This window comes from Benincasa hispida, chromosome 11, assembly GCF_027475165.1.
Source record: "Benincasa hispida cultivar pf3 chromosome 11, pf3_genome.v1.1, whole genome shotgun sequence".
Classification (NCBI taxonomy): Eukaryota; Viridiplantae; Streptophyta; class Magnoliopsida; order Cucurbitales; family Cucurbitaceae; genus Benincasa; species Benincasa hispida.
Window position 1 is genome coordinate 34593340 of NC_143488.1, and position 72089 is coordinate 34665428.

General features: G+C 33.0%; 1 protein-coding gene and 1 non-coding gene across 4 annotated transcripts; both read left to right on the plus strand.

The window, feature by feature from the left end:
* Nucleotides 1-16594: 16594 nt before the first annotated feature.
* Nucleotides 16595-45604, plus strand: ABCD1 (peroxisomal ABC transporter 1). 3 transcript variants are annotated; one of them, XM_039047946.2, is made up of 26 exons: nt 16595-16906; nt 18910-19002; nt 20517-20793; nt 25212-25436; nt 26123-26320; nt 26464-26918; nt 27132-27261; nt 27345-27423; nt 27684-27922; nt 28029-28333; nt 28421-28520; nt 28633-28791; nt 30373-30472; nt 30553-30661; nt 32398-32488; nt 32756-32880; nt 37935-38084; nt 38168-38240; nt 40907-41087; nt 41162-41320; nt 42644-42793; nt 42874-43107; nt 44416-44573; nt 44674-44726; nt 44819-44897; nt 45110-45604. In XM_039047946.2, exons 2-26 carry the CDS (start codon nt 18941-18943, stop codon nt 45194-45196), a joined length of 3978 nt encoding a protein of 1325 aa, XP_038903874.1. In that variant the 5' UTR covers nt 16595-16906; nt 18910-18940; the 3' UTR covers nt 45197-45604. The 3 variants fall into 3 exon arrangements, with proteins under 3 accessions (XP_038903874.1, XP_038903876.1, XP_038903875.1); XM_039047948.2 differs by having other exon boundaries at nt 16606-16906; nt 18888-19002; XM_039047947.2 differs by having other exon boundaries at nt 16625-16906; nt 18883-19002.
* On the plus strand, nt 31992-32118 carry LOC120092278 (U6atac minor spliceosomal RNA). The gene has a single exon (XR_005485987.1). It is a non-coding gene; the product is annotated as a U6atac minor spliceosomal RNA (small nuclear RNA).
* Nucleotides 45605-72089: the final 26485 nt, after the last annotated feature.

Below are 72089 nucleotides of genomic sequence, written 5' to 3' on the forward strand. Positions count from 1 at the left end.
TGCCACAATAGATTTGGATCGATCGCGCTTCTGCTCATGGGTTCTCTTTGATGAGAGTTCCTTCAAAGACATGTGAGCGGAGGTATTTTATATAAAGTAGTCTGTATAACCACGAAATGACTAGTCTCATTATATAACAACATTCATAATTGACACTTTCATTTCACCAGGATGAACATAGGTGAGATAACCTGAATCCTAAGTGAGTTATGAATTCCTGCCTATGAGGGCAGTCCTTTGATTTGTATGGGTGAGAGTGGCCAGATCGTTGACTTAATAAGCCTACCATTATGGGAATTCGTCTGATTGGGGAGTTGGGAACATAGCTACACAAGATGGAATTCACTCTTTCCCCAATTTCGGGATAAGTAGATAATTGCTCTCTTAAAGGCTGATTTTGGGGCTTGAACAATGTGACGCCTTCTAGTGTTTGAACTACTGGTCCAAAAACCTATCGTTTTGAAAGTGAGTTTAATTCTGCCTCAAATTCTTCTTTTCACTGAAGTCAATCTTTTCTATGTCGACATTCTTCAACAAATTTTGGTTCGGGGTCCTCATTTTCAGATATAATATCAATAGCAATATTATACGCAAAAATGTTGTCAATAACTACATTAGTTCGATTCCATATTTTTCTTGTCATGACATAGTTTGTTGAAATCTCATTATTATTTTTAGGTATTTCACCTTTTCCACTAGTCATGTCGATTATTTCTTCATGGGTATTTACATCCTCAACCAAGTCTTTTTTACTATTAATTATTTTTCGTTTTCGAGGATTTTTATCTTTGGAACCCACTAGTCTACCATGCTTCGGGCGTGTTTCAGACTCATTAGTAACAACTTGTTGTGTTGGGATATCAATTTTTTATGGAATATTTGCAGCTGCCATATGTGACTTGGTTACTTTCTTTGCATCTATAAATGCATTTGGTAATTTTTTTTTGCTATATTTTGCAAGTGAATTATTTTCTGAACTTCAAATTCACATTGATCTGTACAGGGATCTAAATAAGATAATAACGATGCATTTCATGTAATCTATTTTTCCAATTTCTTAATTTCTCCCCTTAATGTTGAAAAATTTGTCTCAGTAAAATGACAATTATCAAATCATACAGTAAATATATTACATGTAAGGGGTTCAAGATATTTAATAATTGATAAGGAATCATATCCAACATATATTCCTAACCTCCTTTGAAGACCCATCTTAGTGCGTTGTGATGGAGCTATTGGAATATATACTGCACATCTAAAAATCCTCATATGGGACATATTTGGCTCATGACCATAAGCTAATTGTAATGGCAAGTGCTTATGATAAGCTACTGGCCTAATGCGTACAAGTGACGCTGCAAGCAAAATAGCATGTCCCCAAACAGATGAAGGAAGTTTAGCTCCCATAAGTAATGGTCTTGCAATTAATTGCAAACGTTTTATAAATGATTCTGCAAAGCTATTTTGTATATGAACATGAGCTATAAAATGTTTAAAACTTATCCCAATCGACATACAATAATTATCAAAAGCTTAGGATGTAAATTCACCAGCATTATCAAGACAACAATGGTCTTAATTGTATAATCATGAAATTGTGCTGTTGACTTAATTATTTGAGCAAGTAATCTTGCAAATGCAAGATTTCGACTCGATAATAAGCACACGTGTGACCATCTACTGGATGCATCTATTAGTACCATAAAATATCTAAATGGTCCACTTGGTGGGTTAATAGGTCCACATATATCATCATGAATTCATTTTGAAAATGCAGGTGATTCTGTTCTCACTTTAACTAGTGATGGTCTAATTATTAATTTGCCTTGAAAGCAAGCATCACATGATAATTCATTAGATTGAAGAATCTTCTAGCTTTTCAATGGGTGTTTACTTGAATTCTCAATAATTCTTATCATCATTATAGACCATGGATGACCCAATCTATCATGTCAAATAGCAAATATATATGGATTCATGAACTTCAAGTTCATTGTTACATATGTTTCAGTTACTCATAGAATAATACAACCCATTAGATAAAATAGGCAACTTTTCCAATATACATTTTTCATTTGAGATAATATAGATATTTGTTAGGTTTTTAAAGGATATATATTTTATATGTTATTTCACCCATAGTGTTGATTATTTGCTTTTAATGCTAATTTTGTAGGTGAAACGATCCCTGAGGCATTTACGAATCATTAAGAGAAAATTGAGCCAAAAATATTTAAAAAAAAAAAAAGTGACCAAGAAAATCAACTAAATTGAAGAGAATCAGAAAATTACCAAAATGCCATCGAGTACCATCGAGTATTCTATAATTTTTTTAATACCATCGAACATCGAGTAATCAAGTAAATTTCATCAAGCAACAAGTAAATGCTATCGAGTAATTGTGTAAGGCCATCGAGTTTCAGCATCATGACTCTAGGAAAGGCGTTGAGCAACGCTTGAAGACAAAATGCTCACTTTTGCTGCAAAACGAGGCAACATTGCAACGCTCCAGATTTTGACGTGATTCATCCCGTACACGCGCCTCGCGCAACACAGCGTCAAGCACCAACGTCACGTTCAAGCACAACACTTCTTGGCTTTTTTGCGATTTAGCGTTGCAACGCTGATCCCAGCGTCGCGACACTACCCTATAAGTATAAATAGTTTTCTTTCATTTTTGCTAAGGAGAGGGAGTACGCTTTCAATGGAGGCTGGAATTTCTCTCTGTATCAATTAGTCTCTATGGTATTTTTTTTCCTACCTCGTTTAGATTTTGATTTCTTTTTTGATTATAATCAATAACTTGTAATTCTTTATGAATTTGTCTATGAATTTGTGAAGTAATTGAATCTTGTTTCTATTTCAAGAGCTCTTGCAAATTCTTTTGAGTTTTCTACTTTTCTTTATCATTTGCAATCTGATTTGAGCATTCTTGAATCCGTTTTTAATTCTTGAAGCATGTTGAATGATCTATATCTTGAACATGTTTAGCCTAGATGCTTGGTTTTGTCACATTCACTCATATTTGAATGTGTTGCTTTTAATGTGTTCGATAGAATGTCTAGCCAAGATCTCCAAGAAACAATAGTAACTGTGTGTTGAATGGCTATCCTAAGATGCACTAATTACTAGATTTGAAGAAAATTCGATTAATTGAGTGAACTATCATAACAATTAATCGACGCAATTAAATCCTAAAACTTAATGCGCGTGTTTCTCTTCTATATGGCCGCTATTGAACCCAATAGAGGTAGATGCATGTAGATTGATTAGGGTTAGGGCTATCCTATCTTAATCGTTGATTAGGTCGCTTTTTTGACTAGTAGGTTATTGATGGTTGTCCGCCTTTATAGAGACGAACTTAATTCATTTGTGAATTAAATTTGTAGAATTCAATGATAGGAATTGCATTGAACGTCTAACTTGGATTAGAAGCAAGACTGTTTTAAATTTGGTTACAACAACCCTTTGTCTTTTGATTTTTAGTATGTTTCTTATCTTAATTAGAAACCCCCCCGTTTTATAGCTTTCATGGTTAAGCTTGGTTAAAGAAAAGATTAAATAACATTTTCCTGTGGATCAATCTCTTACTTCCACTTTAACTACGAGTTAGTTTAGGTTGTTGTTCGAGCTTTACAAATATTGTTTGTTTTGGGTTAGGTAGAATTAACGACACCTATTTTAATCCAAACAATATTCCACATTATTCTTACTACATAATATATAGATATTCCACATTATTTTTATTATCAGTCTCAATATGATAACCATTGCAACGTATATTTTTAAAACCTAGAAGATTTATCTTTGATTGACTAGAGAACAATACATTGTCAATTGCAAATTTTGTTCCTCTAGGAAAAATAATATTTGCTTTTCCAAAACCTTCGATCAAGTTTGTAGAACCTGATATTGTATTTATTTTTACTTTCAGCATTGTCAATTTGGAAAAATATTTTTTATTTGAAAGTATCATGTGTATAGTTGCACTATTTTCTAGGCATAAATCTTCTTTGCTCATTTTTTAATCACCCGACACACGAAAATGATCCATGTTTCTTCATTAAAAGAAAATACTTATAATAAGAAAAACAACACTTAAAATATACAAAAGTTACTAAAAAAAATGAAGATAGATAAAAGAATACAACAACATTAAGTCTAGATATTCTCAAAGTCAAAAGAAACACTTGAAGTTCCATCAACTGTGCCAATCTTCTCTTCAGAAGATTCAAATAAGTCCACCACATCCAAATTTGTCATATGAGATGAGTCAAATATGTCATTATCCTAGTATGCAAAATTTACTTCTACATTTTTCTCTTTTTCCTTCAGAGAGACTTGATAAAGGTTAACTAAATGTTTTGATGTACAACAGGTACGTGACCAATGCCCAGTCATTCCACACCGGAAGCATTTATTTTCAACACTCTTTGAATTCATCTTGTGGAGCTTTTCCTTTGTGATCATCATTTTGTGTGGTTCTTTTAAAATTTGAATGATTAGAATAACCACCTCGAAAATAATAATTGTTTCTTCATCTGCCACAGTCACGACCTCGACCATGACCACGACCTCGACCACGATTATTAACATTCACAGCATTCATTTCAGGGAATGGTGTTGTTCCATTTAATCGAGATTCGTGGTTCTTCATCAATAACTCGTTCTTTTGTTCGACCACGAGAAGACATGAAATTATTTTAGAATATTATTTAAAACTTTTCTCTTGATATTGCTGTTGCAGGAGCATATTCGAGATATGAAATGTAGAAAATGTCTCTCTAACATATCAACATTAGTAATTTTCTTTCCATATCACAACAATTTTGAACTGATTTTAATAATGCGGAATTGTAATCACTTATTGATTTAAAATTTTGTAGCCTTAAATGCTTCCACTCTTAACGAGCTTTAGGAAGAATAACTGTTTTTTTATGATCATACATTTCTTTCAAAAAATTTCACAAGATACAGAGATCTTTTATTGTAAGATACTCCATTTTTAATCCCTCATGGAGATGATGACGAAGGAAAATTATAGCTTTTGCTTTGCTCTGATTGGATGTCGTATTTCATTCTTTAATTATTTCTCCCAAGTTCATAGCGTCCAGGTGAATTTCGGTATTGAGCACCCATGATAAATAATTATTGCCATTAATGTCAAGGATTGCGAATTCTAATTTTGTAAGGTTTGCCATGACAACACTAGCACAAAATATTGTATTTATATTAGAAATTTAATATGTACTAAATATGCAAAATCACATTTAATTTATTAATAATAATAAAGAGGAAAAAACCAACCTACCTTTAAGACCTACCTTCAGTAATGGAAGTAACAGGGAGCTCGTGCTGATAATTAGTTGTGAAATTGAGGAGCACAACAGATATGGAGAAAATATAATATAATAATAATAAAATAAAATAACTAAAATTATGAAAATTTAATAAAATAAATTTTGTGGAAATTTGAAGTGAATTTCTCACCATTATGCGTGATTTTAAGATCCACCAAATGTCACTACTTATAGGTAAAGTGGCAAGTAGAATGTGGTCTTACATGAACACCAAGCATGAACAAGGTACATGACAACAGGAAGATTGACATATGACTTTTAAAACACTAAACAATGGACATCTATTTATTTTTAAAATATTTATAATAAAAATTGAGTTAAATTTTGTTGCTATAAGTATATTATGTGCTATTTTAATTTTAAAATTAAAAATTTTCAATCTGTTTATTTATATATTATATTAATTTTAATTTTTAATTTTTAAGTACACATATAACTAATTATAATTTTATAGTATATAAATTTTATTTTTTTAAGAAATAAATTTGGTTTGTTTAAACATGCTTTTGACCTCACTTTAATATTTAATAAAAAAAAACCACTTTAATATTTTACAACCACGACATTTACAAGAACAATATAATAGAGTTGGATCTAAGTCGATATCATTTTAAGATGAATGGCTAGAGTGACAAATAAAATTGTCGTTCAAATTTGGACATTGGTTTTGAAGGATATAAAAAATTGTGTTATTATTATTAATTTTGTATCGGGACTTATTTATATTAGATAATTTGAACTTTTGATAATTAATTTTTTTATTATTTTAATGCATGCAATATTTTTTTATATCATATAACTAGATTACAATTAAGTTATGAAACAAGAGGGAAAAGTAGATGAATAATTCTTTGAAGTACATTGACTTCCAAATTGAAATTCCTACCAATGGTGAAAAGTTACAACCTTTGAAGTTTTAAGAGACACCATTTCATTCAAGAGGCGCAATGAATTTGAAACTTTATATTCATCTATATCCTTAATACATTATGGACTTATTTCATGTATTTACATTTATAAAAATTCATCTATGTAGTTGATAAATGTCATAAAAGGCATGTTTTTACCCTTCATTTGCCACTTTTCATGTGCAAAAGAGTTGTTAATCATGTTATTTTGACCTTGTAGTGTCCCAAATAAAGCAAAATGAGTTGAGTGAATGGTTGTCATTTCATGGTGACCTTTAATTTAGTATAAAGAGTGTTGTAATTTTCATATTGGAAGTTGAAGTTGAATGAATCTTTCTCATAGGTTTATTCTCTCTTTGTATTCTTGTGTTTAAAATGTATGTTTATCATTGACTTTTTGGCCATTAATCTCCAATTAATTAATTAATATTTTGATTATAACAAACTTGAATTAATTTAATAACAATTTTAGTTTTTTGAATAGTTCATAGCGTAGAGCTCGGAACAAAATTTTCGATATCTCTTAAATCACTCAAATCATAGCTCAAACAACGAAATTATAGTCGAAACAAGTCGAATAGAAAAATACACAAGATGGTGACATGACGGTCAAATCATCAAATTGAACCAATTATAGAGTGATACTTGTAACTATGGAGTGAGTGACACATGAGACCTTAATTTTGTAACTCGTTGATTTTGATTTTCTTTAAAATAAAGTAAAATTTAATTTGTATTTTTTTTAAAAAAAAAAAAGAAGTAATTTTAACTGTTCAATGGCCAAATCAATTTTATATTAAAAAAAATATTTCTTTTTGTTTATCGTTAGCACATGTGCGCACATACATAATTTTTACTCCACTTCTGTCTCGATCTATACTTCGTTTTCTCTAAAATTTCTCCAACTTTTATAACTTCTATAATCCTCAAAATTAATAAAAATGTCACCATTATTGCCCTCTCTCTAAGCTCTCAATTTTTGTTCTTTACATCTTATTCTAGAGAAAAATTCTTATTGTATTGTATTGTGAGGATAAAAGTTCGTGAACTCAAATTTTTATACTCACTATATTTAGAGAGTTTCTTTTGTGTATTTAAAGTTTCCATATATTATAACAGCGTGATCCTAAACCATAGAGATGGTCAGATTTGCTCTTGAACCCAAAAAAGGAGCAAAATAGTGGTTCGAGTCTCATTAGTGGAAAGAGTCTAAGGAAATCTTTAATGAAAATCCCAAGAGGCGCTTGGTTGGAGGATGTAGGTCGAGTTCAACCATACCACTATAAAATTACGATGTCTTATTCTCTAAATCTTTCCTACTTATTTTTCCAGTCAGTTGTAGTTGTATGCTATAGATTATTGTTCTTGTTGGTTTATATTGATCGAATTTATTATTCCACACTTTTTACCAATCTTGTTATTTATCACCAATTAGGGTTTTTGTTAATTTAAACTAAAAAGTATTTAATTAGTTTAAATTGAACATATTTGGGAAAAAGTTTAATTAAACTATATTCACCTCCTCTAGGGTTTCCATACCGATCTTATATTTAGAACTTCCAATTTAGTTTGATCAAATAGATTGCGAAGAGTTCAAAATTTTGAAGACAGGAACAAGTATTCCTTTCTTTTTGATATTCGATCATTTTTCTAAGTCAAATATGTTTAACTTTCTTGAAGATGTGTACTAATGAGTTAATGGAGGTTATTTCTTATTAGGCTAAATTATACAAAATACTCATAAATTATGTACCTTGTGTCAAAAATATCTTTGAACTTTCAAAAGTTTAAAAAATACCATTAAAAGTTCAAAAATCTCCTTACCGTTAGTATTTTGTGCTAAAAATACCTATCCTTTAACTTAGAAAAAAAAAATTAAAAACATACTCTTACTGTTATATGAACTCGTTAATACTATATTATTTCTCTGTTTTCCCTCCTTTTTTCTCTCATCTCTTCTTCAATACCATTTTTTTTTTTTTTTGTTAACTTTTTGACAATTTTTATCTAAAAAATAATAATAATAAAATAAATAAAACTGCACACTTCAATTAAAGTATATTATAATGAGAAGAAAGAATAGTGGAAGCACCAAGAGATTTTATGACTTAAATATTTTAATTACAAAATTGTATGTTAGTAGTTGAGTGAATAGTCAAGTACATTTTTTTAATTGACTATTCATCTTTTATGTTTTTAAGGAGAAATTTTGATTTTGAAATTTTGTGAAATTTTGTAGAATTTTATGTGATAACTTAAAAGTTTGGTTTTTATTTTAGTTGTTGAGAAAATTGGTGTAAGAATTGAAAAAATAAGAGAAAAATGAGACTATTTATATGAAAAAAAAAAAGATATCTATATAATTTGTTTTAAAATTGGTTCTTTTCTAACCCAAGAAAACTTCAAACAAATTAATCACCATATAACGGTACGAGAATTTTTAAACTCTTTTTCTACCAAAAAAAAATTAGACTTATTTTTGCAACTAGATATTAATGGTTTCTGTTCATATATTAACGGTGGGGGTATCTTTGAATTTTTTTTAAGTTTAAGTATATTTAAAAAAAATAAAATTAAAGATATTCTTGAGACAAAACTTCAACAGTTTCCTTCCAAAACCAACAATAAGGGTATTTTTTAACTTCTTTTGAAAGTTAGGATATTTTTTTAACTTTTGAAAGTTAAAAGATATTTTTGACACAAATTACAAAGTTCAAGGGCATTTTTTATAATTTAATGTTCATATGATTGTTATGGGAGTTCACCTTGAACTAGGGGAGATTTTTATGAAAGTTTCGTAAATTAGTATTTGTTATGATAGCTATTTTTGTAATTATTTTGTCCACAATTTAAATTATACAATACATTAAAATCTTAGGTTAATAGTGTAATCTTGAACAACAAACGATTATTGTATGAGAGGATCACGTTCGAAAAATAACCTAAAGAATATATGATTATGTACGAGGATGAGGGTCTTATATTGGGTAATATTAATATTATGACCCACTTTGGTAATAGTTACTGATCTAAATCATTCATATTAATATATATTATTGGGAGTATTATATACAATGAGTTTGTATAAGACTGGAGATTTTTTTTTAAATAATATTTTTTTAATAAATAATGACAAAAATAGGGTTGGGGTGAAGTATTCCAAAAAATAGGTGTTTAAATCGTGTACTGGGTACACGATTACACCTAAATCGTGTTCCGGGTACACGATAAGGCCTAAATCGTGTACCGGGTACACGATTTCCTGGCCACTTGGCACGCTCAGTCTGGCGTGGCGCTCATGCAGGTTTGACTAAGGAAATCGTGTATCGGGTTCACAATTACCCTAAGTCGTGTACCGGGTACACAATTACCCTAAGTCGTGTACCGGGTACATGATTCCCTCGCATTAAAATGTCTGCCCAACCCTTCTTCTTCCTCACTGAAACGACGATTCTTATTCCCTACCGTCGTTTTCCCTCACCGAAACCATCGATCACGAGGCGATTTATCTCACCAGACGATGCTTACTATTACTGCATGGTAAGATATTTCAAATCATACATTTTTCATATATATAATATGAATATTATTTAATATTTTTTTTATTCTACAGAATAATTTTATCGACGAAGTTCAACAATATTCAGTGCAGAACAACCTTCCAGAACTGGGTTCAACGTGTCAGCAAACATTGATGAACGTAGAAAGTATCATTCAACAAACAAGACGACTCAATGTTGCTGACACCGATCGAAGACGTATTTTTCGTAGATGACAGCGACAACGGGGTGAACCTAATTTAGAGGGACACGAAGACAACCCCATGGGGAGTGAAGGTCAGGGGGGTCGTTTTTAAATCCCATATTGTATCATTTTCAAATTGCAAATCTCAAAAGAACTAATTGTAAATATTATTTAATATCATGGTATTTTTTTTAATATGAGTGCAAGATGTTTTCATTGTAGATTAAATATATAATTAAGTTTAATAATGAAAGAATTAAGTTTAACAATTAAAAAAAATTATAAGCAACAATGAAGGAATTAACTTTTAGGAAAAAAAAAAAGAAAAAAAATTTATAAGTGAACTCGTGTATCGGGCACACGAGTTCGCTTGACCGGTCAACCAGTCAGCTGATGTGGTCAGCTAACTGGATTAAATGGTACTCGTGTACCCGGTACACGAGTATGCTACATGGAAATCGTGTACCGGATACACGATTTCACTACCTTAAACCTGTCAATACTTTTTCAAAATACCTATTTTTGAAATTACTTCCCTCAACCTTATTTTTGTCATTATTTATTTAAAAAAAATTCAAGACTAGACTAAGAAACATTTTATCTTTCTTCATAAATGAAATATGTTATTTGAGAAGATAGATATGCTATAAAATAATCATATTCGAGTTGATCTTATTGGTGAGTGAGCTATTAACTTGTGACTATGAGGGTATATCATTTATTTGGATGGATGAGAATGACCTTTGTAGTGATCGATTAAAAAGTCTTACCATTTTGAAAAAGTGGCCAAATAGATAATTAAAAATATAGGAGTCCACGAGATAGAATTTACGCATTATCATGTAGGAAAAAAGTAAAGGAATAATTCCCTTCAAGTGTTCAGGAAATAAATAAGAGGTCCACCTTCTTACTCCTTTGAGAGATTTGTGATTGGATCATAAGCATATTTCACTATATAATCATGAGTGCTTAAGGTATCAAATAACATCAGAGGGTAAAAGAAATATTTTGACCTATCTGTGAAGTGTCGATTTGTATGTAATGGTTATATTCATACTTATTATATAGTTCATAAGAGTGCAACTCTAAATTTATGGGTTGATCTAGAATTAATGCATGAGAATTGGTTGATTGATATCATTAATCAATTAATTCGGTATAATTTGAACTTATAATTCATATAACCTCTTATTTAAAGTTTAAAAACATATAGGATACAAAATTGAAAGTTTATTAACTGTGTAGTTAGACACTTTTTTACATTAAGAGACCTACACCACTTACAACATTTATTTTTTTAAAAACAAAAAAGAAATAGTGTTTCCATTTAATGTCATGCTCAAATAAACCATATAATTTATTTATTTTTCTCTTGAAGATAGATAAATTATCAAAAAAAAAAAAATAAAGAGTTAAATTTTTTAGTACAAATATTGTGGAATGGAGTTCGAACAACATATAAAAAAGAAGGTCGTGTCAATTATCGTTGAACTAAATTTACTTTGACAATTAATTATTACTTATGACCACGAATATCAAATTAATAATTTGATCAACCTAATAAATGATTTACAATAAAAGAAAAAAAAATTAATTTCATCTTAGTCCTAAACTTTCAAAAAGAAAAAAAATTTAATTTCATCTTAATCCTAAACTTTCAAATTAATTATATTTTGCCCCTAAATTTTTAAAATATCCATTTGATCTTTGGCTTTGAGATTAAACTTTTAAAATATCGATTTTTAAAAAAATCGATGCTGTGTTAGCTTAAATTATGTATATATGGATTGTAAATTAGGCTCATTTGGGCCAAAAATTAGGCTAACTTTTCTTTTATGTTATTTTGATGGTGTATAAATTCTTTTCTATATTCCATTGTAAGATTCTGCATTCTTATTCGCAGAGCGTCCTTAAATTGTTTGCTGTAAAAGTACGTGATCTAGTTTGATTTTCATTGACATTTGGTTCACTTCAGCTTGTTTGGTCAAAATCGGTTCGATTCGGTTTAGGTAGCACATTTTTATTTTGAATGAAGTAGTTTTAAGTTTAATATTTATAATGTTGGGATTTATGTCCTAAAGCTTCGTAGTTAGTTATCTATTTAAATAAATATTTATTTTAATTATTAATATGCAATATTATAGTAAATATCTAAGGTTATTAGATGTAATCTTGAACAATATGTGGTTGATATATAAGTAGATTATGTTCAAGTAATAACCTAAAGGTCTATAGTACATGGACAATGTTGAGTACTTTATTCTGATAATACAATGGATACGAACATTTTGTAATTGTTACAATGGTTTGTTCCAAATCGTTTATGTGAGACATGTGAATGGGGGTATTTTACATATATAAATAGTTTGTATAAGACCAGATTGCGAAATAATTAATCTATCTTTGTAAATCCGTTAACTAAAGAGATTAATATTTTGCAGGATGAACATATGTGACTCGATCTTAATCCTGAGTGAGTTATAAATTCTTGTTTGTGAGGGCTCGTCTTTTGATTAGCATTGGATGGGAGTGACCCGAGTTGCCGACTTAATACGCCTCCCAGTTTGAGGACTTGACTGGATGAGGAGCTAGGAACATAACTTCACAAGATGAGATTCACTCTTTCTCGTGAAAGGGCAACTAGACAAGAAGTTCCCTTAAGTGCTGACTCCAAAACTTGAACAAGGGACTCACCCTCTCACTGGCCTGAGAGAAAGTTAGTTTATGGTTGGACTATAAATAAATTGTTTATTAGAGAATCAGTGGTACTTAAGAATGTTGAGTTTTATGTCCTAAAACTCATAGATAACAAAAGTAATTAATTGATCGTCATCAATAAAGAGTTATTGATTGTATTGTATTCTATTTTGTCTTAATAACCCTAAATCCAATAAACTAACATCTAAGGCTATTTTATGAGTCTTGAACTATATATGGAGACATACAAGGATCAATGTTCAAAATATAACCTAAAGTGTCATAGTATAGGGATAAGGTGGATACTTTATCTTGGTGACATTACGGATACGACCCACTTTGTATTTGATATAAACACAATGATCCAACGCGTTCGTGTAGGTGACATGCGAGTTGAGATATCCTATGCAATGAGTTTGCATAAGATCGAACCGTGAAATAGTAATCACTAGATGCAGTACCGTTGATTAGTTAGGTTTCTGTTTCAATAGGATGGACCTAGGCAATTTAGTCTCGATCCTGTGCATATTATGAACTCCTGTTCATGAAGGATTGTCCTTTGATTTGTATGGGTGAGAGTGGCCAGGTTGCTGACTCAATAAACCTACCATTTTGGGGATAGAACCGAATGGGGAGCTGAGAACATACCAAAATGAAATTAACTCATTCTCGACTTTAAGGTAAGTAGACAAGTGTTCCTTAAGTGGTGTCTACGAGACTTAACAAAGGGCTCTACCATCTTACTGGCTCGAGAGGGATTTCTGTTTAATAGTTGGACCATAAACATATTGTTTATTAGAGGAGCAGTGGTACTTAAGGATACATAGGTAACCTAAGGGTAAAACAGTAATTTAACCCAGTTGATGTTACAAACACTCATGAAGGATATACTTGTTTGTATTGATCTATATTCATGGATACAAAAATATATATGCAATGAGAAGAGTGCAGATGTGGGTCTTTGGGTCTTTAGTGGAGTGTACTCATAGGTAACGAATATTGATTAATTTGGTTAATGAGTTTAACCAATTAATCTCATATCGTTGGAACTTCCAATCTGAAGGTCCACCATGTCTCCTTATTAGCTCACTAAAGGATATTAATGAGGAATGATTTGAATTGTTCAAATCAATTGAGGAAATTGTATATTAATGTGATTAATATATAATTAATTATAGATGTGTTCTATAATTCAAATTATGTTAGAGAGAAATATTTGAACGAGATTCAAATATTTAATTCATGTGAATTAGATTCATGAAGATTTAATTAATTATAATGTTAGAGAGGTGGAAGCATATAAACAAGTGATGTTATTTTAATTAATAAACTACATATTAAATTAGATTTAATAAGTGGTTGTTTAATTAATGTGGCAACTAATTAAATAAGGGGTTATTTAATTAATTGGCATCAAGGGTGATAAGGGAAATACTTGGAGAAGGGGTGAACCATTCTCCATATAAATTCATCCTATTAGCCCATTTAGGGTAAGTATTCTTTTGTGCAAAAACAAACCTAGCCTTCAAACATTAATTCCTCTTTACGCCCTCTCTACAATCTCTACCTATTCCTTTTCCAAAGATTGAAGAGCACTCATCCAACTCTTGGAATCCTAGAGAATAATAAGGTTATTTTTGTGGTAGTATCGGTGATTGTTGAGAAAATGTTCGTGTGAAGATCATGAGGAATTTCCAGAAGTTTGGGAATCTTCGAAGGTGAGAATCGTTCATCCCTTTATTTCTCCTTTATAATGCATGCTTAGTGTGAAGTTTATCCTCTTCTATTATGTTTAAGCTTACTGTCTTTTGTTTCTTTTAAAATGAAAAACCGAATGCAAGACGTCGTTATGTTTTCGCTCGGGATTCGATCCCTTCAAAGGAGATAGAGCTAATTATAGGGGTAAAACGTACTTTTGATCAATCCGTATTTACGAACAACTTGTGACATATCGACTTGCTTATAATGATTATACCCATGGACACAACTTGTCCTGCAGTGCATAAGAGTGCAACTATGAGCCTATAGTGGTTTACCTTATAGTTAATGGATGAAGATTAATTAATTAAAGAGAAGCATATAGTTTGTAGGTTCATTAAAGTCCATTGCTTGCTCACTACGGACCAATAGGAATCAAATGTATTGAGAAAAATTGAAACCTTCAAATTTATAAAGGAAAATATATTAATTGTATTGGATACAATTAAATATATTGTTTTATTTGAATGGAATTCAAATTACAACTATATAATATGGATAATTAATTTATTCGAATATAATTAAGATGATTGATTATTTAATCTGGATGAGATTAAAATTAAAGAGATGACGGGAGGATTAATTTATTTGAATACGATTCAGATAATTAATTACTTAATTTGAATGAAATTCAAATTAAAGAGATAATGAGATAATTAATATATTTGAATATGATTCAAATATTTAATTATTTTAATATGAGATATTAAAAGGGATAATTATAATTATAATTTTAACAAGAGGTATTAAAATAAATAATTATAATTAAATAGGTTTATCCTAATGAGATTAGGATTAACTTAGTTGAGTTATATATAAAGGGCCTTAGGGAGCCCTATTGGACAAAAATCTCTACAATCATTGTGTAGAGAAAAACTCTTCCAAAGTTAAAGAAAAGTTCAAGGATAATTTGTTGTTACATATTAGCAAAGGTACGATACTTAACCCCTGAATTTAGTATGTTTTTAATTATCATAAAAAATAAAAGCATGTGATTTCATTGCTTATGTGGTAGGATGAAAGCGTTCAATTCCTTCATATAAACATTATAAAAGTTTAGAAAACATAAAAGTTCAATATGTGTGATGGTAATCGAACCTACCTTTTGATTGAAGATCTATGCTTTTATCCCAATTGTGTTGTTTTTATGCGATTAATTTTAGGAAGCGGTGACCGAACCTTCGACTTCTAGAAAGTAGATCGGTAAGTTTTAACTTTACGATTATACAATAAAACCCTAATATTATACAAAATAATAAATATCAAGATCCTTGAGCTAGATGATTTCCACAATAACATTAGTTAGAATATTATACTTTTCCATGATAATGGTCTTCTAATCGATTGTATTTCTCTCCCGTTACTTTCCTTTACAACTTAATTAGGTTTCTTGATGAGAGAAAAAAAAACCTATTTGATGAGGCAAAGAAAGAACCAACCCTTAACATTTTATCTTTATATAAACATCTCATATCAATAAAATAATAGATCCAAAAGATAAAATAGCAGATAATGCATATTAGTCACCTTAATAATAATATTAAATTTAAAATAAATCTAACAACATCATGTCAATCATTGTTAGCTAAACTCACTTTGAAGAAAAGGTAGATTTAAATACCTCAAATGTGAATAATATTAAAACAAAATACAAAGAAGTTGGAAAGTTTCGATGAAAGGGAACTAAAGGTTGAGTCAAGGGGTATTTTAGTAAAAGTGAGACAAAATGCGTACATACATCTTACATGCGTAAGAGTAATCTATCTACGCTTAAAATTTAATGAAACCTTTGTTATTTTCAACGACAATACGATAATTAATTTTCAAAAATTAATATTTAGGGGCAACGTTAAATTTATCCACCATATCATTAAAATTTTACCGTAAAAGAAAAAAAAAAAAAATCCAGTGATCATGTTTTTTTAATATGTAATTTTAAAGATTAGACGGTCTCTTAAATTGGATTTACAATTATTTTCCAAAGAACTTCGCAGTTGATCATCTTTATTTTTAAAAATATCACGGTACTATTATTATAATAATAATAATAATAATAATAATAATAATAATAATATTATTATTATTATTATTATTATATAATATATATAAATATAGCTTTTGATATACAAAAGAAAACCCAATTAATGGAGTTGGAGCAAACAGAACTAGTTAAATCCATTACGGTAAGGGGTTTTAGAATTTTGGGAAGCAAAAGCAATAGTTTTGTGGCAAAAATGGTGGGGAGTTCTTTAGGATGAAACAAGGGATGACGATGGAACAATCAAATGTTGATGCAGAAGCTAATAGGTGCCGGAACAAGCAGCTAAGGTTAGGATTAGCACGGTTTGCTCCAAATTTGGGAAAGAAATCGCCTACCGCTAACTCGCTTTGAGATTTGTCGGCTACTTCGGGCGTAGAATAATACCAGAATTTTCGGTGGTAAGTTCAGCTACGGCTTTTTCGATTTGAAGTTATATTTATAAGCGTGTATGTATATGTTAGACATTAGACTCTCTGGCCATCGGAGGAGGGAGAGGGAATGATGGAAGGAAGGAATTCCTTTGGTTAAATGCGGAGAGGGCTGTGAGATGGGTTGAGAGCTTGAGTTTCTCATAACTAAAACTAGTGGTTATATGAATCTCATACATGGGTCAAAATTCAAATTTAGATTATGGGAGACCTGAAGTTGGTTGTAAGCGTTTTGGGGTGTAATTTTAGTCTTGCCTTATTCATATGCGCCATTGGATTTCAAACATGTTCCTATAATCTTAAGGATTTTACTTCTACTCTATCCATGAGGTATCTGGGATATTTATATCGGGAATGGGGGTGGGAGGGTGGTGGGAGTAAGGACTATGAATTTAGAATTTTCCTTTTTGTTATGAACTAATCTCCAGCGTTTGATGTCACTAGAAGTTTTGGATGGTATTGCAGTGGGCAGTTCTAGTTCAAATCGCATTTGTATCTTTGTTTTCCTCTTGTGAAGTTTATAGTCAGTGTGTTGAGCTGATTAGTTCAGAAGGAAAATGTAATCCAACATTTGAATCGGTCAAAGGCAGACTGATATGACGACTACAGTAGCATTTATAGTAGTGAAACGTCTTCTCATTGTCAGTCTTTTACAATATTTGGCCTTTCTATCCTAGTCTTTATGATTTTGATTTATTCTAATAAATGCAATTGTGTTACACATAACACCCCCGCCCAAAAAAAAAAAAAAAAAAAGAAAGGAATAATATGAAAAACTAGAGAAAAAGGAAACTACACAATTGGCAGTGATTTGACTTAGTTTCTTTGATTTGGCCTTAGATTATGAATTTATGAAGAATTTTACCATGTTTTTGTCATGTATGGTTCATTACTTTTTGCCTTGTTGGGCTCTGTTTTGTTCTGTTGTGGGAAGATTTTAGAGCATTAGGAGAAGGTTTATTTCCAAGATTCTTGGTGCTGATTCATCAAAAGCTTCTTTCATTGGAATTTTAGTTCGTGCATCGTTAAAAGTTTTCAATTTACTCCTTGTTGGATGGTGGTCGTTTTTTGTGGTTTCTTTGGTAATTTTGTAGTAGCTTTGCAGCTGTAGGAGGCTTGTAGATCGAGTTTGTTTGAAAATTTATCTCTTTTATGTTGTATTTGTTGCTCATTTCCTTTCTTTCCTCTTCATGCGAGAGTTTGTATCTCCTAAACATTTTTTCCTTTTCATTACATCAACGAGAATTGTTTCTTGTTTCTTTTTTCCTTTTTTTTTTTCTTTTTGAAAATATGTTTGTCATGTATCGTCCATCTTTCATGCTGTCATTCCCTCCAAATATGGCTTTTGGATGTACCGTGAGAGCATTGATCATTTCATATAAAAGAAGTGGAAAAAAAATGTCTCATGAGATTGTCTATAACACTTAACCACCATTCAGTGATCAAAGAAGCATACTACAAATCTTAATGTTAAAAATTAATGGGATCAAATCACATTGGCCAACTTAAATAGGAGATAATACTTTATAAGTTTCCTCATGCTAAATGTTGGAGGGTCAAGTATTCTGGTTGAGGTATGTGCAAGTGCAAGTGGCCCAAATACACATTATTACCTAAAAAGAAGATGTTGTCCCAAACGTTTTCTCCCATAATGGTCATTTGTATATAGTAAACTTCTTGCTTCTCTCTCTTTAAGATCTCTTTGAAAAGATGAGCTTTTTTTTGTGTTTTTTTTTCTCTTATGACCTCATGCATATCATAGCCAACCAAGGCTCCTTTGTGTAACCTCTTGGTCTTGTGTTATCTTCTTGCTTGGCCTATAGTCTCTCTTTATCAATATTAATATCATTTTCATATGTTAAAAAGGTCTGCATGCTTTCTAAGTCATTTTATGGCAATCATTTTTTATTTCACCGATGAATTTGATTTTTCTTCTTATTTTTAAGTTTAGAAGATATTTCCACTGTTGACAGCTCTTAAGTGGAGGAAGGTTGATTATAAAAGATGCCATCTCTTCAGTTGTTGCATTTAACCAAGCATCGCCACAATATTCTTGCCTCAAGGAGGTATTTCTGATTTTTCTACTTCCTTGTATTGTGAACGTATTTTACATTTGAGTTGACTTCACTAATTTGGGTTTTCAATAAGTTCTGTTCTGTTGTTAGCTTTTATGTACGGTATTTGCCCATTCTCTTCGATTTATTTATATGGAATCCGTTTCTTAAAATGTGTGCAAATTTGTTTTACCGAATGTATTTGTCAACTGTGTGCCTAAGAGTTCCTCTATCTCAAGATTTCAACTGTAAAAGCATAGAGATAAAGGCCTAGATTTCAAAATATCATTATATGTATGATGGTGTAGGTGGTGCCTGGTGGTGAACGGAGGTTGAACGAGAATTATATGAATGGGAATGTATCTTGTTGATTCCAGGAAATTCTTAGTGTCAATTACATGAAATGCTTGTTGAAACTTCTGTAGTATGCTTCCCAGATGCCGTAGTAATCAATATTTAACATGTTAAATTACACGTTCAGTTCACTGGAATATATCTTGTTGATTCCAGAACATTTTTGTTGTCAATACATCAAATGCTTGTTGGAATTTTTGTATTTGATTCTGAACTTCTAAAATGTCTGATTGATTTAAATACTTGTTTCTTATTCTTTTGTTTCTTTTTTGGAAAAAAAAAAAACTCATTCTTATCCCCATAACTCAAGTTGGTAGGTTCTTGAAGTTTCACTTTTGTATCCATTAGATTCCTGGACTTTAAAAGTGTATTATAGGTCCTTAAATTTTTAATTTTATGTCGAATTGAAAATTTTTTGTGTCCAAAATTTTTAATGTGTCAAATGATCATGAATTTTCAATTGTGTCTAATAGGTTTTTGCCTTATTTAACAGTTTTAAAAATTCATGGACTACTAGACACAAAATTAAAAGTTTAGTGGTCCTATTATGAATAAAATTCAATTTTGAATCTCATAGATCTTTCAATTTAATTTTTTTTGAGCATTAGTCTCTTTTCTCCTCTTCAAAGTAAAAAGTTGTTTCTTGTTCAAAAAAATTCTATTTTTTGAAATTATGTTAAGGGCCTGTTAGACAAAAAAAATGAACATTGAGGTACTTGGTAGATATTTTCTAAAATTTAAAGATATTTTAGACACAAAATTGAAAGTTTGAGGACCTTTTAAACACTTTTAAAGTTGAGGAACTTTTTTTCTTGACACAAACTTGAATGTTCAAGTAGTAAACTTGTAATTTATGATGAAGCTTAAGGCAGTTTACGTCTTTGCTTCTGTGAATTAGATTATTTAATAATCTAGTTGCAAACTGTGCAAGTTTGTGTTACTTTTTAGTTTAGAAAATTTTATATATTGTGATATCTTTTTTTGATGTTTGGTGTCAATAATGAATTTCCACTTTCCTTCCAATGATGCACATAGCATTTTGTAATTTATATGCATCAATTCCAACTCATTACTTATTATGGAATTTATTTACATGGTCATTCATGTTAGCCATTTATATTTGAACTTTGGGATTGGGTGAGCCATGAATGAATTGCCATTCTTCTTGATAGGAAAACTTTGCTATTTGCCTCTGGCGTTGTTCTTGTTGGTGGGACTGCTGCATATTTGCGATCACGAAGCAATAAAAAATCTTCATCTTTTAACCATTACAATGGGCTTGATAGTAATGACGAGAGATCTACAAATTTGGAAACAGAAGGTGGTAGGATCAAGAAAAGCACGCAGAAGAGTGGTGGACTGAAGTCACTTCATGCACTTGCCGCTATTCTGTTGTCTAAGATGGGCAAAGCGGGTGCCAAGGATCTATTATCTTTACTGGGTATAGTGGTAAGTGCAAGCTATATATATCAAGCGATGTGATGAGTCTGATGACATATTGTCAATCGATGTGATGAGTCTGATGACATATTGTCAATCTGTCTTCTTCTTCTTTTTCTTCTTCATTTTCTTTTTCATGCGTAACTTCTTCGTAGAGTTACTTATATCATGTAACCTGTATTCTGATAAATCATAGACTGCATGCTAAATATTTTCATCTCTTTGTATCTCTCCCTCTCTCGCTTAATGTAAAAAAAAAAGGGAAGGGAAAAGTCTCCAGTGAAGTAAATGTCTTAGGTTGAATTATGTTTGAGCAAATGGCTTGGATCACAAGGGTCGGTTCGCTGCTAATCCTGTGAGAATGTGATCACATTGCTCCTGGATGTTGGTGATTCTTTGTAGAAAATTTTGTGCCAACAGTTCAACATAGAGGTTGGCAATAGGAGGAATACAAGTTTTTGGAATCATGCTTCAGCTGAGAACAGACCTCTTAAATCCATTTCCCCGAACTTTAATAAATCTCTATTGGAAAGGAGGGGAGGGCAGCTGATTTGTTAGATGCATAGATAAGACAATGGAGTCTCATCTTCACTCCTTTTATGATATTCAATCTCCAGAGTTTGAAAGTATGCAATTTAGTAATATTCTAGCTGATTTTTTAGGGTATTTTAGTTACTACACAATAGGTTGGTTAAGGAAAGATGGTTGCAAATAGAGTGGGTTAAGGTAGCTAGTGGTGGGCTGTTTCTAGAAAAAGGACATAGGAGAGTCTAGGCCTCTCAAAGTGTTTGGGATATTGTAATTTTCCTTCCTAATATAAGTAATACTTTTTTTTGTTAGGTTCTTTTTTGTTTTCTTGTTTCTATTACCAAATGGCTCAAATGGTTGTTGGATTTTTTCTGGGGTAGTGCGTATTTGGATGCGTTTACGTGCTCTTCAACTAATATTCCATGATAACTACATCATGACCCTACAACATTGGTTGTATATCTTTAAGTGGCCACTGTGAGAATGGACGTTAGAATTTGGGTATTGTTCTTGTAGTTCGTTCTTCCATGCAGATTATGCATTGGGAGACTTTTACCAGCATTTGGTCCTTTTTTTATGTTTTTGTTTTTGTTTTGGATAATAATTTGCTTTCATTGATAAAAATGAAAGACACAGGAGTACAAAGAAAAAAAAAAAAGAACCAACGAAAAGGGGATTCCAACCTTAACCTCATTAAGGGACTCCAGTCGAGACCAAAGCATACAAGGAGGTATTAAACCTACCCCCTCCCAAACCTTCCCACCGGTTCTCTCCACCTCTCTAAAAATTCTATTGTTACTCTCAATCAAAATATCTCAAAAAACTACAAAGAAACTCGGTTGCCACAACACCTTTTCCATCTCCTTAATCCATCTTAAATTACCAATGGACCTAAAAACTTAAGTTGATGGGTGAAGATAAATTTAATATAATATCTAACACTTTCCCTCACTTGTGGGCTTTAAATATGAAGAAGATCCAACAAGTGAAAATGAATAATTGGGGAGGAATAACAATGCAGGGGCTTGAACACAGGATCTCCTTGGACCACTTACTTAGATACCATCTTAAATCACCAATTGATCCAAAAGCATAAGCTGGTGGGTGAAGGCAAATTCAATATAATATCTAACATTCCAAAGCACCTCCTCCACCATAGACCTCTTCCAATGAAAAGATGGAAAGGCATGAGAAGCCTCTTGAAAGATCGGGGGTCCACAATCTAACATCCTTTCTCCCAAGCACCATCAATAAGGTGACGTGGATTTGAGCTTTTGGAATAACGAATAATTATGATCATCCTCTATCTTTTGCTGGAATTTGGTGCTGAGGTTTTGATACAACATATGGTGCAAACAAGACATCCCAGCCTCAAGTTCTCATTCATCGTATCCTTTGCAAAAAGGAAGAAAAACATAAATAGATATTAAAAATCCTTTCGAATTTTTTTGACAACCGATTTTTGTAAGGTAAAAAGTTTAGTGAAATTAGTTGAGATGTGCAAACTGGTCAAGATATTCTTTATTTTATTATTGTTATTATTATTTTGGGGGGATCTTTTGGAAGAATTTAATTTGTCCTGGTGCTTCCTTCTAATACCTTAGTAGCTATTAAATGATCTTTAGTGGATCAGCCTTGAAGAGAAAATCTAGCCTTTTGGGAGAAAGGACCAAAAGGAATTTTATGAGAAATCTGGATTGAAAGGAATCACAATATAGCGTATTGCTAGAGATTTTTCCAAAGAAAAATACAGGTGAAAGTACTCATGGGCCTCTCTCTCAGTGTTTCTCCTGTGGCATTTAAGGATGAGAGTAATCATGGGTTCTAGGCATTGTAGGATTGAAAATAAATCATTTTTGATAAGTTTAGTGAATGATTATGATGTTGGCAACTTTAAATTGGAGGAGAGAGGATAAGTTCATCATTTTATATTAGGTTTAAGTTGGCAGAAAATGAGATAGTTGGAATACAAGTTCATATTGGTTTTGCAGTTCCTAATTGATATGAAGGTCTTTAGCAGAATTAGATATGGAGAAGGTACTTGCTGTGTGCTGAAAAACTCCAATTGTAATGGATGATTTGTTGGAATCTCAACCTTGTCAAATGAAAGGATCAAAAGAAAGCATGGTTCTACCTATAGGGGTGAACAAAGAGGAGTGCAGGACTGCATGTCTTTCACACAGAATTGATTCCAAGGAGAAGATGGTGACAGAATAACCTCAAATGTAGGACCACCAAAGCTTGGTTCGGGGAGTGAAAGGGGAGGGTAGATCTTTTGCTCAACTAGTGACCGTTATTTTGTTGCTGACTAGGAAGACTCGGGTGAAAAAGGAGGAAGGGGTTCTTTATTAGACTGGGTGCAAACCCTGTGATTACCAAGTTGTGTTTCCATGATGATTGGTGCGCCATCTTGAAGGCATTAAGTGGAGTCATATATTAGGGCTGTATGTTTGGTTCTCTTCACCTAACGGTTATTTTAGGGGTTCTCGATTTTTTATTTTTTATTATTTTTAAATATTTATTATTAAGAAACGAACTTTCATTTCATTAACCAAAGAGGGAGTATAAAATAAGGGGAGAGATGAGATATCCACATGCACCAACAGGTTACAAAAAAGAGGCCCAATTGGTGTAGTTTTGAGTTAGGCTATAATTACAATTTTTTTTTTTTGAAGTAGAGGACCAAGTAGAGGCAAAATGTTTGACTAAATACCAAAAAAATTGTCCCTATTAGAATCTGACCCCTAATTCTTTTTTTTTTTTATGTTTCCAGTGTTCGAGCTCTCTAGAAGAAACTTTTGAAGGGTTCTTGGTTGTTTCTTAGACAAGGCAGATAGTTTTTGTGGATTTATTTGATTTGTCATTCAGTTTGGGGACTATAATTTTTTTTTTTTTTGGGAATTGTACAGGGGTGCTATACTGATCTAAAGTTACTTGTTCCGTCTAGGCTTCTATAGACAGAGTTCTGTGGTTATTCTTCAGTTTGGGGACTATAATTTTTTTTTTTTTTTGGGAATTGTACAGGGGTGCTATACTGATCTAAAGTTACTTGTTCCGTCTAGGCTTCTATAGACAGAGTTCTGTGGTTATTCTTGTTTGCATTTTATTAACACTGGATTTGATCTTATTATTATCATTATATTTGAAAGGCGGAAGGGTGAATGATTATCTTGCTTTTGGTAGAGTTGTTTATATATTATATCGTATGATGAAGCTTTGTAACTTTTTCAACTTAATGAAAAGTTGTTTCCTATTTAAAAGGAAGAACTATTTCTTGTGGGCAGATATACTCTTAATGGGAGTTATTTGTAACAGTGCCTACTAGCTTTCCATAGAGATAGGACCATTTACAAGTTTAGCTTAGTTTAGTTTAGTTTAGTTTAGTTTTTGTTTTTGTTTTTTTTTTGTTTTGGTTTTAAATTAAAGAATGGGAAGCACATTTACTTTGCAAGTACATTTGTTGAGCTTTTTTTCCAATTATGTTTGCCAGAGGGAATTATAAAAGTCGTGGGAAATTGGAGGGGGCTTTGATATGAGAGATGGATAAACATTAGAGTCTTTCTTTGTCATTATTGAAAGGGGAGTTAAACATGTAGAAATAAATGTAGTGAGCATAATAGAATGCCAGAAAACCCATAAGTTTCTGGTTTCTTACAAAAGATAAAAGGAAAAAAAAAATATATTGCCGACCCGAGCATAACTCAATTGGTAAAGGTATATATCCTCAACCAAGGGGTCAAATGTTTGAATCTCCATCTCTATATGTTCTTGAACTAAAAAAAAAAGAGAAGAATGTATATCTTATAATTTCTTTGTGATGATTGTTCTCTATAATGTCTGTTGGAAACACTCTTTTTGGTGGTTTTATGTGTTCATGCTTGTATTTATCACTCATACAGGTACTACGAACTGCTCTGAGCAATAGACTAGCAAAAGTTCAAGGATTTCTTTTTCGTGCAGCATTTCTTCGACGTGTTCCATTGTTCTTACGTTTGATTTCAGAGAATCTGCTTTTATGTTTCCTTCTCTCAACTCTCTACTCTACTTCAAAATACGTGACTGGGATCTTAAGTCTACATTTCAGAAAAATATTGACACGACTCATTCACACTCACTATTTTAAGGTACTTCTGGCTACAGTTTGTTGAAGCAGTGCTATTGATCAAATGCTTACTCTTTGTATTAACTTCTGTAGAGTTTATAGACTGTCCTGCATATTATATTAATAATGTCTTTCTATATTAGTACTTTTATTTGTAGCTCTTGACGAAGGGACTTATTATTTTTTTAAAAAAATTCATCTGCTTCTTTTAAGTAGAAGAAGATTCCAAGAGCACAACACACTTGTTGTGTATAGAGGAGATGGTTGTATAGCACCATTGAGTAGAAGAAGATTGTCAAAGGGAAGGGATTTTTGTGGTTTAATCTAAAGTTGAGCAATAGAAATCATGAAAACACCCTCCAAACTCTTGTCTATACAGGGAAAAATTCATAACTAAAAACTGTGTGGTCTCTCTCTCTCACTCACACACACACACACACACTCACTCGCTCACTCCCTCTTCCCTCCACTTTTTTTAGATAGGAAAGTTATGATACAAATGAAATTTCTGAAGGGGTGCAGTTGGAGTTGCAAAAAGACTAATTTTTCTCACATTATATTGGGTTTTGATGATAGGAATGTTGTTTCAAAGGCTTGTCGATGTTACAATGATGAGATCCTTAAGATCTAGGTTTTAAATGGGTCGTCTTTTATGGTAGCTGAACTAATTATAAATATTTATTTATTTTTCTTTCTTTTGTGTTTCAGAATATGTCGTACTACAAAATATCACATGTGGATGGTCGAGTGACAAATCCTGAACAGCGAATTGCAAGTGATATACCTAGGTTTTGTTCAGAATTGAGTGAGCTTGTACAGGATGATTTAACAGCAGTTGTTGATGGTCTCCTCTATACTTGGCGCCTTTGTTCTTATGCTAGCCCAAAATATGTCCTATGGATTTTGGTAATCTCTGCTGTTAAATTTTCTTGTTTCTTTGTCATTTGACAATGCTTTTCATTTAGCACGTGTGAATGTAGATATTTTCTAGAGTTCAGTTTAAAAATTTTAACTTCAATGGTTAAACTGAAAAAAATTCTACTTTGCAGGGTTATGTAGCAGTATCTGGAACCTTGATCCGAAATTTTTCTCCTCCTTTTGGGAAACTAATGTCTAAAGAACAACAGTTGGAAGGGGAGTACCGCCAACTTCAATCTCGTTTAAGAACCCATTCTGAGAGCATAGCCTTTTATGGTGGAGAAAGAAGAGAAGAGTTTCATATTCTGCAAAAGTTTAATACTCTCGTTGAACATTTAAAAATTGTCCTTCATGAACATTGGTGGTTTGGCATGATTCAGGATTTCCTAGTGAAGTATTTTGGTGCCACTTTTGCTGTTATTTTGATTATCGAGCCTTTCTTTTCTGGTCATCTCAGACCTGACTCTTCAACTTTAGGGCGAGCAGAGATGTTGAGCAACCTTAGATATCATACCAGTGTTATAATCTCATTATTTCAGTCTCTTGGAACTCTATCTATTAGTTCAAGACGTCTCAATCGTCTAAGGTATTATTTAGTAATAAATTGTTTTGGTAGATACCATTGTTTCTAGTTGATGAATTAGTTGTTAACCTCAAAGAAAGCATAAACAGTCTTTGCATGACATGGGTGATGAATATATGGATGAAAGTAGTTTACGTCATTAGGAGCATGTGCATCTAGTTCTCAAGTTATTTCTTTAATTGGTTTCATTCTCTTTCATTTTCTTCATTATTGCAGTGGTTATGCTAGACGGATTCATGAGCTAATGATTGTGTCCAAAGAGTTGAGCGCTGAATCTTCTCAGCCTGCAACTGGTGATATGAATTGCTTCAGTGAAGCAGATTATATTGAGTTTTCTGGAGTTAAGGTAAATTGTACGGCGAATTAGCTAGATTAACTTCACATATAGACACACTTCACGTGCCATCTTAACATTGAATTTGCTACCAGGTTGTTACTCCCAGCGGTAATGTGTTGGTGGATGACTTGACTCTTAAGGTTGAGCCAGGATCTAATCTTTTAATTACAGGTACTTCTTCCAACCGGTGTCATCTTGTTCGGTGTTGATTATTTACCCATTCAATCCCTATTGTCTGTTTCCTCTCCACCTTAAGTCATAGTTTCAGTGGCTCGCTCGTTCTTTTTCTTTCTCTTGATGTTCGGGGTGCGGTGGGGGGATAAAAACCTTAAATTTTAGTAGTTACAGTATGTTTTATTGCTACTATGTTCAGAAGACACACTGCTGTCAATGTTATTTGGACTAATGAAACTTATTATTATGTGCTGAAGGTCCAAATGGTAGTGGGAAGAGCTCACTTTTTCGAGTTCTAGGTGGCCTTTGGCCTCTGATTTCTGGCCATATTGTTAAACCTGGGGTTGGGTCTGATCTGAACAAGGAAATTTTCTACGTTCCACAGAGACCATATACTGCTGTTGGCACCCTTAGGGACCAGTTAATTTACCCGCTAACTGCAGATCAAGAAGTTGAACCACTCACGCATGATGGAATGGCAGAATTATTAAAAAACGTTAGTTTTTTCTTTGGTATTTCTCTTGTTTTAATTTTCAAGTTTAGTGGTCACTACATTACTTTTGGGATTTAATTGTGTTGGAATTCTGTTCCTTTCTATAAAGGTTGACCTCGAGTATTTGCTAGACCGTTACCCTCCTGAAAAAGAGATAAACTGGGGTGATGAACTATCTCTAGGAGAGCAACAAAGGTTAGGGATGGCCAGATTGTTTTATCATAAGCCCAAATTTGCAATTCTCGATGAATGCACAAGTGCTGTCACAACTGATATGGAAGAACGGTTTTGCTCTAAAGTTAGAGATATGGGAACATCATGCATTACAATCTCGCACCGTCCAGCGTTGGTTGCTTTCCATGATGTGGTACTATCCTTGGATGGTGAAGGAGGTTGGAGTGTTCATTATAAACGGTTAGATTTCAGCAGTCCAGCACTGTCAACTTTCTGTTAAATGTGAAAATGCATATATTTATTTATTCTACTTCCTCGATAACCCAGGCAGGAGTTTCCGCAGGGAGTGATCAATTCCATGAGACCTAAGACCGACCGTCAAAGTGATGCAGTTGTAGTCCAGCAAGCATTTTCCAGTCTTGAGAAGGTTGAAAAGCTGTTAGAACTTTGTGTTTGGTTGGTTTATATTGTCGTCTCCATATAATATTGCTGCATGGAGAAAACTCCCGGTTCTTACTTTGTTTTTGTTTGTTGTTTAGGCATCTAGTTTCTCTAAGTCAGATGCAGGATCATACAATTCAAGGGTGATAGCAACCTCACCTCCTGCAGATAGTATTGCTACTCGTCCAACTGTTCCTCAACTTGAAGGAATTCCCAGAATATTGCCACTGAGAATTGCTGCAATGATCAAAATACTGGTTAGTCTCTCATATGGCTGAAATAGCAAAACTCCCATCTTATACATGCTTTCGACTGACCAACTAGTAACTAAACCTAAAAATAACTGCTAACTGTACTCAAATAACTAATTGAGCGGTAAATAAACGAGCACATTACCGAAAACTACTTGGACTAGTAAAATATAAAATAGAGATTGGATTAACTCAATTTCACTGCATCAAGAGCATATTGAACAATGTAAAATGAAAATGGATTAAATAAAGGCAAGGAAATAACAGTAGAGCCTCTTAAGAGCTAAGGTACATGAGAAAGATCCTGTCCCGAGGTTGTCCAACAGGAGGGGTAAGGAACTTAGATTTGGGTTTTATGTGGTTCAAAGATGCAGTGTTATGATTTTGGCTGGTCCTCAGGAGCCTAGAATTAGGAGGGCAGTTCAGAGGAAGTCATCCTGATTTAGATTTTGTGTTGTCCAAAGGTCACACTTAGATTTTGGGCAATCTAGCATGGGTAAAAGGAAGGAGTTGCCATTTTATTCAATCTGGAGTGGATAAAGGTGGTGGGAATTTATACTTAAGTTTTGGGCAGTCTCCACAGGCAGTTTATTATAGGTCAAAGGGCCAGTTGAGAAATGTTCAAGGTGGCCAAATATTTTGGTTTCTGGTATACAAGGGTGAGAGATGGAGAATTTTGGGGCAATCAGAAGAAGCAATTTTAGATTTGTTTTTCCTGGCAGAAAGGATAGAAGATAGAGTCCCTTTATTTATTTATTTTTTATTTAATGAGAAACAAGACAAAATATATTAATCAAAAGAGAAGAATAGCCTAAGGCCTTAGGGATGAGAGGGTCCCTAAGCCTGAATAGAGGAATTGGCAAATGTCCTGAAAAAAGATACCCACTGTGTATGACAAAAAGTATTGTGTGATGCACCTCACGTGGAAGCAGTAAACTGTATGCTTTCACAAAAACCACCTATTCCTCTTGTTCCAAATAGACCAGAAGAGGGTCGTGCTCCCATTGCACCACAATATCCTAGCTTGTCCTCTAAACCATCAACTGGACAGCAACTCAAAAAGACCAGTCGTAACATCTTTTGGAAGGTACGAAGCCAAGCCATAAAGATTCAAAATGACGGCCCATGCCTTATAGGTAAAGTGATCCTGAAGGAATAGGCATTATAATAGACATTTTAAAAAGTTTACCCACTAAAATTGGATTTTAATCTTAAAAAAAAATGTAGAATGTTTAGTCTTCTCTCTTAGAGGGCCGTAATTACCACGGGATACAGTAGGTAAATCAATTTCAGTATTTTGCGCTTTTTCCAACTAGGTCGATATAGAAAATTAACGTGCTGTTCCTGCTTGAGAAACATAATAAAATGGCATGATATATTCTTATTCTGATACTCGTATCTAACCCAAGCAGTAGTTAGAGTTTCATCAAAGTTGAGTTGTATTGTGAATTGGAATATACTTCAATTGTAACCTATTCATGTTCTAAAATAGGATAAAATTTTTCTGTTTGATAGACAAAATGGGCCTTAAATGTACTCTCTTGTCATTTATGAGTATTACTCATCATCGATCTGCTTATTCTACAGGTGCCCACATTATTTGATAAACAGGGAGCACAGCTGCTGGCAGTTGGTTTTCTTGTTTTATCTAGAACATGGATATCAGACCGCATTGCCTCATTGAATGGTAAATCTGAATGTCATTTCTGAAACATGGATTATCTTATAAAATTGCCAATTTCATTGGAGAGGAATCAATTTCCACAGGAACCACTGTAAAGTATGTTTTAGAGCAGGATAAGGCATCCTTTATTCGGTTGATTGGAGTTAGTGTCCTGCAAAGTGCAGCTAATGCATTTATTGCTCCTTCTCTAAGGTGATTTCGGATTCCTTGAGCACACCATAAAAACCTGAATTCTATAATGAAAATATTTTAACAAAGACCTTCTGCCCTTCTCTCTGCTAATTTTCTTAATAGGAATGACCATAACAAAGACTGAAAGCTATCATATGTTATTCGTTTGGCATTGCATAAATCTTTTTCAATTTCTTGTTTTATCTATTTTATCTTATGCCAATTAAGTTCAAATCAAATCTTAAAGATACATCAACATGTTTACTTTGTTTATACTATACTTCATTAGTTTTGACATCATTTACAACAGTGAACTTAGATTTTAAAGCTAAATAACCCTCATAAATTAGGTACTCAAAAAAAAAAAAAAAAAAAAAAAAAAAAAAAAAAGAGCTCCTCATAAATTAGCATTATCAGTGTGCACCTATGGCAAGAGGTGAGGCAAAGGGTCGTTGCACCTTGAAGGTGGAGCCAAGGCAAGCTCCTTCAACAAGGCACTCGCTTGGTGGTGCCTTTGTTACTTTTTGACACCTTTGCCATGCTTGAAGGCGAGTGCCTGATTACGTATATATGTGTGTGTGTATATTTTTTTTTCTGAAAAAACATAGATGGTGAAGAAGAAAATCGATAATGAAGTTGATATATAACTGCACCTCGCTTCACTCAGCAATGTCTTTTTGTCCCTCACTTGCCTTTAGGCAATTATGAAACCCTTGAGATGCACTTTGCACTTGTGAACATTGCTATTCAATGGGCTCTATAGTGTATTTTGAGGGAAAGAGGGTTCATCCATTGATTTTTGGTCCCTTGTTAAATTCTTTGTTTGTTTTGGGCGCATCTATGCCTTTTTTTGTAATTTTTTTTGCAAGTTCGTATCTTACATGGTTTAGAGCCTCTGTGTAGTTGGCGGCTTCTTTATTTGTTATGATTGCGTACTTTTTTCATTTTTTCTAACACTAGGGTGAAGTTTGATGGCTTCTTGCTCCCTTATTGTACAATTTTACCCAAAAAGGTTGGCTGAGAATCATTCGGTTAGTTTTGTTGAAACTTGATATGGTTGAGGAGGGTCCAGGCATGCGACCGTAGGCAACCACTCTCTAGAAGAGCATGCCCAAGATACATGGCAGTTTCTAACAAAATGTTAGAGAGGTTCGGGGGAACACTTAATAATATTCATTCACTTGAGTCCTAAAATCTTCTTTGTAGATCTACATCGGAGACCTAAACTAATGGAACATGAATTTATAATATAAGACAAGTCATTTGTAGATTCCTGTCCACCTGGGGATATCAAATAAACATTTTAGTTTTTGTGATTGGGATATTTTCATGATAACACAATGTTATATATGTGTTCGATTAAAGGGGAGATGGTTGGCATCTCCCCTGATAGGGTCGGGAACAGCCTTCGGGATTCCCTGTTAACACATACGGTTAGAGCTACCCACCTCTTGCAGGTGGTTCTAACACAATATTATATATAATATAACACTGCTTTTCAAGCTGGATCATATTTGTTTTTGATGTCCAACTTATTACAACACCAAGGCTCAATTTAATGGCCTTGTGAATATCTTTTTCCAATTTTATTATTCCATGGATGCGGCTTTGTTGTATTTTTTCACAAATAAAATAGCAACTCTATGTTGTTTTTTCCATTCAAAATTTTGTTTCTAGTCTCTTATTTAAAGGAAAAAATAATCTACATTTTATTTTTTTATTTCAAATTTAGTCAATGATATCCCTTTATTTAACAGGAATTTCACCGCAAGGCTAGCCCTCGGTTGGAGGATTCGATTGACAAAGCATCTGCTAAAAAATTACATGAAGAACAATGCATTTTACAAGGTATATGGGATATTGGGGGGTTTCCACCCTGAATGAATTCTCTACTTGTGAAAAAGTGTTTATTCAATCAACGAAGTTTTTTATATTTGGCTTCACAAATCTTCAATATTCTGATGCTGGATGAGCAATTATATAGTAGTAGTAGTAGTACTATATTCTGATGCATTGTCAGAGATTGGTCTGCTTCACATTCACGTTTTGGTTAGGCTATTGTTTGTTTGACCATTAATATAAAAACTCTCTAACGTGAGTTATTGCTTCTTGTAGGTCTTTTATATGTCTAATAAAAGTATTGATGCGGATCAGAGATTAACCAATGATCTTGAGAAGTTGACCACAGACCTATCTGGGCTAGTTACTGGGATGGTGAAGCCATCTGTTGATATTCTTTGGTAAGTGAAGTTTAGCAGTGGAGTTGAAGAAATGAGGACTTTGTATTCTTAGTATAGTTTGGGTGACCACAAACATCTTTAAGGAAATTTCAGGCTAATTTCATTTGGTAACTAGCAATAGGTTGAAGAAAGAAGGAAACCCATTATCCATGTAAAAGGAAGAAGTATTTATACATTCTTAAATCACCGGTTGACCAAAAAACTTAAGCTGATGGGTGAAGACGAATTTAATATTATATCATCTAACATTTTTTTTCACTCATGGGTTTGAAATTTGTAAAAGACCCAACATGTGGAAATCAATGTTAACTGAGGAGGAAATAACATTGAAGTGTTTTGAATATAGGACCTCCTGGACCGGCTGCTCAATCATCAATTGACCCAAAAGTTTTAGTTGATAGGTGAAGGCAAATTTAATATCATATCATCTAAAACACATATTAGCTACCGAAAACAAAGAACAAGGTGAGATTTTATGCAAGATTAAAGACTGGTACAAGGTTGGTTCTTTTATGGTGAAATTTCAGCCTTGGAGCATCGAGACTTTCTACAAGGACCAAAAGGTGCCCTCTTATGGAGGATGTATCAAGGTTAGAAATCTACTCATTGATAGATGGTCCATTGAATCCTTTAAATACATTGGTGACCTTTGTGGAGGGTTCATGGAAGTGGCCAAAAAGACTCATCTTGTATGGACATGATGGAGGTTTTCATAAAAGTGAAGGAGAATGTTGTTGGTTTCTTGCCTGCCACTGTTCATCTCCCTTCCTCATCCACAGAGGCGATCATAGTCAACATAGACCCTTTTTTTTAAGCTCTTCTTCACGTTGGATACCGGGAAGAAAAGCATGGAGCCTTACCTTGACTGACACGTGAGAAATTGATCTTGGAAGACCCAATTGCATAGTGGATAAAACCACTCTCTCCTACGGAGGAAATTGTTGCCAAGGACGTCCATCGAGAAACCAACCCTTCCCCTTTAGTCGTCCTTTTACCTGCTACCTCTCTCTCTGTTACCTCTCTCTCTGTTCCCATAGCAACTATGTGTGTGACAGAGACATCTGTTTTATCTACCAATGCACGAAAACTCCCTTTGACCATTGAACCATCACCCTCTTTGCACACAAATGTCCTGTCCTTTATCCAACCTACCGCCCCTGAGCTACCCCAACCCTCCTTAGCTGTTGTCCCATTAGAACAAGCTGCTTCCCATACGTAAACTGTCCTAACAACTTCATCAAGCCCTTTTTCGACAGAACAACTCATTCCTTTTCCCCCCGTTAACTCAACATCTCTCCCCCATCTTTCTTCCTCACCTCCACTGGCAACCAACCCAACCTTCCCCCATCCTTCTTCCCCACCTCCATCGGGACCCAACCCGTCCTTCCCCCATCTTTCTTCCTCACCTCCACGGGCATCCAACCCATCCCTCCTCCTCTCCCCAGCCTTTCCCCATCCCCTTTCCCATCCCTCCTCCTCTCCCCAGCCTTTCCCCATCCCCTTTCCCTATTGGCACCCGAAAAACCATCAGCCACCTTGCTTCCTCCATCGAGCAGTGTTTCTCGAGGAGCGCCTTCAATAGATGCCAACCCGATCCCCTCCTTAAAAACCAACGACGTTGACCCCTCTTCCTTTACCAAGTGCACTATTTTTCGCCCTGGCACCAAACACTCCATGGCCATCGTAGCGTTGCCATTAGATGCTGACAAAACTGCATTTCTATCTAGCCCAATGCCCTTTTCTCCCTTATACCACATAGGAGAAGAATGGTCTGATCATTATCCTCAAAATCGATATGGATCTTTCGACCTAGCTCCTCACCTGATGGCCTTGGTCCCATGGTTTAATGAACTATGCCTCTGTATAAAGGCGATTCCTACTAGAAAACAATCCAATCGGTTATCATCAAAGAAAAAAAGAAAAGGAATGAGAGAACTTCGGAATCTAGAAAGTTTCATCTCCTATGACAAAAAGTAAAAGCTCTGCTTAGAGAAGATTCTACGTTTGCTTGAGTCTACTCTTATTAACCTTGCACATTGGTATCAGTTCATGGATACAGTCACATTTTCTTTAATCGATCTTTCGGCCATAAGGTTTTTACAAAGTCAGATCTTCTTTTTTGGGCGTTTCATCAACAATGTGCTCGTTTATCTGCCTTTGTTTAAGGAGTCTCTTTTTAGTTGTATTTGACCATTTTGTATGGGCTCCCCTTCCTCTTATGTTCATCTTTTATCATCGTTGGGGTTGTCTTCTCTTATTTTTTTGAGATTCGTTGTATCTTTTATGGTACCTCTTTGGATTCATTTCATTTATCAATGAAATATTTCTTATAAAAAAAACTCTGTTGTTCAATAGTAAAGGTCAAACAGGTTTTCTAGGTCTAATCTAATCTCTCAACTTTCTTCTGAAGAGGTTGTAGATGACCATTGAAATCAACTTGTCCTTCTAATTTAAGTCCTGTAGCCTTCATGAATAGTAGCTTGCTTGTCACAATACATTGTGATTGTGTTCTTAACATATATATGTATGTACATACGTATGTGTGTATGTATGTATGTATATGTTATATATATATAGTTTTCCATGAGAATGAAATTCCTCATCTAAATCAGGCACATTCTCTCTCCATCTCACAAACTGCTTGTGGTGTGACTCTAGTTCCTCCAACTCGTCCTCACCATTAGAGCATAGAATACTAGACCTCCCTACCTCAGTGGCATAAAAAACATTCTCCTCATGCGAGGCTCTAATTGTGTCAACTGTTAAACTAAGTTGAACATTGATATGTTTAAGAACTGCCAGATTCTTTATCATTTGAGTTTCTATCCTATCTAACCTCTCTAACTTAGACATGCTAAACCTCCTAAGTTTGGACTCTAAAATATACATTTTTAACTGGTCCTCTAGGGAAGGTTTCCTCTCAATTAGGGATGTATGAACATAATAACTCATATGGTCATGGGATGGATAACTGGTTGGGTATGAGTAAGGGTAAGGGTTGAAAGGCATTGGCATTGGTGGTGTTGGACCTAAGTTGGGTGGAACACCCCATAAGGCCACCACCCAAAATTATAAAAAGTCATAACATGCACCGGAAAAGACTTAAAAAAAATAAAAAAGGACACATACTAATTTACACCCTAAATTAAGATGAGTAGAATCTCATAAATATTAAAAGAATCAAAAGACAATGATTCGTTAGCAATGGTGCCAAAAACTTGATGCCATGCAAGCACACGCGGCAAATTATATATAGTTAAAACAGCTTGGTTGAGTATCGTCCTTAGGGATTCGAGTTAATAATTCTTTTAGTTACCTACAGATTGTTCCAATTTTATCTAGGTGACCGACTTGTGATAATAATTAATCTAACCTAGACCTAGGAAAGTAAATAAATTGGGACAAACAGGGCGAAACTAGATTGAAACACAACCTAGGGTATGACTTCATTAATGGATTAACTGAATTAATTATTTAACTCTTATTAATCCCTACATATCTCTAAATGGAGTGAAAGTAATATACAAATACCAATAACATGTTAACAATAATTAACAAAGAAAGATATCCTCATTATATTGCCAATTTTGGCGATATCAACGATAGGGGGCAAAAAGATTTTACCTCCTTGTGTTGTCAATGATGCGAGATTACTAATATATTGTCAATATTCAATGGTATTTTCAATCTTTGGGGATTAGGGTGGCTTCTTATGGTTTGCTGGGTTATGTTCTTTATTGTGGGATTGCGGGGAGAGAGAAACAATAAGATTTTTAGAGAGTTAGAAATGGCTTCTAAGAGATGTTTCGTCTTGGTCCCTTATTAGATTCCATGTCTCTCTGGGTTTAAGTAATGAAGATATTTTGTAATTACTCAATAGGTCTAATGACAACCTTTCCTTTAGTACCCGCCCTTTTTGTGGGCTGGGCTTGTTGAAACAGAACTGAAGCCACCCAAGAAGGCTTTTCACAAAGATAGGAGACTAATATAATACTCTTGGAAGCTTGAAAAAAAAAGACACCACAACATGAAGAAAGAGCATAATGAGGAGCTCATGGCAAAACATAAGGGGCAAGGCAACCATTTTTTTTATTAGAAAAAAAAAGAGAAACATTCAATCATATAGTATAATGGTTATATGGAATGAACTAGGAGCTTCTTATTGGTCATTTGGGAATATAATCATATAACCATTCAATAAGAAAGAGCATAATGAGGAGCTCCTCATATCGTATTTTGGAAGAGTCCTATCCCCAAGAAGATTAGATTTTTTTTTGTGGGAGGTCAGCTATAGTAGCATCAACACAGCCGATACTCTCATAAAAAAGGCACCTTGGATGATATCTGCTCCAAGCTGGTGCGTCCTATGTTGTACTAACGATGAAACCATTACACATTTTGGTCTTTTGTGAATTTGCTCAATCGTTTTGGAGGTGAATTTTAAAGTCCTTTGACTACCAACTGGTTTTCCCAAATGATCCTCTAACTCTGGTCATCCATTCAAGAAAGAGAAGGCAAAGAGTTAGAGGGTCATTTGGGAAAACCAGTTGGTAGTCAAAGGACTTTAAAATTCACCTCCAAAACGATTGAGCAAATTCACACAAGACCAAAATGTGTAATGGTTTCATCGTTAGTACAGCATAGGACGCACCAGCTTGGAGCAGATATCATCCAAGGTGCCTTTTTTATGAGAGTATCGGCTGTGTTGATGCTACTATAGCTGACCTCCCACAAAAAAAAATCTAATCTTCTTGGGGATAGGACTCTTCCAAAATACGATATAGTATACCCTTTTATTGTTTTCTTTAACCGTAGGGAGAACTTCACACATCTTGAGGATTGGTGGATTAATGGATTAGTGGAAAGGAAGATGTTCATATATAAGGAAACAAGTATACATGTAGAGCCGAAATTAACAGAAACCGTGAGGGTCAGACGGGGGCTCTCTAGGCCTATTTTAATCTTTCAACAGTAGGCTTTGTAGGAAATAACTGTGTTATTTACTTGTCTCATATAAATTAAGAATTTTCTGTTCTCTGCTGCTATTGTTTAAGGTTCACTTGGAGAATGAAGATGTTGACAGGTAGGAGAGGAGTTGCCATTTTGTATGCTTATATGTTGCTAGGCCTGGGTTTTCTAAGAACAGCTGCTCCTGATTTTGGTGAACTAACTAGTCAAGAACAGCAACTTGAGGGAACGTTTAGGTAAGTAGTTTATCAATTTTATTATTAATTTGTAATGTCCTGCTGCAAGTTGAGGAGGACTCATAAGATCATGGATGATTCAGGTTTATGCATGAAAGACTCCGTACGCATGCTGAGTCTGTTGCTTTCTTTGGCGGTGGTTCTCGTGAAAAAGCCGTAAGTTTTCTGAACTTTGCATTGTGTTGAGTCTGTTGACCAAATGGAATTAAACATCTTATTGAAGGCTATGAAATTACAAAAAGAACACCTTCTGATTAGCTAATATGGAGTGATAGAATCATTATAAGGAAAAAAGGGCGATTTAAAATTTTAGTTTGAGAACAGGTTTTTTGTTTTAATTATCGGAACTCATTTGAATAGAGTTTATTTATTTAGTTTCATTCAATTATTGTAACTCATTTGAATTTAGTTTTCTGCTTTTGTTTTCAATTAATAATGATAATCAATTGACTTTTAAAAACTAAAATGTATTAGACCTCAGAATTTAGGGGGGCTTTGTCACCAAGTTGTCATAGTTGGAGGTCGGATTTTTCTTTGTTTGCCCCTCTCCAAGTTCTTGGCAGCCACTTTCTATTTGGATTTGTCTGGTTCTAAGGTGTTGTGGTTTTCCATTTATTCTAGTCGGTTTGCTCCTTTGGTTTTATGGATTGTTGGTTATTACCAGTTTAGTAGAAGTTGAAGCTGACTCTCTCCTAACAGTTGTCTTCCTCATACCGTTGCTGGTTCTTAGAGTTTCAGTTTCAATGGTGTTTGGAATTTTTGTTCAAAGAGCCAATTTGTTCCATCTTGGGTTGTATTTTGATTGTATTTGCTTTAATTTTCTGGACATGTCCAGCTTTGAGCTATTTTTTATTTGCTCGATCCTGCTTATTTTGGCTTATTGTACTTCAAGCATTAATCTAGCTTCGTTTCGTTTCATTTCATTTCATTGATGAAAAGCTTTCATTTTGTTTCAAAAAAAAGAAAAAAATTATTTTCCACTATGTTCTGTTGAACTACATAATTTGTCATCTCTTAAAAAAAAAAAAAAAAACATTGCCTGCTCTGCTGTAGCCCACCCCCTACTGTACATGATCGTGTGGTTGGTGGGGTGGGGCGGAGGGGTGCAGCAGGCCAGCAATGCAAAATAATCAAATTATGAGTTTTTTTCTTCTTTTTTGGAACAAAAGATGACAAATTATGTAGTTAGTTCAACTAAACATAGTGGAAAGTGATTTTTTTCTTTGGTTACCGTACATGATCGTTATGTGGTCTGCCTTCTATCTTTACTTGAGAGCAACTCTTTTAGGCAAGGGAGAGTATGGGGACCCAATCTTTTGGAGAGGTTTTCATGTAAATCTTTCCTTCATTGTTTGGTTGACCCTTCTCCTGTAGGTGACTCAGTTTTTTCAATTCTTTGGAAGATAAAAGATTCCTAGGAAAATGAGGTTCTTTACCTGACAAGTTTTTCACGGCCGTGCTAATACGATGGATTGACTAGTGAGGAAGTTACCTTCGGTTATTGGGCCGTTCTGTTGTATTATTTTTTGGAAGGCGGGGGAAGATCTAGAACATATCCTTTGGCAATGTGAGTTTGCAAGCTTTGTTTGAAAGCTGTTTCTTGGAACGTTTGACATTTCTGTTGGAGGGTTACAAGGAGTATGATTGAGGAAATCTGCCACGTGGGGAGAAGGGTCATTTCTTATGGCTTGCTCGGGTGTGTGTGATCTTATGGACTTCGTGGGTGAGTGAATAATAGGATTTTTAGAGGGAGGGATAGGGACCCTAGTGAGATTTAGTCTCTTGTGGGTTTCGATTTTGAAGACCTGTTGTAATTACTCTATAGGCATTCTTTTGCATAGCTGGAGTCCTTGCAGTGGGACACCTTTTTTTTTTTTTGGGTACGCCCATGCCTGTATTCTTTCATTTGTTCTCGATAAAAGAAGTTGACTGTACATGGTCGTTGGAGCACCACTCAATTTATTCTTTTGGGTGCTACATATTGTTTAATTCTCCCCCCACCCACAAAAAAAAAGAAAAGAAAAAAAAACCGATTGTTACCCGATTTTGTGATCTTGTTTTGTTAAGCACATCTTGAGAATAAGGTGTCTTTGAAGGGCAGGATAATGTGAGAGTACTAGTTAGGGTATATGGGTAAGATTAGTATGACATTAGGAAGGACATAGGGGTAGTTAACAAGGGGTTCCTTGGATAATAAAGGGTGTTAGGGATGACCATAGAGAGGTGTGAAGGATTTTGGTATTATACATCGTGGAACTTGAGAGAGAGGTAGCCCTCTTGAAAGGCTATTATACCGTAACTTTACAAATATTGCAATGCAGTTATCCTTGGTGTTTTCTTGAATTTTCTGTGTTAGGGTACCTACTAGTATAATATGTTACTAACTTCCGGCACTGCCTTTATTTTGTGTCTTTATTATATTTTATGTTTAGTCCGCCTTTGCTGGAAAGTTGGACTCAGTATACATGTTTGTGAAATATATATTTGTGCATGCTCACTTCTGTATGCTCTTAACTATTGGACCATTTGCTGCTTGATGGATAAGTAAGATCCTATTTGGCTTCTGCTCTTAGTTTTGTGTTGTCTTCCTTTCTAGAATGAGTTCATACATCAAGGGATTGTAGCTTTTACTCTACTTGCTAGTTGGGTCTCTTTTTTGTAACCTGTTGGTGTGCGGGAATATCTCATCCCCCCCCCCCCCCCTATTTTGTATCACTCTTTGGATAATGAAATTAAAATTTGTTTCTTAAAAACTTCAATAGTCTACTCACCATGAGTTGTCATAGTCAGTGTTGAATTTTATTTTCCTTATTACTTTGCAGATGATTGAGTCAAGATTTAAGAAGCTTGTGGACCATTCATTGTTGAATTTAAAGAAGAAATGGCTGTTTGGCATATTAGATGATTTTGTCACAAAACAATTACCTCACAATGTGACATGGGGTTTGAGCTTGTTATATGCCCTGGATCATCAAGGTGACCGAGCCATGACTTCCACTCAAGGTAGCTGACTGTCATTGAGAATTTAATTGTAAAACTAAACACACATTGTCTGTCTCACCATAAAATTTTCTCAGGTGAACTGGCACATGCACTACGATTTTTAGCATCTGTTGTATCTCAAAGCTTTTTAGCTTTCGGCGACATTCTTGAATTACACAGAAAGTTTCTTGAGCTCTCTGGTGGTATCAATAGAATATCTGAGCTTGAAGAGCTCTTGGATGCTGCGCATTCCGGTAAATTTTACACACCTCATCTTCAATTAGATTGTGGGAGATATTTTGATTTCAGTCATTTTATTTTATTCTAATAATGATTTATAAGTTAAATGTCATATGATGTCCTTCAATGGTTAGTTTGGCGATAAAGTAACCGGAAACTAAGTGAGATTTGAAAGTAAATAATTGAAGTAACTTTGTTGTTGGATAAGGTTGATACTGTTCCATTCATCATGTTTATGTTATTTTAGCTCCTTGCAGCTAGTGTCTGTGATCTGACTCGTATTGGTTTATGTAGTTAAACAATAGGAAATTGAATTCATTCTAAGTATTTACTTTCTAGTTAGTTTCAAAACATTCAATGAGCTACATGATAGTTGTTTGAACAACTCAACTAATGTTAGCTGTATATTAATGGTAGCTATGTCATCATCGGTTATTAAGTTAACTTTCCTCATGAGAAAACACTAGCAGTAAAAGAATTTTTGCCTAACAAATGTGCATATGAGGAAAAATTCAAAGTTATTGTCCCTTCTTTGAGCAATTCAAGCTCACACTCTCGCCTCCATATCATTGCTTCCTTTGGAAATCAGGCTTTGTGGCTGATTCTTATGTGAGCTTCCAACCATTTATCAGCTTCACTGCAACCATCCTCCTTTTACATGTTCAGATCACGAAAGTTTATTTCTTATCATAAATGTTTCCAAATTGACTTATACAATTATATTCCAGAAATCAAGGATATTATATTGTACTGACCCAATTTATTGTGACAAAAATTATTGAATGTTAGTGGTGTAGCCAAGTGATAATGGGGAATTCTCTCCAAAAATTCTTTCAAAGAATCTTTATTATGATCAAAAGTTATTTAGTACAAGAGAGAGATACCCTATTTATAGAGAATTGAAAACAAAATAAATATTAAAAAATAGAAAGAAACTCAAACATTTAACCATGAATTAACCGAAACTACTAAGGAACTCCCTACATCAGTAGTGCTTTGTGTGACAATTTTTGTATTGGAATGTAACAAGATTCAGTTCACATCCATAATGCTATGCTTTTCCTTCAATCTCTGAGAGTATATAAGACACAATTGAATGTTTTTTTTTTTTTAATTTTAAATCTAGAAGAAATTAATTATAGTACTGATTTTGTTGTCCAAATTTTTGCATTTATTTTCCATATGCTATATTCTGGTGATAATTGAGAGACTGGCTGGTGGAATGACCGTCTGTGTAGTTAGTACTCTTATCAATTTCAAACTAGGCATTGCTATTTCTTCTTGCGGAGAACTGAAGTTCTATTGTTGTACCTTTTTTTTTTCTGAATAAATTGCAGTTACTAGAGGATCTACGACCAACAAGAGGGACTTTTATGCAGAAGATGTTATTTCCTTCTCCAGGGTGGATATCATTACCCCAGCACAGAAGATGTTAGCAAAGAAGCTGACTTGTGACGTTTTACAGGAGAAAAGCCTGCTGGTTACGGGTTAGTAAAGTACCTTTTCTTTTTTGTTTGCCTATTCCTAATCTGTTACTTTTGTCTCACAATGGTTTCAAATTTTTAAGGCCCAAATGGGAGTGGAAAAAGCTCAATTTTCAGAGTTCTTAGAGGTCTTTGGCCAATTGCAAGTGGAAGACTCACTAAACCATCACAAAATACCAAGGAAGACGAATGGGGTTGTGGTATTTTTTATGTTCCTCAGCGTCCCTATACGTGCCTTGGAACACTGAGAGATCAAATAATATATCCACTATCTCGTGAAGAAGCAGAGATGAAGTCATCAAAATTGTATGCCAAAGGTAAATTTCTTGCGAATTTGCACTCTGCCTTTTAAATGGTTCAAGTTCAATAGTATTAGTTTATTGCGCATTAGTGTCTCATATTGGAATTTGGAATTCTCTACAATATGCACACATCTTTAAGTATGGATATTTTCTTGGGTAACTGTTTATATTTGACATTGAGGCTTGTGCCCAACGCTTATTAGATGTCTCAGATATGTGAGGGGGAGTTAGATAAAGTTTCAGATTTTTTATAATCAGTGGACTACTGAATTTGAAGAGAAATATAGGAGCATTATGATGGTATGGGTACCAATTGTTATTTTGCTGAAGTATTGTAGTGCATTTAATTATCTTGAAGATGCAAGATAGTTAGACTCACTTTTTAATGATTATCACATTAAGAACCTTAACACTCGTCTTTACAGACTCTTCATTATCTTTTCATTTGTGTGGAAAAATTGAAAGGAAGAGAATATAAGTTGAGGATAGGGAGAAGCCCGCAGGACATTTGGAATGTAATTTAGTTCTCTTATGGATGTTTGTAGTAAAAAAATCTGTCGTCAATTTTCTATTTATGATAAAATAGAGAGCCTTTAAATTGCAGATAAAATCATGGACATGATGAGGTACAAATATGGTGACCTTTCATTTTTTATGAAGTAGGACATGCACATGGCGTGTTTGTTGGAATATAATTTCTAACGGCAATAAGCAATATATTCGAGAAAAAGAAATCCAAAATTAAACAAACAATTTTCTAAATGATTCAGTAATTATAAGAAAAGTAATTTTAAAATCAATTAGTTTGAGGTACTCATGCTTCAAAAGAACATTTTTGATACTTTTCACTCAAAATTTATTACCGATCACCTATATATATATGTGTTCGTGTGTGTATACTGTTATGTTGATCGACTTTTTAGAAAAGAAATAAGTGAAATAATGAGAAAAGACTTAGCATATGAGTTCAAGTGTCCAAGACGTGTTCACAATGTGATCTGAACTGCTTATTTCCGACTGTTTCATCATATCAATGAGCAATTAATGGTTACTGTTTCTATTAAAAACTGACTGTTCAAAACTATTTCAGGAAATTAGTTTTGATATGACTGATGGCTCTGAAATGGATGTTTATTGCTAAATATTGATGGTTTAGAAAATTTTTGCTGAGTGCCAAAAGATCATTCTGGAAAGATTTGAATTTTAATGTTAAAAAATGTGCTTGTTCTTTTCAATTATGGCCCCCCTGTGGCTTAAGAAGTTGAAAGTTTTATGTTTTGCTAATTACATTCAATCTCTGTTTCTCTATCACGTTTCTTTCAGGTGAAACATCTGTGGATAATGTTCTGGATGTGCATTTGGGAACTATTCTACAGCATGTTCGGTTAAATTATCTTTTGGAAAGGGAGGAAGGTGGTTGGGATGCAAATTTGAATTGGGAAGACATTCTTTCCCTTGGCGAGCAGCAGAGGTTAGGAATGGTGAGTGGCTTTCAATTTATTTAATCTGTGAGCTTAAATATTAACTTTTCAGAACTTGCATACAGATATCTAAATTAAATTTATATTATGTCCTTGTAAGGCACGCTTGTTTTTCCACAAGCCAAAGTTTGGCATCCTTGATGAGTGCACCAAGTATGTTGGCCAACTTCAATTTTTTCCCTTACTAAGTCTACATTTGTTTAGCGTTGCATGATCATGACTAATTGCGTCTTTTTTTTAACTAGTGCCACTAGTGTAGACGTTGAAGAACACCTATACAAGGTTGCAAAGAGCATGGGAATAACAGTAGTTACTTCATCCCAGGTTGGTGCTCTTTCATGTATACAATCGCATTGTGTAGTTTGAATCTGATTCACCAGGAATGGAGATAGGAATATACCTCTATTTAGTCAGAACTTAAGTGAATTATCTACTCAAGTTCATTTCCTTTTGTGGTATTCAAGGCTAAAGAGTCTGTTCAACATGAGTGGTACTTTTTGAGTTCCTCTTACTGTTTCCTTTTCATATTTTGTCAGAGACCTGCTCTAATACCATTCCACTCATTAGAGCTACGACTTATTGATGGAGAAGGTAACTGGGAACTTCGTTCTATTGAGCAGTAAGGTATGCGTAATAGTCCAACTGAATTTACTAAGGTTATTTCGTCATGACACCCTCTTTGTGGAGCACCATTATGAGAAAAAAAAAAATGGTTCTCCAATATATATAAAATATATATATATAATTTTTTCGTTTGGGGAAAAAGAGGGTCCTCTATAAATAATATGCATACAAATGGTGTATCATATAGCTCAGGAGATGAGAAGGGAAGAAGCCATTTATTTATATGTTGCACTGAACTGTTACATTAGCCAGTTAATAAGATCTGAGCACACAAGCACAGGTCATAATTCTATAGGATAGAGAAATTATTTGTACAGGATTTATCATTTAATTCAATTAGCTTGTAAGATTGGATAAATTATCATATTTTTATGGTCCCCAGTGAATAAAAGGGGTAAATTATGATATTTTGAGTTTTTTCAACAATTACCCTATTATTTCTGTGTCCCCAAAATAGGAGTTTTAAGGTAGAGAATAACTAGTATATGTAATGATTTGCACAAATGCTTAATGAGAGAGCTCGAAATATGATGTGGAACATTAACCCAAGGTTGATAGTTCTTGCCAGAAGTTTTGTACTATTTCCCTCTCAAAGTAACTACGGTGGTGAGTAAATCTTCATTCAGGTTGCCATTGGTTTCCTTTATTTTGTTTTATTTCATTGACTTGTTTAGCCCTGCTTTTCTCTACTTTTCTAGACTTGTTTTTCTTTTAATTACATAGAACTTGTCACATATCAAATTATGATTGGATATGGTGGGAGATACAAAGATAGGTGTTGTCTGAATGCATCTAAACATTTTTCATTTAAGATGGAGGAAATGTGTATGCTAGTCTTGAGCACGTCTTGAGCACTTCAGTGAGTGGATGTTTGAATTTTGAATTATTCTCATTCAAGCTTGTGAAGCACACTATTGTTGAAGTGGAAAAATCGAAAACTCTCAATGCGGGTTTAGGGTTAGAAAATGTTGTTTCTTTCTAATTAATAGTTGATAGTATTCTGGTGTTAGGGTTAGTAATTTTTTAAAAAAAGAAAAATAAATAATGAAAAATCCTTATATAGTGGTATCCATACACTGTGAATGTTAGGACTACAAAATTCAATAGAATTATACAGTGGTATCCAAGATTCTGATTCTCCAGTTCTCTTTCATACTATGAAAAAAGAAGTGTCATAAATGTATTAGCTAAAAATACATTTTTTTTAGCGTTGTTAGATGCTTAGTTATAAATTGAAAGATACCTTTCTACCATATATTTAACTATTACAGCTATCATTGTAGCAAGATCATGGCAAGCAGTTCCAATTGTTTGGTTGATAGTGATGCAATTCAAATAGAAACAGATGACATATCTTTAGCATATTTTGTAGTATCATGAAATGTGAATCATCTTGCCAAAGAACATGTTTTGTTTTTAGTTTAACCGTATGTATATGGAGAACTTCTTGATCAATATTATAAAATGTCAGTTGAGTTAGGTTGACATTGACATAGGTTTCTATGTATTCATAATTTTCCAACATTTTAGGTGAAATTGAATTCACATGCAACATCCCAATTTTACTGGAAAGATTATTATGAAATGATTAACGCATTATTATTTTTAAGGTTTGCTTATATTGCATTCAATAGTTATTGGACTTCATGTTTATTTGTTACTACAATGTTTGTACAGTGTGTAAAGCTCCTTTTCCTTCGATTGATTTATTGGAAAATCCCTTTTATAAAAATTTTAATTCGAGGGATTCGAATTTGTTGTTTAAGTTCCGTTTGGGATTGTTGTAGCTTTTAAAATATTTGTTGGCAGTTGTGCTTTTGGAAAAATTAGCTATGGAAAGAAGTAAAATATTGGTAAATTTTAGCTTAAATTTGAAAAAGTAGGTTAGAGTGTTTTGTAACGAAATACAAAAAATCTTATTTTAGACATAATAATTGAAATTGACTTATAATCAATTTTTTTTGGTAATTTAAAATTTTAAATAATTATTTAGTATGATAAAATTTGTTTGTTATGGATTAATTTTTAAATATTAAGAAAAATTGCTTTATTTAAATAATCGAATATGGTATACTTAAAAAATGATGTATTTAACTCATAAAAAATAAAGAAAAGATTTATTCTTTTTTCAAAGAAGAATGGAAAAAAGATTTGATTAGGTGAGAAATAGATAAATATATAAAATAAATCTTCCTTTTAAAGTATAAAATTGAAAATTAAATATTAATTAAAAAATTTACTTGATTCTAGGAGAATTTAAAAGCAAAACTAACGTGTTTTTAAAAGTGATTTTAATAAATCTAATTTAAATTTGTTTTTATCAAGTTGAGATTTTTTTGTAAAAGGACTTTTTTGAGACGGTAAATGCAATGTGAAATGTAGCCTTAGTCAATACGTGTCTAAACTTTGGTAGAAATATCATTTATTTTTTTCAACGGCTTAGAATGTGAGATACTCTAATTATAAGGGTGGAAATAGGTATGGGATAGAAATCCCCTAAGGTATGCTACATTATATAGATGAGAATAGAATAAGCTATTTCATGCATCTTTTATATCTAAGGATTGATCCATTCAAAGGGTGAGTAGCATTTTTATGCATATCCGCCCTTGTTAATATGTTTCTTTATCCTTTTTCGCACTCTTATTTTATATATTATTGAAAGTCATTGATTTAATTGAAATTATGTTTGAAAATTAAATTTATAATTAGTATTATGTAAATTAAATTTATAATTTACAAAAGTACATTAAAATTTTAATAATAATGTATATATATTTAACTATCCCGATTCAAAAATTAATTTATTTGCCAAAATGAGTATAGCTTATTTATTGGCAAACTTGCATTATTAACTTTTAGGCCTGTGGTTCGATTGCCTAATTCTACACTGTTAAAAAATAATTTATTTATTAAATATGTACTTTTTAAAAACAATTTATTATGTACTTAATTTTTAATTTAATTTATTAAATTAGTTTATTCAAATTCATATATGCTCATTTTTCAATAAATTGCAATGAATTGATGCCGAAGTCAAAGCTATCTATTTATTAATTAATTATCATTATCATTAGGGTTATTTTTAAATATAGAAAAATAAACTAAAATATTTCCAAGATATAGTAAAGTTTTAGAACTATCAATGCTAGACGTTCTGATGAAAGTCTATCAGCATCTATAATTGATAGTCCTAAAATTTTGCTATATTTTGTAAATATTTTCAACAGTTTTACTATTTGAAATAATTTTTCTTATGATTAATATAGTTTGAGGTTATTTTAATCATTATAATTAGTTTATCGTTGATTAATTACAATTCAAAATTAATATATTTTGAGAAACCTTTTATTTATTTTTTCAATCTAATTTTGATTGTTTTATTAAATAATACAACATTATTATATGAAATTTGTCAAAAATATAGTCAATTAACTTTAGTTATAAATTATTCATTTTACACAATTTTTTTTAATAATTTAATTAATATTATCATTTGATTGTTCTCAAAACTTTAAATTGATTTTATTGTTTAATCAATTTTTCTATTAATGTTTTTACAAAATTATCATGATTAGTTCCATAAACTAAATGCTAATGTAATTTGTTCCCATTGGTAAAATTCTCATGCATAATTAAGTATGATAATCTTTGACACATCAATTTTATTTTCAGTCGTATTATTTTAAGATATCCTTGGAGTCAAAGATACATCAGTTGGAGCTCCATTCTTAGCACATAAATATGTATAGGACATTTGTAATGGGTAACCAAAAAAAAAAAAAAAAAATTATAATAAATAAATAAAATAAATTATAAGGGTATTTACAAATCTAGTAATAGTTTTTCAAAATTGCAAATCTGGCCATGGTTTTTTAAATTGCAAATATAGTAGAAATCTTAATTTTGATTTTTTGATTTCTTTTATTACTCTGATTTTATTCTTATTTGTGTATGAGCAGGTGTATCTGACATATTTTATATTTGCTATATAAGTTAAATGATATACTTTGTTTTTTGGTATAACAATAAACTAATATACTTCATAAAAAGTATATCATTTATGCAACTGATATACTACAACGTTAATTAATTGTATCTTGGTGAAAGTTTTTTGTTTTGTTTTAATATGGAGTTGATTTCATGCCATTAGTTGGATTTTGATAGTTTGATTGAAATTTTAGTTTTAGTTTTCTTATGTTTAAAAAAAGTTATTTAATTTTGATATCTTAATTATTAATTCACTGATATGCAAAAAAAAAAATAGTATTAGGGGTGTTCAAAAACCCGATGACTCGAAAAAATCGATCAAACCAATCCAATCCGTGTAGTTTGGGTTAGGTTGGATTCAAATAAATGAAAATTTTATGAGTTGAGTTGGTTTATGGGTTCACCTAATATAACCCAACTCAACCCGAACCAATACAAATTTATTATTAACTTTAATGTTACTTATAATACAGTTATTTATACATATATTGATTTTAATTTGATCTAATTTCAATAATTTTTAAATAATATATTCAACAACTCTTAAAAGTAGTTTCTTTACATTTTAGAAAGAAAATTTTTACTATATAAATTACAATTGATTTGTTAATCTTAATTCAGTATATGAACATAATTCAATTAGATTTTTATAGATTTACGTCTTGCTTCGTTTTAGAACAAAATTTTAAATAAATGACCCGATTAACCCGAATTAACCCAACCCAATCATGGTTGGGTTGGGTTAGGTTCATTTTTTAATAAAGCTTATTTGAGTTGAAAAAATTTAATTAAGCTGAGTCTAAAAAGTTTTTCAACCCAACCCAATCCAACCCATGAACACCCTATATAGTATATCTATCAATTTGTTCTGTTTTCGAATTTTTTTTATGATTTTGATAGCATGTAAAGTACATTTAATTCAGTATATTAATTGTATAAAGGATGTTTTTTCATATTTCCTATATCAGTTGATTGATATACCATGTTTAAGAGAGAAAGAAAAGCAAAAAATCATATCAATGACATTGTTGACATACCAAATATAAAGATTATTTAATATATCATGTTTTCCAAAATGATATTATTTGAGGTATAACATTTGATATTCCAATTTTATATTAGTACTAATTCAAAATGCATTATAATTATATTTGCATAATATTTAAAAATTGTTTTAGAAATGTGATCTTAGGTTTATATGAATCATATTTTAAAACTATTTTTAAAAATGATTTTAATCTAAGATTTGCAGGCAATTCTAAATTATTGATTTTAATTTCTAATTTCATTTAATTATAACCTTTATAAAACAAATGAAATAAATTAAAACCAATCATTGCATGTGGAAGCATACTTAGATAAATTATAATAATTATAAAATAATCTAAAATAATGTTATGCTTAATGTAATTCCATTTCATTACTTAACCTATATAATACTTGTATAATAAAGAAATGAAATGATTAATAACATACATTCATACATACATCCAATTATATATTATAACACTTATAATACAAGTGATGCATGACTATGTTATTAACGCATGCAAATATATATTATAACACTTATATTATATGATGCATGAGCATGCTATAAAATAAATCATGCAACTATATATTATAACATTTATATTATAAATGATGCATGAATAATGCATAACCTATAGCGGGATTTACTATATGGCATATATTATGACATATAATTATATAAATTAAACAATACATTATATGTATAATTTAAACAACAATTATTAGACCGAGATTGAACTCTTAAATAAATAATTAAATTAATATAACACTTATATTAATTTAATTAATTAAAAACAACTAACTATTACATAATTAATAACCAACCAATTCAAAACAATTGAACCGGGCTTTGAATCGTTTGAACTGGATCGCCCAACACCAGAACCACCCTCAAACCGCTTGAACCAAGTGAACCAGACACGAACCAGATGCAACACGAAACGAACCACACACGAACTGAAAAAAAAATTCCATCTTGGAGCATTTCAACGCTAAGGCACAACGTTGCAACACTACTGTAAGCCACTGTACAATTGTGAATTTCGTCGTCCTTCTTCGATTTGGGCTTCGTTTTTTGCAGGAAAAACACCAGAATGATCAAGAACGATAGGAGACTTACAAATTGCAGACTCTATAACAATTTAGGCCAAAAAATAAAGGGCCCTTATAAATTAATTTGTAAAATAAAGTTGTAAATCTATGATCAAATCCCAAAATTATCCAATAATTGCAAACAAAAAAATATTGCATTCATCACATGAATCAATTTATAGAAGGAAACCCATCATAAAACTATAAAAGCATTATGGAAAATTAAAAAAAAAATTGGGACCAAAACCTATCTCTAATACCAATTGAAAGAACAATGAAGTTCCATTGTGGAAGCGGAATAGACCCAATTTTTAATTTTAATAGAATAAAAAAAATTCACAAAACAAGATTATGAAAAATACATAAAATTTACGGTATGCAATTGAAATAGAAGAGAAAAGGGTTAGGAAAATCTACCCTTGAACAATTTCTTCGTGAAATCCCTCCTCGATCTATCACAAATAACTGGACCACGAACACCCAACGATGACACTACCAAGCGGAGCCTTCTATATTCTCTTTTGGGTAGAGAATCCTCAGGAGTGTGTGGGCTCTAATATTTTGGAAGAGAGATTGAGAAAATGAGAGAGAATTTTCTTAGGGAAAAAAGCAAAATCACCACCTTACTTCTCTATGAAGAAGAAGACGATAAAAGACGATTCCTCTCAAAACTGCCCACCAACACACGTTTCCAATGAGAGAAACGAAGGGAGGGAGTTATAACTCCCCCCAAAATTAAATTCAAAAGTTAATTATTTTTTTTTAACAAATATAATAAAATATAATATATATTTATATGATAACTAATTCATATAATATATATATATTAAACAATATGTTATATCATATTATAACCTATAGTTTTTATATTGTATCAAATACAATATAACCTATAGTTTTTATTTCTCTCATACGTGCATAATATTTAATATAAATCACATTTATATTAAATTTAATCATATGAATCTCATCCATATAATTAATATTCGAATCATATTCAAATATTTATTTTCTCTCAAACATGCTTTATATTATAATGCATGAAATACATTATATTAATTATATCACATATAATTAGGTTAAATTAATTATATCACATATAATTAATTCCCTAAATTAATTTGAAAAATTCAAATTAATTCAAAATTAATTATAAATAATCCCTATTGAGCTACAGAGGAGACCTTATGGACTTGTAGATTGAAGCTCCAACAGTACTTGAATAATTAATTAAACTCATTTAATTAAATTATTCAACATCCATTAACTGTTGGTCACTCCACTAAAGACAGACAATAACACTCTTCGCACTAGAAATATATTTTTGTGTCCATTGGATATAACTAGTCAACAGTGAGATGATCCTTCACAAATTGCTCGTAAGTACAATTGGGCCAAAATTACCATTTTGTCCGTGTAGTTACATCTAACTCTTCAAGTACCACTGTTCTCTCTAATGAACAATAAATCATAGTCCAACTATGACCAAACCCCTATCGGGCCAAGAGAGGGTGTGGTGCCACATTATTCAAGCTCCGAAATCAGTTCTTAAGGGAGCAATTTATTTACTTATTCCGACATTAGATAAGGAGTGAATTCTGTCTTGTGTAGCTGTGTTCCCAGCTCTCTAATAAGATGAATCCCCAAAATGGTAGGCTTATTGAGTCGACGATCTGGCCATTCTCACCCATACAAATCAAAGGTCAGTCTTCAAATGTAGGAGTTCACAATTTACTCAGGATTCAAGTCATGTCGCCTATGGTCATCTTGGTGAAATGTAAGTCTTTATATTAACGGTGTTATATAATGAGACTAGTCATTTCATGGTCCGGTCTTATACAAACTCCTTTGTAAAGAATACCCCCACTCACATGTCTCCACATGAATGATTAAGATCAGATCATTTGTAGCACTTTACAACAATTGTAGCAGCTACAAAGTAGGTCGTATTCGTAGTGTCACCAGGATAAGGTACCCAGCCTTATCCATCTACTACAGACCATTTAGGTTATCACTTAAACATGATCCACCTGTATGTCTCTAGATACATGTTTAAGCGACAGAAGATAACTTTGGATGTTAGTTTATTGGTTTGTAGGTTAATGCTACTAAGTATTGAATAAAACATCTAATATTTTATTAAATAAATAAAATGTTTGTATATTACAATTACAAGCTACAGGACCCATGAGATTTAAGACATCAATCCAACACCTTGGACGGGTGATGATGAAGATGTTTATCCCTTGCCATACCAAAAATAAGTTTGTGAGGTTGAGTATGAGTCTGAATTTCATCTCGAGGAGCCTCAGGTGATAGAGTTAGAGGCTACCAAGCCTCATCCTGTTCTTCCCTCTAGCATTTCCTTTATCTTTGAATATTGTTCATCTTTCCTTCACAAGTCCGAGCCTTTACTTTTTGAAGAGTCAGTCATTGAGTCTTTTGTTTTATTTTCTATTTCTTTTATAAATCTAAAAAAACAAAAAGACCTGTCTGGTGCCTTTCAAATACAGGAGCGCTTGCTGAGCTTTGAAGGTTTCATTGACTCAAGAAAGAAAGGCCTAAAGAATCACGAGAACTTTTACATGACTTGACAGGCTAATACGGTCGAGCAATTGACCTTAAAATTTGCACTACCTAGAGGCAACTAAGATTTTAAATTTACTTACTTTCTAGTTTAGTTATTTTCTTTTATCTTTATAGCTTAGCTTAATTTTTAGTAATAAAAATTTGAGAGAATCTTGAAAGAAAAAAAAGAAAGGAAGAAAATTATTTCATGCTCAACTCAAGCGCACCGATCAAAAAGTTAGGGGGGGTTTTTCTGTTCCTCTTTCTATTTTGTCCAAGAGTTTTCCTTTACTTTTATAACATTGAGGGCAAATTGCTTTTAAAGTTGGGGGTGGGTGCGATGCATGCTCGCTTTCTTTTTGCTTGAACTTTGTCTATATTCGTTTTAGAGCATGTTAAAATTTTTTTAATCATCATGATGATATATATGCATATCTAGAACCCTTGAGCATCTGAGTTCAAGTATTGTAATTTTTGGTTTTGTGATTTTGTGGTTTTGATATACTTTGTGGCTTTACTATATTCTTTGATACTTTGAAAATTTATAGAAATCTGAAAATTTTGTTATTTTTTATGCTTCTTGATTCTTGATGACATAAAAGAATTTTGGTGACTCTAGACATTTCATTTTTTTTTCAATGTGAAAATGTATAAGTGTTTGATTGAATGAACATACATAATAAAAAACAAAATCAATTCATTTTTGTTTTTGCTCAGTCATTTCTTTCTAATCAATGAAAAATTGATGATGCACTCTTTTAAGTGTATGCTTTTGAGATAGATAAAAAAAATTTTCAAACAAGATTTTGACCTCATTTTTTGCGTTTGTCCTGGTGCATGCGATGATTCCTGTTTTTCTACAAAACATAAACTTTGGCGCACTTTACCCATGAAATGCAGTCAGCGGGTGTGTTTTAAGTACCTTAGCACAACTTTGATTTTCTTATATAAATTCACCCATGATTGGCACATTTTCTTCCTTTCTGTTATCGCATATTTCTAAGAAAAAGGCATAAATAACTTGTATTTCTACAAGTTATCACTTGCCTTATCAAGCTGCAACTAGATAAAAAAAAAATTTTCAAACAAGATTTTGACCTCATTTTTTTAATAAAAAAATTCTCTTGTCAATCTCATAAAAAAACTGAATGCTTTGTTTCAAGTTCATTTTAGAATCCTAAACTTCTAGAAAGTTTTATCTTTCTTGATTTTCTTTGTCACCTCAAAAGGCTCATCTTTAGCCTTTAGAGTGACCAACTTGTTTTAGAAGCAAGACTAGACCAAGTGGATAAACAGGGCCTAGTGTGTGATAAAAAAAAAAAAAAAAAGACAGAGCAAAACAAAATAATTGCTAAAAAAAGTTATTTAATGCATAAAAAGAGCAATGCGAGCTTGCTAAAAAAAAGTGTTTGTATGCATGGATAGAGGTAAAAAAGAGTTACCTTCATTGTGCCAAGTTAGGGCCCCGCGAGAAGAGAGTGGATAGGTTCCTGGTGGGTGAGTGTGAAAGCTAGCCCTCTAGGTAAAACAAATGCCTTCTAAGTTTTTTGTGTGTGTGAGTTTTTATACACTCTTGCCTTATCATTGCCTCTCTTTTTTACAAGTTGATATGTCTTAGACCAATAACCTAGCCAGAATAGAGGGAAGAGGAAATGAGAGTTAAATATATTTTTTTTCCTGTGTCTTAGACTCTAAAATAACGAGAGCTTTTCATTCTTTCTTCCATGATTTTACTCGAAAAAGTCTTCTCATAAAAAATGAGTTTCAGTTGATTGTTTGCAAATCTTTGACTATCTAAGTGATTAATTGGATTATTTTCTAGATTGTTGAGACTTGAGATTAGAACCACATGATTGAGTTAATCAAACGATTGAGTTGAGAAATTTGAATCAATTGAATAAAATGAATAGAACCTTTTGGCTTGAATGTGTATTATTATTTTTCCTTGCCCAGGATGATCAAGAGTTAAGTTGAGGGTATTTAATAGCTCTAAAAAAGCTAGTTTTAAGTCCTTAACTCTACCATATTTGTATAATTCTTATGCATCAAATGTCCATTTTGTAGGTAAATTCATCCCGAGAGGTCAAATGAGTCACTTAAGAGAAAAATGAGTCAAATTGGTGTCAAAATAGAGCTTAGAATCAACTAAATTGAAAAAGTTGCAAAATTATCAGAATGTCACTCGATAAGATCGTTGCGACGCTATCCTCAGTGTTGTAATGCTACACCCTTGATATATAAGCAAAATTCTGCATTTTCACGTGAGAGATCAGAACACCACTCGATTTTCTCTCAATTTTCTTAGCTTTTTTCACTTTTCTTTTCATTCTTTCCTTACCTTTGATGCATCCATGCTATTCATCGATCAAATCTTGAAGGAGATGCTACATTAAGGTAAGTAATCTAGTTTACTTTAGGTTAGAATCTTAATTTTCTTGGTATGAGGTTGAATCTTTAATAATTTCTCATGCAATTTCTTGATTTGTGTAATAAACTCTTGCTAAAATTGATTATTGCATGTGAAATAACTTCTATGCATTAAATTTAATAATTTTTGGCCAACTTTCTCTTATTCAGTGAATGCTAGAAATAATAGCATGTCTATGTACTTAATTTCTTAGGGCAACCACAATTAAAAAGTGCAAATGTATGAATTTAGATTATTGGGGTTAATCTTGTTCACAATTATGCGTGCTTAGTAATTCAAGAACAATTGGACTAGTAACATAGGTTTTTCGAACTACTAATCTAATCTTAGTAAAGAATTACTCTTTCTTAATGCAAATGAACAATTAATTAGGTTGCTATCAACTCTTATTAACTGAGTCATATAGGTTTGATTAATTATTTAATCAAGAAATTAGGGTTATGCATTCTTATGCTTTTAAGCTGTATAGACTAAGTGAGTAACTAGCAAGAATATTAATTTTGTTAAATGGCTATAGTTACAAAGAAAAATTAAGAGGAAACCTAACTAAATTATATTGATAACTCTAAAAAAGAGCTATTATTTCTAGCTTAATTCAGGCTCGTTATTAGATTTATGTATTTGTTTTCCTATTTTGTAGGTATCGGGTAATCAAGAGGTAGAATTGGCGATTTGGTGAAGAATAGGAAGAGTTATACAAGATTTCTAATGTAAATGATTTTGTTTGGTTTCAGCAAATATGTCAAATTCAATTATTTTCTTATTAGCTTCCGAAAAGTTAACTGCTACCAATTATATAACATGGAAAATTTTATCTAAACAAAGTTAGTGGTTAATGATTGAGAGTTCGTCTTATATGAGGAGTGTCCTCAGACCCCTGGTCCAAATGTCAAATGAAATGTTTGTAAGGCTTATGAAAAGTGGAGGAAGGCTAATCAACAAGCCCAAATCTACATCTTGGCAAGCATATCTGATGTCTTGGCTAAAATCCTTGAGCCTATGCAGATTGCTCATGAGATGATGGATTCTTTGCCGGAGGTGCTCAAGCTCATTCACAATGCAAGATGGGAAGAGGGAACATTTGTTCAGGTACATGTTTTTGATATGATGGTACATGCCAATTTTGCTTAAATGAATGGAGTTGGCATAGAAGAGTCCTTGATTGACAAGAAGAAGGTCATAATAGGTAAATTTGATTTACTTGTTTTGAAAATATGCATAGTGAAAAATGATGATTCTGTTTGGATACTTGATCCAGGAGCCACTAATCATTTTGTTCTTTATTTCAAGAATTCGATTCCTAGAAGTAGTTAGAAGCTTAAGAGATGACAATGAAAGTAGAGATTGGGGAAGTTGCCTCAACTATTGTAGTAGGGAGTGTGAAGTTATCTTTTTTTAGCAAAAATTTTTATTTTTTATTGGTTAACATCTATTTGGGTCTTCAAACTAAGAGGAACGTTATTTCAGTCTCTTGCATGGTTGAACATTCTTTTAATGTTTCATTTCTTGACAATAAAGCATTTATTTCAAGAAATGGATTTAAGATATGGTCAGTAAATTTAGAAAGTAACTTGTATGTGGTAAGACTGTTAGTATATAAATCACTTCTTAATATTGAAAATTTTAAAATAACAACTTCAAAGACTACGAAAAGTTTCTCCTAAAAATGATACCTATCTTTGGCATCTACATTTAGGCCACATTAATCTCAATAAGAATGAGAGATTGGTATAGAGTGGACTTTTAAGTGAGTTAGAAATGGACACTTTACCAGTATGTGAATCATGCCTTGAGGGCAAAATGACTAAAAAATACCTTTTATTATAAAAGGTTATACAGCCAAAAAGACCCTAGAACTTATACATTCAGACCTTTGTGGTTCAATAAATGTTAAAGCCAAAGGAGAATATGGATATTTTATCTATTTCATAGATGATTATTCAAGGTAAGGTTATTTTTACTTAATGCAACATAAGTATGAAGCTCTTGAAAAGTCCAAGGAGTATAAGATTGAAGTTGAAAATTTGTTAGGTAAAGAAGATAAAATATTTCGATAAGATCGATGTGAGAGTACATGGATTTGAAATTCCAGGACTATTTGACAGAACATGGAATCACATCCCAATTCTCAACATTTGGTACACCTCAATAAAATGACGTATAAGAAACAAGAAACAAAACCTTGTTGGACATGGTTCGAACAATGTTGAGTTATGCTCCATTGCTAAACTCTTTCTGGGAATATGTAGTACAGATTGCAGTTTACATTTTGAATATTGTTCCTTCTAAAAGTGTTTCTAAAACACCTTTTGAACTTTGGAAAGGTTGTAAAGTTAGTTTACGACACTTCAGGATTTGCGATTGTCCAGCACATGTGTTGAGCACTAATCCAAAGAAGTTGGAAGCTCATTCAAAAGTATGCATGTTTGTAGGTTACCCCAAAGAGAAAAGAGGTGGTCTCTTCTATGATACAATTGAGAATGAAGTATTTGTATTGAAAAATACTACTTTCTTGAAGGAAGACCACATAAGAGATCATAAACTATGAAACAAAAATTTTATTAAATGAATTTCCCAATTAATTTACTAAAAAGTCAACAAGAATTGTTGACATTTCTAGTACATCATCAAGAGTTGTTGATGAAGGCACATTGAGTCAGATACATCATTCTCAAGAGTTGAGACTGCCTCAACGTAGTGGAAGGGTTGTCAATCAACCTACACGTTACATGGGTTTGACTGAAACCTAAGTCATCATACCATATGATGACATTGAGGATCCATTGTCCTTTAAATAGGAAATGGATGATGTTAACAAAGATGAGTGGTTTAAAGCCATGGATCAAAAAATGGAGTACATGTACTTCAATTCTATCTAGGATCTTGTAGATCAACCCGAAGGTGTAAAACCTAAAGGTTGAAAATGTATCTACAAGAGGAAAATAGGTATAAATGGTAAGTTACAAACTTTTAAGACTAGATTAGTGGCAAAAGGTTATACCCAGGTTGAGGGAGTGGATTATGAAGCAACTTTCTCACTTATTGTCAGGTTAAAATCTATTAGAATACTATTGTCCATTGCTATATATTATGACTATGAGATATGGAAAATGGATGTCAAGACTATCTTTTTGAATGGTAAATTCAAGAGTGTATCTACGTGAAACAACCATAGGGATTCATTGAACAAGGTTAAGAACAAAAAGTTTATAGGCTTAAGCGATCCATTTATGGGCTAAAATAAGTCTCTAGATCTTGGAATATAAGGTTTGATACTGCGATCAAATGTTGTGGCTTTCATCAGAATATTGATGAACTTTGTGTCTACAAGAGAATCATCAATAGTTCAGTAGCTTTTCTAGTATTGTATGTGGATGATATCCTACTCATTGAGAATGATATGGATTTACTGATGGAGTAAATAAATGGTTAATCGCTCAATTCCAAATGAAAGATTTGGATGAGGAATAGTTTTTTCTAGGGATCTAGATCGTAAAGGATCATAAGAACAAAATGCTAACCTTGTCTCAGTTTATCGTATAGTGGATGCTTATCGTTTAGATAGAGCTACATGATCGTGTAGGTTTTACTAAGCGATCATCTAGTAATAGGTAAACGATCATTTAGAAAACATGGTACGCTAGGCGATCGTTTAGAAAAGCTAAGCAATCATTTAGGAAAAAGTTTGCGATCATTTAGACACGCGGTGTGCGATCGTTTAAGGCGATGCGCAATAACTTTATTCAATCCAACGAGGGAGACCGAGGGATATGCTGTCGCACTTCCCGCTCCCACTTTCTATGAATGCTCTCTCCATCCACCTTGATATTGACCTACCGAAACACCATCCGTTAGGGGGACACGCCAAAGGTGCCTCGAGAACGAGGGTAGATCTCACGATGTGGACTATATAGGAGAAACGTGAAAGGTTTAAGTGAAGTATCATATGCCCCAAGTACCTCCCATTGAATGACCTAAGGGTTCATTAACCTAGACAATCCGACTACTGATTTTAGTCTAAGTCATCTTTTTAAAGTCCGCTCATAAACAACTTTTGTCTATGAATTATGAACAAGTTCAAGTAGTCTCATTTAAATACTTTAATGGACTATCCTTAACTTACATGCATGCACCAAATCTATCTAATTCACCTTTCTAGGTAAGTTCCCAAATAGGGGTGTTACGTTTCCGTCAACTTAAATACCATAGCCTAGACAGAACCTGCCTTAGACAAAAAGTCCCTTATAGATAGTTTTGCTACATTTTAACCTTTTATTAGTCAATTTAATCCTATTAAACTGATTAAAAGATTAAAGCCTTAGGGTTGCTAATCATATTAGAGCCGTGATCTTAGGTCTATGTGATACATGTTTTAAACATTTTAAAACATGAATTAAACCTAAGTGAGCATGCATGTCTTGCTTATTGCTTTTAGTTCTAATTTCTCTTTAACTTTTAAAAAGAAATAACTAAAAACCCATTGCACACAACTAAGTTTTTATAACGCTTATAAAGTAACCAATGTGTCATGCTTCATACAATGTCCGATCATTACTATATATAACTTTTATATATACACGTAATAACCAAGCAAACATGCTTTTCATTCAATCTTATACTATAGCAATTATAATATAAAGATGATGCATGTCAATACTTTTTATGCATGCATAAATATAACTCTTATATTATATGATGCATGAGCATGCGCTTACATAATTAAACCATGCTTCTCTAAATTATAACATTTACAATAAAGAGATGATGTATGACCAATACATAACCTAAGGTGGGGTTTATTATATGTGCATACCATATGACATATAAAAACCATACATCACATGTAATATACTAAGGATTAATGGACCAGGATGAGTCTTTACAAAAAACCGGAATGAAATAACTCTATCTATTACATTTTCCATTGAGCAAACCGATTCATAGAAGAACCACCAGGAGAACTCCATCGTTTAGTAAACGCTGAAGGTAAACGATTGCTCAGCGCACATTAGACGATAGGCACAAAAGCTAAACAATCTCTTAGACAACAACGAGGCTGTGAAGCCTTATCGTCTAGGCGATCGCTTAACGCGGTGAAAGGTAAACGATTTACTGTACATTGCTAAGCGATCGTTTAGTCAGTTACTAAGCGATGAAGCTTGCTGAGCTAAACGATCGTTTAGTGCGTGCGCGCCTTAAACGATATGCGAGCATCCGATACTCAGCGATCGCTTACCCCATCATCTACACGACCCGATCAACCCTTGATCATCTTCTTCCTCGAAGAACAACAACCCTTGCTCTAATCTTTTTCACGAATGACTCAAGACTCAAACTGACTTTGAATTACAGACTCGATAACGATTAATATTGCCCAAAACACGGATACCTTTACAATCAACAGAAAAAGTAAAAGAATTAAATCAAACCGAGGCTAACATCCAGAAAACTCCATTAATCCACACATCCACAACAATTTAACAATTAAACAGAGCAGATATGCACTCACCATGAATGTATTTGCAATTCGTCGCAACAATGAAATTGGAATATCAGAACCTGGCTTTGATACCAATTGATGGAACTCTTAATGAAGAGCATCCATGAGCACGTTCGGATCTTTCCGATTTCATTGTGACCGAAATACCACACACATTCTAATAAATAGTTATGCAATTTAACACTAATTAACGACATGCTTTGATAAATAAAATACAAGAGATTGAGTTCACATACCAGTTGAAAACTCTCTTCACTTTGAACTCAATGCAGCGGAAGCAACCTCTACGTTCTTTATCGTCCAACAAAATAATCGGCTACGGTAGCATGATTGTCTACACGAACAAGCACAAGCACGCAGGAGCGGGGACGACATCACCACTTAGAGCCCTTGGTATTCTCGGAGTGAGAATCCAAAGAGTGGTCTTTGTTGAATTTGGTAAAGGTAGGAGGAAAGGGCTGATTGTGTAGAATGATAAGCAAGTGGGAGAGAAGGCTATCGTATAGTGGATGCTTATCGTTTAGATAAAGCTACACGATCGTGTAGGTTTTACTAAGCGATCGTCTAGTAATAGCTAATGATCCTTTAGAAAACATGGTACACTAGGCAATCATTTAGAAAAGCTAAGCGATCGTTTAGAGAAAAGAGTATGATCGTTTAGACACGCAATGTGCGATCGTTTAAGTGATAGGGCTTTATCGTATAGGCTCTCAGTTAAGCGATTAAAACGTTTTCACACCTTTTGCGATTTTTTTCGAACTCCTTGCAAATGAAGCAATTTTTCATTTTATTCTTTAGTTACAATAGCCGAATTAGGATTCTCTCACTAACGCACGATGAGAAGAAAATTTCGGCCAATTATCACATAATTAACCAATTTAATTAATAAATGAATATAATCATATTATATTCTTACCCTATAGTTTGATATCACATATCTACTATAGTAATTTCTCCTCCAGTTGATATAAATCATATTTATATCTAATTTCCTCCAAAATGATGTATCTTATACATTTAGTCAATAATATAGTTCACCAGTTTAATTATATCATATATAATTGAACTCCCTCTTGTCAATTTGAACATTTCAAACTTACCCAAAAACTGATTCTCGACTTTATCCAAGCTACCTAGGGGACCTTATGGACCTGTGGCTCGAAGCTCCAACGGTACGTGAATAGTTGACTAAACTCTTTAGCCACGAGATCCACCCTCTGTTAACTGCCAGACATTCCATTAAGGACCAACAGCTAAACTCTTCTTACCACAGATATATTTTTGTGTCCATCGGATATAACCAATCATGAGTACGATGACCCTTATAGATGCTTGTAAGTATAGCTGAACCAATTTACCGTTATGTCCCTATAGTTATATCCCACTCCTTAAGTATCACTGATTCCTCTAATAAACAACACAACATAGTCCAACTATGTTTGAACACCTCTCGGGCCAAGAGAAGGTGTGTGGCGCCACATTGTTCAAGCCCTGGAATCAGCCCTTAAGGAAGGTATCTATCTACTTGCCCCTTCTTTGGGGAAGAAGTGAATTCCATCTTGTGTAGCTGAGTTCCCAGCTCCCAAATTAGAAGAATTCCCAAAATGTAGGTTTGAATCGGTGACCTGGCCACTTGAACCCATATAAATCAAAGGACCACCCTCAATGGCAGGAGTTCCCAACTCACTCAGGATTGAGGTCATGTTACCTATGGTTATCCTAGTGAAATGAAGTCTCTATCATGAACGGTGTTATATAACGAGACGTTAACACTTCGTGGTCAGGTCTTATATAAACTCTTTGTATAGGATGCCCCTGCTCGCATGTCCCATACATGAATGATCAGGATCAGATCATCTGTGACAAGTCACAACACTTGTGACCATTCCACAAAGCGGACTGCATCCGTAGCATTACCAGGATAAGGTTTCCCTCATATATCCTTATACTATAGACCATTTTGGTTATCACTCAAGACATGATCCACGTGTATGTCACCACATACATACTTAAGTTACATACAGATAACCAGGGATTTTATGTTTATTGGTTTGTGGTAAAGAAAATAAAACATACAACTGAGAAAAATCAAGATATGAAGTAAATATCATATATTATATAACATAAGTGTTCTTACAAACTGTTTATAGAATACAGGACATGAGACTTTAGGGCATCAACCCCAAAAAATCCAATCTAGAATATGATCACTAGACCGGAGTTAAGACCATCCTTAAGGATCTTAGGAGGACGAGGGACTATATGCTTGTGTATGAGGGTAAGGATTTGATCCTTACATGATACACTTGTTGGGAATGTTCTAAAACTCGCAATTTGTATTGTTTAAACATATTCTATTTTTGAAATAAAAGTATTATTGAAACTTTATTCAATAAAAATGTTATTGAAAGTGCATTCTGTTATAAAATCCAATAAACAAATCCATGTCTATAGTATGAATACTTTAACTTTATGTAGAGACATAAAAGAGGATCAAGTTATAGTATAAAGCAAAAAAAAGATCTATAAGTATATGGATGAGATTGGGTACCTCATCTTGGGGACAGTATGGATGCGATAGACTTTGTACATTTATACAAACGATGTGATCTCAAAATCGTTCATATAGAGATATGCGAGTGGGGGCATCCTATGCAAAAAACATACCGGACCGTGAAACAGTCACTTTTCTTTATAACAACCGTTTATTGTCAAAACTGACTATTTTAAATTGATGAGCTAAGGTAACTCGATCTTAATCCTAAGCTAACTATGAACTTCTATTTATTCGGGATTATGCTTTGATCTGCATAGGTGAGAGTGGTTCAATATCACCGCTCAATAAACCTCCCATTTTGGAGATAATCAGATAGATAGCTGAAAACATAGTCCTGCAAGAAGGAATTCACTCCTACCCATCTTAGAGAAGATAGGTTGTTCCTTTAAGTACTGATTCCTGGACTTGAACAAAGGGGCCCCGCCCTTTCATGATAGAGAGAGATATGGTTTATTAGTTGGGCTATAAATCAATTGTTCAATAAAGGATCAAGGAGACTTAAGGAGCAAGATGTATTTAAAAGGGTAAAACAGTATTTTTGACCTAGCTGTAAATACGAACGACATGGAAGCATCTACTTACTGATTATGGTAAAGTTAAGTGGACAGAAATATATCTACAATGAGGAGAGTGCAATTATTAAGCTATAATGGTATGTCTCGGTAGTTAATAAATATTGATTAACTCGGTTTAAAGAGTTTAGCCAATTAATTCAAATCATTGGAGCTCATGATCTGTAGGTCTATAAGGTCCCTCTACTAACTCGTAAAAGATAAAACCTTGGATTAGAATATTGAGTAAATTTGAAATGTTCAAATTCAATTTAGAGTTTGGATAATTATATTCGATATAATGAAACGTTTAAATTTATTGAAATTTAATGTTTTTGGAGAATTCAATATATTTAAATATTGATTACATGAATAGGGATTCATGTTTGAATTAGGTGTTTTATCAATTTAATATTTGATATGAAATTATTATTATTTAATTAATTAAATTCAATTCAATTCAATTTAAAAAAATAAAATTTTTTGAAATTGAATTGAATTTAATAATTTAGTTTTAAATTAAAATTAAAATTGAAAAATGGGATTTATCCAAAATCCATTTCTCTGTGGATTTCTCCCTAAATTAACACCTAGCTCACTTCAATAATGCTCTTTGAAGTGTTAATCAGCTGATTGTTGAAGTGCTTGCATGCTTATTTTGATTAGAAGGCTATGAATTAATAAGTTTTTGGGACATGCATTTTAAATTTTGGGAAATTTCTGCAGAAAGTTTTCTTGCTTTCAAAACCCTCTCCAAACTACTTCCAGCTCCTTTCAATTTAGAGTTCCACCACCCGATCCAAGGCTAGAATAGTAGAGAAGATTTTCTTGGTAGTCTATTGAAGAAATTGAAGGTCAATTTCATGGAGATTGCAAGGAACAGGTGGAAACCCTATTCTTTGAAAAGCCGTGTTCTTTGCATACTTGTTACTCAAATTAATTGTAATTAGAGTACTTAATGATTCTGTTAGCTTCTGTATTTTGCATGTTTACTCTATCAACACTAACTTTGCTTTTCAGACTAGTAGGGATTCTTAGAAATTCACATCAGGATCAGTGTTCACTTTTAATAGAGGAGCTATAATTTGGTGGAGTTTCAAATAAGGTTGTATTGCTGACTCCACTATGGAGGCTGAATATGTAGCTACTTGTGAAGCTGCTAAAGAAGTTGTTTGGCTTAGGAACTTCTTGATGGATTTGGACATTGTTCCAAATGTGACTTTGCCCATCACACTTTAGTATGATAATAGTGGTACTATGGCAAACTCAAAAGAACCTCGAAGGCATAAGCATGGGAAGCATATTGAAAGGAAATATCATTTGATACGAGAGATTGTGCAACAAAGAGACGTGATGGTCATGGAGATAGCTTTGGAGCACAACGTTGCTGATCCATTTACAAATTCTCTCACTGCTAAAGTGTTTGAAGGTCATATGGAGAATCTAGGTTTGCGAGGTATGCACCACATTGTTTAAGGTCAGTGGAAGATATTACTAGGTTTAATGTATGCCCTAGTTTATTTTATTAGCGTACATTATTGTATTGTAATTGTTATATTTACTGTTTTGTACACCCCACTAGCTTTAAAACAAGTGAAAAATTATTGGAGATTGTGCCCTAAATCTTGTGGTTTGTAATGTCTAAACAAAATTCATTAATTTAATAAAATAAAGAGTTATTTTATTTGACATTAAGATTTGTATAACTAAGTCCAATAAACTGAGATCCGAGGTTATTTTATGTAACATAAAGTTGTATATGGTTGACATTGTTGGGGTTGATGTCCTAAATCTCGTAGGATCCTGTAGTTTGTAAGCACCTGTATGAACAAACATTTGTGATGTAATAATATGAGATATTTTATTCACTACTGTCTATGAAATATGAGTTATTTTAGTTGCATTAACCACAAACCAATAAATGAAGATCCCTGATTATGTTTGTAACTTAAGTATGTATGTGGAGACATACAGGTGGATCGTGCTTTAAGTGATAACCTAAATGGTTTGTAATATATGAATAAAGCAAGGAAACCTTATCCTGGTGACATTACAAATATGTCCCGCTTTGTAGATGTTACAAGAATTGTAAAGTGCTACAAATGATCTAATCCTAGTCATTCATGTGAAGACATGCGAGTGGGGGTATCCTATACAAAGGAGTTTGTATAAGATCAGACCACGAAATGTTTAGTCTCGTTATATAACGCCGTTCATGACAGACTTTCATTTCACTAGGATGACCATAGGTAACATGACCTTAATCCTGAGTGAGTTGTGAACTCTTGCCTATGAGGGCAGTCTTTTGATTTGCATGGGTACGAGTTGCCAGATTGTCGACTCAAACCTACCACTTTGGGGATTCGTCTGATTGGGGAGTTGGAATTCACTCCTTGCGGGGTAAGGAGATAAATTACTCCCTTAAGGGCTGATTCCAGGGCTTGAACAATGTGGCGCCACACTTTCTCATGGCCCGAGAAGTGTTTACTCATAGTGGAACTATGATGTATTGTTCATTAGAGGAATCAGCGGTACTTAAGGAGCTAGATGTTACTACAGGGACAAAACGGTAAATTGGTCCAGTTATACTTAAGGAGTTTGTGAATGGTCATCGTACTATTGATTGGTTATATCCAATGGACACAAAAATATATCTGTAGTGCGAAGGGTGCAGCTGCCGGTCTTTAGTGGAATGTCCGATAGTTAACAGATGGTGGATATCATTATTAAAAAGTTTAGTTAGTTATTCACGTACCGTTGGAGCTTCAAGCTACAAATCCATAAGGTCCCCTTGGTAACTCAATGGATTCATGTTGAGAATTAGTTTTTGGGTTAGTTTGAAGTGTTCAAATTAACAAGAGGGAATTTGATTATATATGATATATTCAATTATACGTGATATAATTGATTTGATGTATTAGATACATTAATTGGAGGAATTAATATAAATATAATTTATATTAAATACAATAAAGGAGAAAAAGAACTATAGTTTATATGTTGCATATGATGTGATATGAAAACTATAGGTTATAAATATAATATGATAAATTGGTTAATTTATTTATTTATAAAAAACAATTAGGAGATAATTGTTGTTGGTTATTTTTTCTCTATTAACCGAAAGAGTGGGAGGTTTTATTCAGTTTTGATAACTGATGAATAAAATGAAAATCGTTTTCATTTTTCGATAATTCAATGCATTCCAATCGTGAAAAAAAAAGCTATACGATAGTTTGAGAGAGTAGATGATCAAAAACTGAGTTTGCTAGATGATAGCTCCTCGATACTAAATGATCGAGTACCTAGTCTATACAATAGAGTTAGACCTTCTCTCACTTACTCGATCGTTCAATTCCTCCTTCCCTCTACCAAACCTAGACAAAGCCCACACCTCTTGGATTCTCACACCGAGAATACCAAGGTAACAGAGTGGTGGTGTCTTGTTCAAGGGTCGAGGATCGAGTTTCACTCGATTATGTTCGAGAATTTACCAGTTCGAGTTTGCTGAGGTTTGTTCATTGCATTCATGCGCTTGATCGAGTTTGCTTGGACGCTTGGCTGATTGTTCGAGGGAATATTTGAAGAAAAGTTCTAAGGGATGTCTTACTCGATCTTTTTGTATTTAACTAAAAAACATGTTGTAATTCACTCGTTGATGCATAACTGTTGTTGTTTGATTGTAAATGTCTTGTTCTTTAACAATAGGGTTTGAAACGATCTGTTTCTACTCATGGTTCTCTTGTTTACGAGTTCATTCAATTGGTATCAGAGGCAGGTTATTATGATATTCCAAATTCCATTAATGTTGAATTACATTTGCAATCTTGGTGGGTTTTCTGATTCTGCAATGCGTTTAAGTGTTAGATGTAATTGTGGATGTGAATTGATGGATGTTTTGGGATGATTGCCTTTGTTTGTTAAAGATTTCTTTACAATTTAAGTTAAATTTATAAGAGCCCCTGTGTTTTTGGGCATAATTACTTTGCTATCGAGTCTGTATTCAAAGTGTTTAAGGAATGTAGGTCTATCGGGTCTCCTTGCTAGCTTAATACAGACAAAATTGAAGAACTAGGTGAAGTAAGAATTTGAAATGTTCAAATTCGGTCTTAATGGGAAATTGTATTTTATATGAGATATAATTTACAATTAAATAATTAATTTATTAGTTAATTATTTTTTAGAGTATACTTAATCATTAACATGAAAGTATTTTTTAAACTTGATTAATGTGATTAATCAAAGCTAGGTGTCTTAAACAATTTAATACGTGATATTAAATTTGTTTATTTTCATTTGATTAAATTGTTTTAGTTAAATAGTTTTCTAAAATTTAAAAATTGATTTTCATTTCTTTAGTTAAAAAATTAGTTAGTGGAAAAATCCAATTGTTGGATTTTCCCACTAAGTGGACTTTGAAGTGGCATTTCTCAAGCTTGACACCTAGAGATTACATGCTGATGGAGTTTGAGGTGGAAGACATGCAAAATGGGATATTACTTGTGTTTTCTCTACAAAAGGCTTTGTTTTTTAATTTTGCAAGACTAATGCTTCTACAACTTTTGACCTAAAATCTTCCACCTCATTTCTATTTACTCTCCTTCTTTCTATAGCGAAATTCTCTTATTTTCATTAACATAACAGTCCCACAACCGTGTTCTTCAATCGAAGAATAGCGGGATTTACCGTTAGTGGTGTTGATCGAGCTCGGGAGAGGAAGATTGCAGTGGAGTCTTCAAAGATTGTATTTTCTACCCCTTTGCATGCTTATTCTTATTTTTATTACAATTAGAATGTTGTCGATTTCATCGTTTCCGTTATGCATGTGTTTTTTATGATCCATCAAAGAGGTTGTATAAGGTCGGACCGAGAAATAAGTCACTCTTACTTTATAACATTGTTTACTCTTTAAGATTGATTATTTCAAAACGATGACTTAGGTAACTTGACCTTAATCCTGAGCTAGCTATGAACTCCTGTTTATTTAGGATTATCCTTAGATTTGCATGGATGAGAATTGGCTCAATAATACTGGCTCAATAAGTCTTCCATTTCAGGGGTAAGGCTGGGTAGATTAGGGTGCAAGATGAAGTTCACGCCTACCTGCTTTTAGGGATAGTAGAGAGATTGTTCCCTTAGGTGTTGACTCAGGATCTTGAACAAGGGGCCCACTCTCTCATTAGCTCGAGAGGGACTCGGTTTAGTTATTGGACCATAAACCAATTGTTCATTAGAGGATCAGTAGGACTTAAAGAGCAAGATGTAATTTTGGGGGTAAAATAGCTTTCGACCCATCCGTTATTACGAACAATTGTGAAAGATTTTACTGATTATGGTTATATCGAGTGGACATAAATATGTTTACGGTGAGGGGAGTGCCGCTGCGGGATTTAGTGGAGTGAATCGGTAGTTAACAAATATTGAATAATTCAGTTTAAAGAGTGTAGCCAATTAATCTCGGATCGTTGGAGCCCATGATCTATAGGTTCATTTGGTTCCCTATTAGCTCACAAATGGATTAAACTTTAGAATAGCGTGATGAGTAAATTTGAAGTGTTCAAATTCGAATTAAGGGAATCAGTAATTATATATGATATAATTACACGTTTAATTATCAAATTAAACAAAATTGGAGAGTTGAATAATGTTTAAATTTGATTTAAATATTAAAAGCATGAATAGGGTCATGTTTGAGGAATTGGTGTTTAATTAATTATTAAGATTTAATTTTATTTAAAAGTTAATTATAAAATTAATGTTTGGTTAAATTAAAGAACATTGAATTAATAATTTCATTTTAATTTTGAAATTTTTATTTCAAAATTTGAAAATTGAATTTTGAATTCAATTTAAATAATTGAAATAATACATAGTGGTTTTTCTCAAACTAAAGCACCTCACATTCCACCTTGATCATGGAATTTTGATGTCAAGCTCTCATCAAATTTTGATTGCATGTTTAACTTGACAAAAATAATTGATTTTGCTGAGAAAATGATGGATGTTGAATGTTTTTTTAGAGAAAAAAGGAGTTTTCTCATGTTCTTCAAACACCTAAAAATTTTCTCTTATTCACTTTAATTCTAACTCATTTTTTAATCCACCTTCCAATCTAAGGTCCTAGATGACAGTAGAGAAGATCAAGTGGTGGTCTACAAGCATTTGGAGTGAAAATTCAAGCTGGATTTGAAGATTGAAGAGTTCTTCAAAGGTATATCTTCAAATCCCTATTTTTAGTTTATGAAATTGCATGTTTCTATGCTAAAATTGATTGAATTAGAGTGCTTAAGATCCTAATTGCTTCCGCTAATTGTATTTTAGCTCCATCAATTAGTATCAGAGCGCACTCAATTCTTGTTGATTTTAGCTTATGGGTGATTTTCATAAGTTGTATGAAAATGGGAGATGATATGGATAATTTCAATTTTGGCATTTTTCTTCAATTCATTGATAATTGTTGTAATTGGCTCTTTGTTTATGGGCCTCAATGTGTGATGGAGTATCTGCAAATTTGTTAGAGTCAATAGAGTTACAATTAGGTTGTAATTAATGAAAGAAGCAGGAAATTTCAATTGCAGAAAACCAAGTTTGAAGCTTCTGCAATGCAGCATTGCAACGCTGCCTGTAAAGTGTTGCAATGTTGTTCTTCAGATAACCCGTGGCATTGCAACTTTGAGATGAAGTGTTCTTCAGACAACGCTGTTCCCCTAGTCCAGAATGTGCGCGCGAGACCTGAACGACGATTCAAAAGAACCAATTTGGCTAGTTTTGGTCTTAGAGGCCAGTTCAGCCCGATTTTGGCCGGTTCAACCCTTTTTGGAGCCATGGAGGTTTGATTCAGGTGGTTCGGGTTCGGGTCGGGTCGGTTCGTGATATCCAGAAGTTGGTTTTTATTATTATTGTAATAATTTAGGTTGTTTGCTTGCTTAGGATGCCAAAATGGGTCCATATCAGTGTGTGTTTAATTATTTATGCATTATGAATGTATGTTATAATTAAATAAATCTTGTATGTGCATATAGTATACCATGTAGATTTAAAATCCCACCACAGGAAACATGTAGCATATATTAAAAGTATGTTATAAATGGTTATAGTATATAGTATGCATGTGTTAGGGTTTCATATTTAATATAAATTGTTATATTAAATTGTGAAATACTTGATTTATGTT

Coding starts and splice junctions, on each gene's coding strand:
- ABCD1 (XM_039047946.2), top strand. CDS start 18,941: ATGCCATCTCTTCAGTTGTTGCATTTAACCAAGCATCGCCACAATATT. Junction 28,521..28,632: donor CATTTTCCAGTCTTGAGAAG/GTTGAAAAGCTG, acceptor TTTGTTGTTTAG/GCATCTAGTTTCTCTAAGTC. Junction 43,108..44,415: donor ATCAAAATTGTATGCCAAAG/GTAAATTTCTTG, acceptor CGTTTCTTTCAG/GTGAAACATCTGTGGATAAT.